General features: G+C 38.1%; 1 protein-coding gene across 1 annotated transcript; it reads right to left on the reverse strand.

The window, feature by feature from the left end:
- Positions 1-222: 222 nt before the first annotated feature.
- Positions 223-57,831, reverse strand: RXFP2 (relaxin family peptide receptor 2; the record flags this gene model as incomplete). Its single annotated transcript, XM_059143994.1, has 18 exons — positions 223-1,454; positions 5,694-5,912; positions 8,889-9,299; positions 9,921-10,150; positions 12,767-12,838; positions 14,934-15,005; positions 15,113-15,184; positions 18,477-18,548; positions 20,008-20,079; positions 23,975-24,046; positions 25,102-25,173; positions 26,649-26,720; positions 27,320-27,391; positions 34,569-34,640; positions 35,431-35,536; positions 38,667-38,744; positions 41,220-41,366; positions 57,750-57,831. Coding segments are annotated over 18 exons (2,253 nt in total), but the record flags the coding sequence as incomplete, so codon positions are not given.
- Between the last annotated feature and the right edge of the window lie 14,258 nt (positions 57,832-72,089).

Genomic DNA, 72,089 nt, shown 5'->3' on the forward strand with positions numbered 1-72,089 from the left:
AGACATTCAGTTATTCCCTCATGCTTTGGAAAAAGGGGGAAGAGAAAAATTTAAGATATGTCTTGTTAATTAAGGTGTTGTGTTTCCTAGCTATAGTCTCTGTCAGGAGAAACATGGTAACAGCTAATAAACACTATCTGTAGACTTTGCTTTAACATAAACATAAAATAATATGTGGACAAATGCAAAATATAACTTTATTTACCCGATTTTTTTCCACATATAAACTTTCATGATAACAACATGTCCAGGTCTTTACCATTACTTTTCATCCTCAAAAATCAAATCTAAACTCACTGGCCTTTTTGTTAAAAAGAATGGGAATTTCTCTGAGTATGCAAATGGTCCCAATCAAACCACTGTTCTTAAATCCCCTTTAATATCGCTCATCAATAGGTTCTGTGAAGGCAGAACAGGCAATAGGGATACCGCTGTACGGAAATTAGACCTGAAAGTTACTAAAATATAGCATTGACAGTTCAGGTGCCCTGAACTGTCTTGGGAAAACTGAAGAAAGATATCTTATTTGAGATCTCAGCTCTATCGACATTAAATAATATCCAAGAAGGCAAACGGTACTAGGTTTAGTCAGTGTGTCTTTCTGCTTCTCCACTGGATGCGATAGCTTTGTGTGAAAATCTTCTTTCAAAGTTTCTACTCCTTTGGCCTCTGGAGGGCCAGGCTTGAGGCAGGTAAACATTTCAGAAATCTTTTTCCATCAGTATAGCAGAATGCTGATGATTTCATTTAACATTGAAAAAACAAGGGAAGAGATGCTAAGATTATGTTATTATGGCTACACTGGAATTAGATGTCCTGAATGTTTTTATTTTGTAGACAGTGCAGCCCAACTTATAAGCAGACTATGCAGTGCCAACATGTGGGTGTTCACTGGTAGATTGGTCATGTTGACTAGCTGTAGATCAACTGCACATCAGCCTACTATACACGGATTCACTCATGCATGTCAGGAACATAAGGGTGAGAAGAACCCATACGTATAGTTCTCGGCACTGTTGATAAATAGTACAGCTTCCCCTGGAATGTGGTGCAGGCCAGAAGTCATTCTGCTGTGCTCTCTGTGTAGAAAGGTTTGGTGTTGGTGGTGATGGAAAGCATTGCAGACGTCATCTTCCAAACACTGTACTTTTCTTAAAGGTAGTCCACTAAAAGTCCAAGGATCTGAAACCATTACTAGGAAATTGGTTTCACTGTACCATCCCCAAGGGTTATTTTGTTCAAAACCCCAAGTTTAAGTGAAGAGGAATCATCTGTCCACACAATGGATGTAGAGAGACTCTTTTTTTTGGTTTTGAAAATTGATTTCCTTCGATGTTTGTGCAGCAGCTGTTTCAACTTGTCCTTGAAAAAGCTGGTTGTGAGAGTGTAGAGGATTGGATTCAAGGCACTGTTTACTGGAAGGAAAAAAATGACTATCCAAGAGATGATTGTGCCTGGAGAGGGAAATGAAGTATGGAAAATTTCATGAAGTGGAAGTGTTAAACAACACAAATAACATATAACATTTTGTGGTCAGTGCTATTTGGGGAGGGCTACCCAGTTCACTCAAGTTTTCTTTCACCTTATTGAAAATCTGTCTGTTGGAGGAGCATAGGAACTATGAATCCAACGTCCTACCATTCTGAATTTCAGTAACTATTTGGTAGTTTGTTGTAAGGTCAAATGAGAGGAGGTATGTAAAATACACTTCATAGATGTAAGTTGATATGTAATTTATTTTTCTTGTTTTCTTGATAGAAAAGTAAGAAAATGAGGAAATACTTCTTAATCAATATGTCAGTGTTGAGAAAACATCTGGTCCAGGGTCATATCTGACCTGGGTCTTAACTCCACTCTTGAAAGCCTTATTGCCCACCCCCTATTCCAACCATCCTTTCCAGAGTGGAGGCTGAAGTTGTGAAGAGCAAACAAGAATACATCTTCCAACTTAATCAATCTTATCTTGTGAAGCATTACAGATACTAGTTAGAATATTAAGGGAAAGATGCCACAAAAAGTCCTTTGTGAGGAGAAATTTGTGATGGTAGTGTCCTTTCCAAATACATCATGCACTTGGTTAGGATGAAGTGTGTTTTCTCCTTTATGCACAGCCTGCTCTTAGGGCCAGACACTTAGCTACGGGACTATGGGCAAATTACCTAAGCTCCCTGGACCTCAACTACCCTATCTGTGGAAGGGGCTGATGATAACTTACTTGATCGAAGTCAGGGGGCTGGGTCAGAGTCGGCGGCTCTGCTGACGTCCCTCTTCAGCACTAATACCTGTGATCCTCTGACCCCACCACACTATGCTGCCTCTTTCCACGTCTCCAAAGATGCAAGGAACTCCCAGCTCAGATGAAGAGCTGAATCCTAAGACCAGGGATATGTTCCCTGTCCCACTCCCTTTGTCACCTTCTCTTTCCTAGCCACCCTCACAATTTTCTTATCCTTTAAACACCATTACTTGTTCTTCTTTGCCTTGTTTTGTTCCTTCCATCTTTTCTGTTCTTCTCTTTCTTTTCTATTCTTCCTGACTGCGTATCTGGCCTTTCCTCCTCTCCTGCTATCTCTCCCTTCTCCTTTTTCCTGTTTGCCTTCCTCTTTTCCTATCCCATCTTCTCTTTCTTGTCCTTATTTATTTTTTTGAACTGGAAAGAATATGGAAGAAAAATATCTATATTTAGCATATCTTAGATTTATTAAAGTTTCATATTACTATATCACTTGTATTTATTTTTTTTTCAATTAGACAATATGGACAGTGCATGATTGAAAAAAAAAAACAACAAATCAAAACAGAACAAATTAAGTTGCTTTTTGTCTGTTACATCCCCAAATGAAATTGTGACCAGGAATGAGACTTCCCATTCAGTCTCAGGGTAACTCACTTTATAAGGTCAGCAGGTGAGTTCTGAGAAAGGAGCGCTAATGCTGCCTTATCTTTCAGGCTGATCACACATACTATCAGTGACATGCCATGGTGGAGCACACCCCAGAGTTCTTGGAGGGTGGGCACAAGATGGGTTTAGTTCAGTGAGTACAGCATTTCCTACAACACATGGGAAGTCAGGCAAACAAGAAGGGGCTTAGTAAAAAATGATCAGGGCTACTCTCCTAGGTCCACTGATGTATTCAAGACAAACCTCAAAGTACTCTGCTACAAACATAGAGAAAGACTGATGTATGGCCCATTAAGGATTTCATAAGACACTTTTTTTCCTATTCCAGTTTCCCATCATGATCTGAAATGTCATAAGCTTTCAAGGACAATGACTACTCCTGTAGCTCTCTGGTACCCTGGATCACCAGACATCTCCTGATTTTAAATCAGACAGTGTTATGGGATGAATTTTGTCCCCCACCCCAAATTCATACATTGAAGTCCTAACCCCCAGGATCTCAGAATGTGACTATATGTGACAGCCCTTTAAAGATGTCATTATGCTAAAATAAGGACATTGGGGTGGGCCTTAGTCCAATTTGACAGGTGTGCTTGTAAGAAGAGGGAAACTTTCCTATATGAGAGATACAATGGGAACACGCACAGAGGAAAAACCATGTGAGGACACAGTGAGAAGGTGGCCATCTGCCAGCCAAGGAGAGAGGCCACAGCAGAAATCTGTTGACACTTTATTCTGGAATTCCAGCCCTCCAGGACTGTGAAAAATAAATTCTGTTGCTTCAGCCACCCAGGTCGTGTTACTGTGTTACGGCAGCCCGAGCCGAGTAATACAGAGAGAAGGTCCTCAAGGAGCTGACAGACTCACAGGATAAGAAAACTGGAAGGCATTCGAGAGGCCTTATGAAAATCTTCTCAGTGCGGTGAGGTGACCTCCCTACATTTCCTCAGCTGCTCAGTGGCGGGGTTAGGACAGAAACCTAGGACTCCTGCCTCGCTTGGTCCGTCTTCCACCACACAAGGCTGCCTCCTCCCACACCCAAGAAAATCAAGTGCCCGAGGTGGGGAAGGACATCAGAAACATGGAAAGAGAAGCTGGGGACGTTGATGAGATCATCCTCCCACCCTGTTCCATCATTCTTGGACCAGCGCAGCATCTTTTGTTGAACATGCATGTATTAAATAACACTATGTGAAAAACACTGTGGAAAGATGAATGAGACATGGTCCCTAATATTCTGAAGCTTATAAACTGAGGGGAGCAATGAACATATTAAAAAATAACACTGGTAAGAAGTGGTTCAGATGAGGCTAATAAGTAAAGTATGAACAAAATGTTACAGACATTTAAGCAATTGAGTTGGATGGGAGTGGGTTGGAGAGAGGTATGGAATGGCACCATGGGTGAGTGAATATTTGGGTTGAATTTTGAAGGATGAGAAGGGCTATTTAGTAAGCTTAAGTCTTACAGATTGAAGATACAACACAGTTGGAGAGAACAACTTCAGCAAAGGCAAGGCATTAAAAAGGTGCCGAAGAAAAGAATCCCAATAATTCTGATGGGTTCTGGATCACAGAATACCCGAGGGCAGAGTGGGAGGTAACATTTCTCAAGCTGATCCCAGCATTTGGACTTTATTCTATGAGCAATGGAGGCCAAAGGCCATTTTAGTCCTGTTAAATTTGGAATGTAAGGATATAAACATTGAGATGCCCAGGAAGCTGTAGTAGACCAGACAATTCAGACTGGACAATTCAGCTCTCGTCTTAATGAACTCTGCTCCTCCCAGCCTCTAGGCTCTCCCCTACCCCTAAGTAATGGCACACACATTCTTGTGTCCTCTGCTCTCCCTGCCCAGTGGAGGTTCCCAAGTAGTCATCCCCGATTGCTCTCTTGACCTGCACATTCACACCTTACATGGCTTCAGGGATGCCTCTGCCTTGCGGTCAGGCTAAATGGACGACAGGTGAAGGGGGAGTTGTGGATGTTGTGTCATTTTGCAGTGAGACAATGACAAGGCCTCCCATGACTCTGCACAAGCTGGAGGGACATAAACTGTTCCAGCTGTTGGTTACTTGTACATTCATCATACTTTTGTAAGTGCTTCTGAAGTGCCAAACCATGTGTAACACTGGGGTGCCAGGATGAAAAAGACCCAATCTATTTCACAAAGTTAGGCCAAAGCCCCAGGGTGGGGGGCTCTCCATAGCTGTGATTTCTAGATCCTAGAAAGGGGTTCAGATGAAATCCTAACTCATGAAAGATTTTTTCCTCTAGTTGAAGTAGGCATGTGGGTGGGAAACCTGGCCCTCTGGATGAAGCACTTGAACAGAACATCTGACATTCTGCAGCTTGTGTGACAACCACAGGGTAAGGACCATGAAGTAGACCTGCAGATCTCAACCAGGGGTGTGTGTCTCAGAAGCACGAGGGGAACTTTTCCAAAATCCCAGGGTACAGCTCTTTGCCCCTATAGATTAAATCTAGAAGCCCAGGGAGGAACCTGGGCATGTGTATTTTGATTTTGTATGTTAACTCTTGATTAAGAATCACTATCTAGGGAATTGAGTTAGTTATTTTTCCTAGCTCCTGTTTTCTCATCGTTCTTGTCTGGGTTATACCACTAGCCAGTTTCTATCTTAGATTATAAAATGTTGAGAAAAATAATAGCTGTTTGCACCAAAGTTGTAGTTGTTTACAGAGAATTTACTATACGTCAAGCACTGTATTCTGACCTCGTCAGGGAATGTAAGATGGCACAATGTACTTGGGAATAATAGAAGGGACTGACCTGGTATTTCCACCCGGAAGAGGGAGAGAATTTTAATTACAAATACAGGAATCCAGCAGATGGCATCAGAGAACACTATAAAAAAGAAACGATTTGCAACAGCCACCTCTCTTCCAATGTGATTCCTCACTTCTGAAGTCTGCAAGGCAGTTTTTTTAATGGAACAGAACATAATAGTATAGGAAAACACAATGATGAGAAAAGCCAGCAAGTTCACACCTGTTGGAAAAAGCACAGCTCTTAACATCTCAGGTATAAATCAACAGTAAAATACTGTGTTACATAGATGTTCATTATGGTGCCTCTTCTTACGCTGTAGTTCCAAGAAACATTCTTTTGTATAAGCCCAGTTGTAATCAGCTGAAAACCTTGAATCTAAGACTATAAGCTAGTGGAATTGCGTTTGCCAAATCAAAAAGATATTGGAAATACACAAAACTTTTATGAAGAGTTACAGATCTCTGAAATTCAGTTACAGATCTCTGAAATTCAGATCTAGGTGTGTATCATGAGGCAAATTTTAGCTTTTTTAAAGTCAGAAAAAAGCTATTTTCATTTTTTGCTCTCTGCAGATTCAAATCTTAAAGGATTACTGTAATCATATGTACACCTCAAAGAATAAATATGATTCCGTTTCTTTATTTTATAAGTATGAACAAGATAACCTTGGAATATCAAGAAGATAATAGCCACAGAAACACTACTTCTCATGGTTTTTTTTGGTCCTAAGTAAAAATAATATATAGAACAAAAATCCATTTTTTCAGATACCTTATAATAATTTAAGCTAAGATTCAGAACCCTTTAGACTTGTTTTAGAAAAAATATATGTATAAGAAAAAATAATAAATTCAACTATGAATTTTTTCAGGGTCAAATATGTTTGGACGATTCTCACTGAACATCACTATCTCAGAGTGTTGACTTCTCAGTCACTTTGTTATATTTTTTCTATAATAAAATTCCTAAGAGTAATGATCTTATTCCTCACTATGCACATAAAATATGCACACAATTTCAAAGTTGTTTAAAAAAATGTTCTTCTGAATCTAGACTATGTAAGACAGGTGAAGTCTAAAGGAAAGTCCTATAAATTCCCAGTGTTCTATTGTTTTTATCTAAAATATTTCACATTCCACAGAATCTCATAATAAAGCCATAAAATAGAATTTTATAAAATTGGTTTATGTTGGGCCTCTTGTCAGAAACTTCAGTTAGGAACAATAGAAAATGACTGTTAAGATGACCCCTGATGCATATTATGAAAACAGATGTGAACAGACCAAAAGTGTGTGTTCTGAAAGCAACATAGGGATGTGAGAGGTTAGCAACAGAAGATACTGGGCGAGGGGCATAAGGAAACTATACTATCTTTGCAACTTCTCTCTAAATCTAATTCTGTTCTAAAATAATGAATTTGTTTAAAAACTGTGTATTCTTATACTCTTTAAAGAGAAGAAAGGGCTCTAGGACTCCTATTCTCATTGGTAAACCAAGTGTATATAGGTGATGAGATACGTGTGTGTATGTGTGTGTGTGTGTGTTACAGTTACTATCTCATTGTCTATCTGGAATACATCACAGGTGCTACACCCATTTTAGCCTATCTCACAACCTTTAAGATCCAGCCAAACCTAACTCCTTGGCCCTTCATCTGAACCTGTTCCTTGGTTATGGACCTCTACATCCACTATGTCTTTTTCCTGGAATAGACTTCATTTAGCTAATACCTCCTTATCCTTTGAGACCAAGGATTTCAATTCACTTCTACTGGAAAACTTCCCCTGGTGCTTAGATTTGAGGCTCCTTGAACATCCAGTACTCCTTTTTTACAGCATTTGTGAATCTGTGATGTAAGAATGTGTTTATTCTTTATTCCCCTTTCTAGTGGTGGTCTGTGAGGGCTGATCTGTTGTATCTCCAGTGCCCCAAGTAGTGCCTGGCCTATAGCAGGTGCTTAATAAATCCTTGATGAATGAGTGAATATAATGTAGTGTGTGTGTGTGTGTGTATCTACAAAGTGCATCTATGCTAGGAAGAGCTTACAATATCCATGAAAAAATAGCTATAGAACAGGTAGTATGTGAAGAGTATTATTAAAGTGGTGCTAAGAAAGTGTATTTCTCAGAAGAAGAGAAGGAATAGATGAAGAGCTGTGACTGGTGGTTAGACCCAGTGGGTGCTGGGTCACTGCAAACTCATTGAGGATTGACCTTGAGAGTAGCAGGAAGTCACTGAAGGTCTTGGAAGGGGAAACAGTCTTTTGGATATTCAGGTAGGGAACAGGTTACCAGGAGAGAGAAAGCCTCCAAGGCCGAATGACAAGTAAGGGCTAATGTAATAAACCTTATTTATAAGCCCTTGGGGGTTGAGGTAGTGAGGTTTTACATGAAGGTGCTAGTAGGTACAGACTAGAGGAAATAGAAGGCAGAGGCATAGTTGGATGAAAAAATTATCCAATGCAAAAGAAAGGATGATAGAGCTTATTGACCACTTTGAGGAGTAGAAAAGATGAGAAAAAGGGAATTAAAATGATAATACTCCCCTAGTTAAAAAATGACATGGAAATTGTCTTTAAGCAGGAGGGTTACCTATTAGGCAATAACAAATGCTTTTTTCTAACCTTAAAGAGCTAAACTTCCCATTCATTTTTTTCTTTTAAACAGAGGAAGTAAGATCTTTTAAAAATTAGGGGGAATTAAGAAAACTGAAAAGTGAACCGTTTTATTCAGCACTCTTACATTGTTGACTTTAGAGCTGCATTTACCAAAGACAATAAACATTCTTGGTATTTCCATTCCAATAATCTCCTGCCAATGAGTTTCCAGAATTTTATTATTATTATTTACTTATAAGTCATATCTAGATTGTAAGAATAAATGATTTCAGATAACTTGGTGGGGTCACAGTTCAAGGCACTAAAGCTCAGAGTCACGGTGTGAGAATCAAAGGGTCTTACAGATAATAAAAGACTATCCAGAGATCTTGACAGTATGCTTTTGTTTCCCCTACTAAATCTCTATAGTTAAACGTTTAATAAAAACTATCAATACTTAGTAAGAACTTTTCTTTCAAAAAGGACCCAGTCTGGAGTAAAACTGTTTACTTTCTGAGGTGGACAAACACACCTTTGCTAAAATTTCTGGTATTTCCATCAGAATTACGTTGGTTCAGAAAATGAGAAATATAATTTACCTAGGAAAATTCCAAGAGAATACCCTTTGCTTCCAATATCTTCCGTTTGGTCATAATACAGTGGGAAACATACGCCATTTTTTCCATAAAAGTTTCCAAAATAATCTTCATTCCAAAATGGAATCACAGCTATTAAAAATCCCACAATCCAGATGCAAATGAGGATGACTGAGGTCTGCCCTTTTCCCGGACGGATGTTACTGAAGGGAAAGACAATGACCAGGAACTTCTCCAAAGTCAAGTATGTCAGGAGCAGGACGGAGACTTCAGTAGATAGCATGGCCAGGAACCCCATGAGGCGGCATTCTAAACTCTCCATCCACAGCAGCGCATACTTCTGATATTGCCCGCGGTATTTTATATCAAAAAAGCCAATGAAGAACAAATAAATACCCATCAGGCAGTCTGCACCTGTTAAAGAACCAATACAGTGTCTGTTGGTAGTTTCCAGCGTCTCTGTTTTGGTTTTTTAGTTAGGTCTTCCTCCTCCTTCTTGTATTAAATGAACTAATATAAACACTGACAACAGTCTCTAAAGGACAAGGACTTCAGGAAAGTTCTCCTAATTCTAAGGTCTTTGATTTATAGTTAAAAAAAAAAAAATGGCAGAGTGTGTGTGTGTGGGGAGGTGGTAATTTGTGTGGGGCAAGCTAGTTTTTGAACAGCAAACAAATAGTACTTGCATAGTTAATAAAGAGAATGTTTTCTGGGCTTGAGGAACATGGGTGCTATCGTCATCAAACGTTAAACAGAGTTTAGTTTATAATCCACAACCTGTCCTCCATAATCTGTCCATTGATTGATTCATTGGCTCCCTGTTACCCCATTTCCAAGATAAATAGTGGGTGCTGGGTCACTGCAAACTCATGCTATCGAAACAGAGAGCCAAAGAGAACAGTAACTTCATACTTAGAGAAAAAGCTGTACAGCTCAGATAATTTATATTAAGTGCCATTGTTGAAGGCCAGTATGTATCTTGTGCACAGGTCACAGAAGACATCCTAAATCCATTTAAATAGGAAACATACTTACAACAAAGGATTTTGATGGACGTAGCGTGCGTCGTATTTTCAGCTTTAATGAAAGATCTCATGCCAATGACAAAAAGATTTCCAAAGCAGGTTATGAAAGCTATAACCCACACAAATATTCTGAGGATATTGTTAGCCAAGAGGTCCTCAAATGAAGAAATGCCGTCAGTCAAGGGCATACATATGCGGACATGGGGAGCATAGGAGCAGTATCGAAAGTTTGTGAAATAACTAAATTCAAAGGGAAAAAAAGAGTCACTTTACAGCAATGACAGAGAAACTACAGTTGCCATCCCGTATCAGAGCTACTGCTCTGTCAGGTATGCAACTTCACTAGGCCTGTTTATTTTTGTGTAGTAGTGATTATGCAATTATAGAATTCCTCATTAAATAGGACGTTACTCTAGGCAGTGTGCTTCTTGGGAAGATGAAGAACCCTAAGGACACAGAAATTCCGTGTCTTGACTGAGATGAATTGTGGGGACATGAGAATGTGAAGTCTCCAGGACTCCATTTTCCTCATCACATTGGATGATTCTCTAGGGTGTTATAAAAAGGAAATTGTCTTTGTTACACTGATCTACAGCAAACATTCAGGGACTTGGGTTTGGGATGTAAAGGACCTATAGCAGCTCACTGAAAACATCTCTGTCTTGTACTTTGTTTTAAGTATACTCACTTAACCAGCCTCTTTCTCCCTGACACTGGCAGGGAGGGAGGGTCTCTGAGACTAGGAAAACTCAGTCTCACGGGAGCTAGGAGAAGAAGCAGATTTCATACCAGGGCCTCATAGGGCTTAAACAATTTCTAGAGGCAAATATAGGTTTGTGTTGGATCTAGGTGTATGGACGCTTGAAATGTTTGAATTGGGAGTTCATGTGGCTTATTGCCATTCTCCAAACCTGTGTGTTTAGGCTTCCCCCACCGCCCCCATAAAACATATTCCATTTTTGTTTTCTCATACCATCTCTTGTAGCTCATTTCTCTTCGTCTAATCCTTTTTTTGCCATCTCCCCATTCAGTTTTGAGACTAGCAACGTGAACTAGCTTTACTTGGCCGTGGACTCAAGGTCCCTGCGGTTGACTGGCTGCCCAGACCCACCTCACCTTCCCTTCCTTCATTGTTCATTCCATTCAGGCATATTGGCCTTCTTCCAATTCTCAAAGGAGCCAGGCTCACCCCCCTCTTGACACTGCAGTGCTTTTGCTGTTCCCTCTGCCTGGAAGATTCTTTCCCTAGACATTGCCAGACCTGGTCTCTCCCTGCATTCAGGTCTGCTCAGACATCACTTCTCTCTTCGACATGAACCATCTGTATCCTCTTTGTGTCCTTTCATCTTGCTATATTTTTCTTCACAGTGTTTTTTCACAATTTATTTGTTCACTTTCTGTTTCCCAAAGCTAAATGGAAGCTCCATGGGCAGACACTTCTGTCTCTTGTTTGTCCTGGGTTCTCAGATCTAGAACAGTGCCTGACACATGGGAAGTACTCAACAAATACTTTCTAGGTGAGTAAGTGAAATATGGAGAATTTAGTGCTGGGCTTGTCAGGTAGAGAAATAGGGGGCAATCATTGCCCTCAAGCAGCTGACAGTCTAGCTTCCTGAAATCATCTATCCAATTAAAGGAACTTGATATATAATTGCCTTTTTATCTTCTCCTTGCCTGGAGTCTTTGGCACACACTTGACTTAACCTCTTTGTTCCTTTAAGTTTCTATTATGTCCCCTGTCTTCAGATGGACCCACCTTGGGTCTCTTGGCTATTCATTCTCTCCTCCTGCTGTGACCATGGCACTGGTTGGCAGGTGGAAGGGCAGGGGATTATGAGGTGGGGACATATTTCAATAAATGATGGACAAATAAGTTGAATAACTAGGTCACTTAGTAGGGAAATAACCAACTTAACACATTTTCTGTTAATTGTTCGGTCCTTCTTGACCTCAACCCAAGGTTTATATTTTAAGTGACGCCTTCTCTATCAAGTTCTGAAAAGGTTGAATTTCTCTATTCTAAGAGGACTTCAGATTCTACCCCCAACAGTGAAATGATAGCCTCATTAAGTAAGTATCTACTGGTGCCACAGAAAGAGAAATTATGAAAAACCATGTGGATATGCATTAAGTACTTGTTTTTTAGTAATCACACCTACTGCAGACTTAAACAAAATGTTCTCCCAAAAAAGCACCTTCACACCAACCATTTCATCCACTTGCTGCACCCAACGTGTAATCTTACACCGAATCCTCCCTATTGTTGTGGATAACAAGGGTTAATTTTTGAAATCATGAACACATAGATTACACAGTTGATAAAAATGAATCATGTCATAAACATATATATTAACACAACTTACACAGTGTACTTTAGCCAAATATATTAAAGTGACATCAAAAACTACTATAAAGATTAATTACCTCCATTTTGTAATGCACTTAGTAACAGTAACAACACCTGGAATTTATATAGCACCTTTCTTCCTAAGGGCTCAAATCTTAGAGCAGCCGACTGCTCATTCATGTGAGGTGAATTAATGTTTCCAGGTCTCCTGAGTACCATTTAGCCAGGGACTTCATCTTGTGTAATGTGTGGCATTCTGGTACCCTGATCTCTTATTGGGCCTCAATTGGATAAACAGCGTGTTTCCAGAGAGAAGTGTCATTCGTGTCGGCACATCATTATATTGAACTCTATTTGAACAGGGACCAAAGGTGACAAAATTAAAAAGTTCTCAATAAAAAAACTTTTCTTGCATATAAACACATTGCAGTGATACATTAGACAGTTTATACTAGAATATTGGCAATACTTGGCCATGCTTACTTCTCCATTCTTTCATACATACATACATGTGAGAAAGATTCGTCATGGGTTGAAACATCCGTGTGTTTATATTTGGAATCTCTATCCTTTCCAGGTCTCTGGAAAATATGCACAATAGGTTTCATGTTTTCAGGACTGAACTTTAATAATTGCATTGTGTGTCATATGCTAGATACCATATTCCAAGTCTTATTACCAGTCCAAATTAGGATGAAAGTTTTACAGTAAGCTATCCTAGAAGATCGCCATTTCTATTTATGACTACTGTAAGTTGGAGCTGATTTGGTCACTTCATATGCAGAATTACATTCTAATAGAACATTCTCATACATTTCTTTGATTTAAAAATGGCAGTGGTGATTTGTGTGATCATGAAATTGGCTGCCTCGTTTGATTTTATAGACCATGCCATGTGAGTTTTAGAGGCTTTCAGACAGGAACTCGTATTTCCAACCTGAGAAAATCACTGAAGTAAGTTTTGTGAGAACCTGGATTTGAATGGAAGCATAATGCCTTTCCTTCCTCCAACCCTATGAGATATCCTGGAGGGCTCCAGTGGGAACCCCTATATTCCTCATTTATCCAGAAGCTTCTTCAAATACAGATTCTTTGAAGACTGTTTAGGGTGGCATGAATTAAGGGAGTCTGCCATGTTCTCAGGAAACAGATGGAGAGAGGAAAGTCTAAGAAAACGGAAACATTTACTTTTAAGGTTTATTTTGAAAGATGTTTGATTCTCACTCAGTTTCTTTTTTGGCTGATCTGAATAAGGATTTCTTGACATGGTTCTGAGTTTTCCTTTATCCATGGAGTCCTTCACAGAACTGCCTTGTTCTTTGGCAGTCAGAAATGAAACCTTGTGGAGCAATTATACTCCAGAATTGTCCCAGGGCCTCTTCTGTAGGAAACTCTTGAGTCATTTTTAAAGGATTTGTTTCCCTCGTCTTTCTTTTGCCCTCTGGCTTTCTCCTGGATTCACCACAGTTTTCGCTCTACATGGATTGTGTGATTATTTGATTAATAGCCACTAGTCTCCAAAGGGGCAGAGGTTACTATATCTTGGGTGCCCAAGCCAGTGGTATGGATAAATTGGTGACCAGCAAATGTTTGATAAGTAAATGTGTAAATGAATTAAAAAAAAAAAAGAAATGAAACAATAAAGAAAAGTATTGGGTAAATTGTTTCTAATTTGATTTTTAGAAAGGCATGCTATGATAGCATGATAATTTAGCTTTTAGAATTCAGTGTGCAGTAAGTGAAAAATCATTTTGTTCACATCCTAAGGCCTATTTTATATGAAAAAACAATATGCTATATATATATAACATATTTAACAAATAACATGTATATAACATATAACACACACATATAACATGTATATCATTGTTCTTTTTTTTGTATTCTTGCTTCTTAAGAACAGGAACCAAGTCTTTTTCATCAGTGGATGCTCACCTATACATATTGAAAGGGAATCTAAATCTGAAATTAATTTCCAAAAGAAAACTATTTAGCAAGAGGAAAAAGTGATATTAAAGATTAGTCTTTAGAATTAAATGAACAAAAGCTTTAGGCTGTGGTCACGTAACGTGTATGTCCTCTGCGTAAAAACAAACAACAAACTTGAACCAAAAATGGTTATTTCTGGGAAAGGAATGAGGAAGTTCAAAGAAAAACTGGCAGAGTTCTTGATGGTATTTAAACCTAATACATTTGAAATTTAAAAATACTAAACAACATTAAGTGCCTGAATATTCATATTGGTGGGATAATTTTTTTCTTTACTTTTGAAATATAGAAAGCATACACCATAGATCAATATCAAGGAAACTGTTGTAGCAAAGGGGAAAAGAAAAAGCAAGCAAGTCTTACATAATTGTTTTTTTTTTTTAACCAGTTTTTCAGTAACCAAACTACAGAAAATTTAATTTTTGGGGAGGATTGCAGGTTGAGATTTTTCCATGTAAATCTGGTATAGGTAACTTCAAACAAAGAAATGTTCTTTAAACATATTGGATGGTTTTCGTTGTCATGCAGCACATACTTGATGATAACAATGATATTTACAACTGTCTGATGATACATGTTCAAGTAAAAAGCTCTCTGTGTATAAAGCACCCATTTAAAAATAAATGTGGTTCTGAGTAAAGTACATCCACTAAAATGATAATCAACATGTCATTATATTTCACTTACAGAGACTGAAGTTGTTTAAGACTTTCAAACTGGTTCTTGTGGAGATACAAAAGAGGATTGGACGACAGATTCCTTTTGTACCATCAGAAAGAGGGAGGAAAGAAGCATCAGGATGTTATTATTTTGGAAGCTCAAGATATTGCCATTTAAATCTGATGATGGTGGGAAAAAGAACTCACAGTTTTTGTAGAAGCTTCAGGTCTTTAAAGATGTGAGGTGGTAGCTCCATTATCATATTGCTAGACAGGTCCCTGTTGATGACAGTGAAAACCCAACACAGTTACATTGGAAATAATTGACAGGGTTATTACTTCTTACAATTATCATCATCCCATTTGACGTAACAGAAAATATGATCTAATTTAACCCACCTGATAACTTGTTACAAAACAAGGCTGTATGAGACAGACAAATGGATATGTTTTCCATCACTTTCAGACATGTGACATTTTGCTCATCCAGTTCCTGTCTGGAATTTCCTCTCAGTCTCTTTCCAACACATTCCAACCTGGCTTCAGTGTCTACTTTGGGTAATTTTCTCTGTTTCAGGTACTCTCTGTACACTTCAATCATTCATTATTTCTTTGACTCCTCTTTGTTTCAAGTATGTAGTATCTTGTTTATCCAACTGTATTACAAGCTTTCTGAAGCCAAGACCTATGTCTTCTACTTATTCTGCATTCCAGATAAGACAGTATTGGCCACATATTATCTGCCCAGACACTTTCAAATGAATAAGTTTGCACATTTTAAATCTATTTTTAAAAAGATATTAAAAATGTAGAATGAAATATATTAGGACTGTCCAATCCATGAAGAATCATAGGGAACTGCTTCTGTAGAATGTAGAAAAGGATTTGCTCATATCAGAAGGAATCAGGACTCTTCAAGGGTCCAAAATATCCTTCTGAAGGAAAGATGTTCCAAGGTGAAACAGACATGCAATTGCTTAAGACTCAAGCAAAAGATCTTATCTATTTTTGATGTTTTGGAAATGCTAATGAATATGTGGAAGTTATGAATAACTAAGACTCACGTCTCTTTCTAAAGAACCTTACAATTAGAATAAACAACTAGATTATAAAACAAGGAAGTAATGAAGTAAGTGCTATTATAGATATACTGATAAAAAAAAAAAAAAATGGAGGAAGGAGTTAAAAGTCAGGAACTGTTTGAACAAAGCTTTATGATTTTCATAGCTAGTATAAAAAAAGAACAGCTTTTTAGGTGAGAATTAAGCAAGATCAGTGAAACAGAAACTTGAGATTTAATGACAACTTCTGGAGTTGGCAAATGGTCCAGCATGGGTGGAGGATGGAAAGCATAGCGAGATACAGAGGAAATGAATCTGGAAATGAGCATGGAGACAAAATAGAAGGGCCGTGAATACATTCCAAGGCAGAACTTCCTTGGATAGTCCAGAGCTTAGTACAGGCATCAGAACCAAAGAGGATGCTTATAAAAAGGGCACATTCCTGGTGTCTACTCCAGAACTATCACCTCAGAATCTCTGGGAGGGAGCCTGGTAACATGGATTTAAAGCCAGTATCCCTCGTGATTCTTCTGAACATTAATGTTGAAAGCTGACAACAAAGAGTGAGAATATGAAGCAGGAGAGCGGCATATTATGCTCTGGTTTATGGGATGATGGTTCTGTCAGAAGCATGAAAAGTCGGAGAATCAAACAATGGAGACCAGGCAGGGGGCTTTGGCCCTGGACCCCATGAAAGCTGATGAGGGCTTAAGGGGCTCAGGGGCAGGTCTTACCATCTGATAGGACATGAAATGTAAGGAGGTTTGGAGGGAAAGGAAGAGGCTTCAAGCCCGGCTGCCAGGAAGGATGCCATACTGCTATGATAGGAAGTTCAGGGAAAGAAACTGGCGGGAGGGAAGGGTCATCTAAGAATCCATTGTAACAGATTCCTTTTCAGGTGCTACCATGGTATTCAAGTGTAGATGTCCCGCCAGCTGGGAGTTCTGATCTGGGGCTGCCGGTAAGACAGGACACCTGGGTCTAGAGCAGAAGGGAAGCCACAGGTATGCAAGGGTCAGAGAGAGCACAACAGAGCAAGATGATGATGTCTTGTGCGGCTAGAAAACACCCTGCTAGTGTTAGGTTGAAAAACGAAGTGCAGCCTTTTGGAAGAAAGGACTTTAGTGGCCTCACCTAAATGTGCTTTTCCTCTCCAGCAGGGTTTGTTGTCATGAAGGCATAGTGAAATTGTTTAACATTTTTGTAAATTCTGGAAGTAAAAGTGTCTTGTTCAAGTTAGTTCTGTAAACTGAATTTCTTGCTTTCACTTACTGATGAGCAGTGGATTGGAATAGATGATTGGTGATGTTTTAAAAAACAAGCTAATATCTCTTAATCAGGCTCTTTTTTGGGGTGGGGTGTGGGAACGTGTGTGGCTCTGCCTAAGCATAGGATGAAAAGAGGATCAGAATATTTTTCAAAATGTGGACTCCATACCACTGTTTCCTTATGTTTGTAACATGCTCGTGTGTGTCCTGGGCTGCTTGCCTGCTCTACCCTATATCCCAAATCCCTATTAACCCTCTAAAGTCTCATCAGGAGTGCCCTTGTGAAGAATGAGTGAGCGATTCTGAGGGAGCTGCCTTTCACTTTTTGCCATAAAATGACAATATTTTTAGTTCTAATGCAGTGTCTTGCACATACTAGGTACTTAGTAAATATAGGTGGATTTGGTTTGTGATACTTAAAAATTCATTTGAGTCAATTATTCATGAATTAGTTTTCAAATTACTCTTCCTATTTTCCACAGTACTTCTTGGATTTTGAAGTGAGATATAAAGAATGGGGGAGAGATTAATTAAGAAATTAATTTCCATTTTTAGGCTTCATACCAGGAGGAGTTCTGTACCCGAGTCATGCCCCTTTGTAATGTAACAGACTTAGTTTTAACTTCTAGTGATACACAGTTATGGGGATAGCAACAAATTAATAGCAAGATAGATGCTTTTAAACGTTTTAGCTCTACAAAACCTATTTGAGCAGAAAAAGTTACATGAGCTCTCTGAATATTTTTCAATAAGCCCGATCATTCTAGACATTTGTGTTTGCTTCATCAGCTCTGCAAGTCATAATTTCTCAAGGGATAATAAGCATCTTTGTTCCTTTGTTCGGTCATGATTAATATGATTTCAGTCAGTCATTCATTTAGCAAGCAAGTATAGTTATTGAGAATTAACTATACTCCAGCCATTAGAGATAATGATCCTGGAGTTTAAGGAGCTCTGGAAAACTCATTTGCTTCAAAACACACACACACACACACACACACACACACACTCACCCAAGAAAACAGGGAGAGAAATTAGAGTAGGCTAAATCCATATTAAGCCCAGTACTTGATTTTAATTTGCTTTTGACTTTAGGATAATGTTGATTTTCTTAATTGATTTTGAATATCCAGGAGTCTTCAGGATTTGGTTGCCACTAGTGAAAAAGCAGCCTCCCTCGTCACTTAAATTTATAATCTTGGAAGAAGCAATCCTATTTTCCTAGTAGACAATGCTACTTACAGTTCTCCTAAATTTTTTAATGAAGAAAATGTCTTCTCTGGAACAAAATCAATTTGATTTCTAGGCAGAAACCTGTAAGACATGGTGAGAGTCAGCACTGTTGGTCTGTGTCTGCTGTAAGAACCAGTTCTCATTGGGAGATGCCACTGATCCGGGGGTAATTCCACAAGGCCTCCTTTGAAATCTCAAAGTAAGGCTTGTTCTGGTATGGAACTTAAGGCAAGAATTTCTCACCAAAGATATCCATGTGTTCTCTCTAGGAAATGCTGCTGTAGGTAATTTGAGGGACTGAGTGTAGTCTATGAAGCTGCATTTTGTTTGGATTCTGATTAATTCAGAAAATGTTCATTTCACAATATGCACACACAGATGTCAAATTTGTTAATTAATTAGAGGAGACTTTGAGAGGATTCTTGTATAAGGCACATTCCTTAGGAAAATGCCAGAAAGAACAAAGCTTAAACAAACCCCATATCAGTTTCTGGGGCCACAAATGTATTTTAAATTGGATGGTGGTGGGGAAGAGACTGGTTTTATATTTTCTTTGTCTAGAAATGGAATTCTCCAAGACATACAGTGAAAAGAGGGGGTCTACCACTAGCTGCTTTACAGAGGTGTTAACAAATGAGATAATGAATGTGGCCGTGATTCAAACGCTACATGGAGTTATAAAATAGAAGGTGTCAGTGGAATTTGTTTGGTTTACCAGGGTATGCTCTCATTATCTATGAGAAAAGGAATCAACTCTTTGCATCTCTTCAGTGGGATAGTCCTTCTTTAATCATTAAATATGCTAGTCTGCGGTCTGATTGATAAATACATAGACTGGCAATAACCTCATCTCTTAGTTCATTGAAAAACAGTGGTTAGACGACTACAAAAAACTAAACTCCAATTTTTCTTATCCAACCACCTGTGCAACCATCAAACATTACTAACTGCTTACTACATGTGGAAACTATGATTCAATCCGAAGCGAAATTCTTGTGTTTTTACCAGTGCAAATGTGCCATAGCCGATCCACGTGCGTAACAGTGCCCCCACTTCAAAAAACATAATCAGCAATCAGAATCACCAATCAGAATCTTTGGGAAATCAGAATACATTAGATATTCTTCCCTTAAGAATAAAATTATTATTTTTTCTTTAGAGAGAAAGAAGAGACATCAAGGGATAATTGCTCACTGGCAGTAACAGCTAACTGTGGTATAGCTAACCGTTTTCACACACATTATCTCATTTCCTTGGTGATCACAGTGTTAGATGCCAGCTCAGCTGAGAGGATGCACGGAAATAATGATTGCCCTCAGCAAGAAGGAGATCAGCTGGAGACCTAAATGCTGGGCAGCTACATTGAAGGCTGGGCCCTACCATCAAAATCGATAAGTCTGTGTGTACATTTTCTAGGACTGCAGTTTCAGACAGAGGCTGTAAACAAAACACGACTTTAAAATTCCTTGTCAGTGTTTTCTTTTGACTTCCAAATCTATTGGGTTTCCCCTTGGTTTACTGATTTCCATTATATACTTACAGCACTGTGAGTGAATTACATGACAGAAAAGTGGAATTCGTAAGATATTTTATCCCATTGCCTTCCAAATCCCTAAAAGGCATGGAGAAGAAATATTTTCAGTGTTTTTGCACAAATCACATGTCTACAGGCACTTTTGTTGATATAACAGTTCTGAACTTTATATTTTACCTCATTCCAATTTTTATGTTTTCTTCCTAATCATTGCAGGGTTAATGATATAATTAATATTATGCTTCTTTTCCCTTTCCAGTTAATGTTCAAACTTAATAAAATTGAGGGAAAGGGCAGCCCAACATTTTGTGAGTGTCCCTCTGTGCTAGATTCCATGCTATTAATTAACATTACATTGCCACCATAATAGGAGTAACCACCATTTATTAGAGTTTTACAGTGTCAGGTACTCTTCTGAGTATATAAAAGCACTCCTGGAAAGTTGGTATTATTCCCTCCTCCCCCTGTTCATTTACATATGAGGAATGTGAGGCTCTTGGGAATTCACTTAATTTCTGGTCACACAGCTGGTAAATGGTAGAACTGACCTTCTAATCCAGGTCTGTCTGTATCTAAAGCCTAGACACTAAAGCATGGCATCATAGACCCTTATAATCTCACATTCCTCTGACATCACACAGATACTTTGGTCTCTATTTTGCTAAAGGAGAAAATCAGGCAAATTTATCTTCCAGATACCGAACACCAGAGTCAGGATATGTATCCGTCTGCATGATGGAAAGCAAATGCTCTTTCTTTTATTTTTATTTATTTATTTATTTTTTTTTGTTTGTTTGTTTTTGGTGCTGAAACCCAGAAATGAAATGACCGGTCTTTCTACCATGCTTCTGAGAGGCTACTGCTGAGTGTCGCGCTGCCCCAGTGTGGCTGGGACAGCCCCCAGCATCACCTGGGAACTCCTCAGAAATGCAGACTCTCAGGCTCCATCCCAGTCCTACTCCAGGACTGAGGTCTTCGTTTTATTTATTTATTTATTTATTTAAAGATTTTACCTATTTATTTGACAGATAGATCACACGTAGGCAGAGAGGCAGGCAGAGAGAGGAAGGGAAGCAGTCTCCCTGCCGAGCAGAGAGCCCCACGTGGGGCTCGATCCCAGGACCCCGGGACCACGACCCGAGCTGAAAGCAGAGGCCTTAACCCACTGAGCCACCCAGGCGCCCTGAGGTCTTCGTTTTAATTCCAGTATAGTTCACAGACAGTATTATATTAGATTCAGGTGTAAGATACAGTGAGTCAACACTTCCATACAACCCTCCGTGCTCATCCCAAGTACCCTCCTTCAGCCCCATCACCTATTTCCTTCATCCCCCGACCCAGTTCCTCTCTCTCTGGTCACCATCAGTTTGTTCTCAATAGTTAAGAGTCAGTTTCTTGGCTTCTCTCTCTCTTTTTCCTTTGCTCATTTGTTTTGTTTCTTAAATTCTACCTATGTGTGAGATCATATGGTATTTTTCTTTCTCTGACTGATTTATTTCACTTAGCATGATACTCCGCCCACATCGTTGCAAAGGGACTGAGGCCTTAACTAGTCCTCGTATTGTCTGAGATGTGTGCCAACACTGGAGAAGCACTGGTGGAATTAGTGCATCCTGCTAGTGATCCCTTATGACAGGACATCCCACCATCAGGGAGCCCCCACCTTGGGAGCACTCGAAAATTACCTCTCCCAGCAGTTCCAAAGAAGAAGACAGAGGCAGCTTTCTTGCTAAGTCTCTTAACTTCTTTTTATTGTTTGCTTCCTATAATCTTCTCTGTATATGACGATAGCTATTTTGCTGATTCTGAACATTTCTCAGGTTAACATTAAAATCACAAATTCTTTTGTCCTTCCCTTTTAAGTTTTATTTTATAGCCATCCAGGTGGTCTTGTAGGAACTTGATATTTTTTTCAGCCTTAAAATACTGTGGTTAAAATAATAAACACTGTACTCTCTTTAAAGTCCAAATATTGTTAAATGGAATGGGAATAAATCTTTTTACATTTTGCAAGTATAACAGTAAGGATTTAAGAGTATAGCCCTACTGATGGCAAGTGAGGGAGGAAAAGCCTGGCCAGGTCAGACTTTTTTCTGTCTCACTGGATTTTTATGGGACTGACCTCTCAGTTCTTTGTCCTCTTGGTTTAAAGGCCCTTTTCCATGTGTGATCAGACAATGCTACGAATGATAAATTTTTACTGGGTGTAAAAATTTCCCCCTAGTATTTGAGGGAGCCTAGAGTGACCACGAGTATGCCAGAACCCTGAGTTTTGACACTGGTTTCTGATCTACTCTTGGTTGTTGATGTCCATTTTGGGGGGCAAGTCTGGACTTCTGATCTTTTTCTGCTACCATCACTCTTCCCTGTTTGCTTCTCATTGTGCAGATGTGCTTATGTGTTTTCTTTCTTAACAAGTTTCATTCTCATGTTGTTCAGACTTTTATTTCCCTTTCAGCAGTGGCACATTTACATGAGACCTCTATTGCCTTAAGAGTTTTTTGATAACAAGTATATAAATAATAAATAAGTAAGTAAATCAATCAATAAATGTATGTATGTATGTATGTCAATAAATAAACACAAGGGCACCTAGTAGTTGTAACAAGTAATTCTAAGTCTAGCTCAGAAAGAATCAAAAGCTGAGGTACTGGGGCACCTGGGTGGCTCAGTGGGTTAAAGCCTCTGCCTTCGGCTCAGGTCATGATCTCAGGGTTCTGGGATCGAGCCCCGCAACGGGCTCTCTGCTCAGCAGGGAGCCTGCTTCCTCCTCTCCCTCTGCATGCTTCTCTGTCTACTTGTGATCGCTGTCAAATAAATAAATAAAATCTTTAAAAAAAAAAAAGCTGAGGTACTAGTTTTATCCTCGTACGATTATTGAATCCCTGATTTGACCATGAGAAGTGTTCTGGGGGACAGTACAATCAGCATTTCACAGGGCAAGAGATCACAACACCGCCTGTCTCTGGAAACTGTGAAGATGAAGGTGGCAGGGAATGGGGAGTAGAGGTAGTGAAACCATGAAGTAAACTAACTAAATGTGTTTTTTTTGTTATTTTTTTTAAGATTTTATTTATTTATTTGAGAGAGAGACAGTGAGAGAGAGCATGAGCGAGGAGAAGGTCAGAGAGAGAAGCGGACTCCCCATGGAGCTGGGAGCCTGATGCGGGACTCGATCCCGGGACTCCAGGATCATGACCTGAACCGAAGGCCATCGTCCAACCAACTGAGCCACTCAGGCCACCTCAGTTTACATGTTTTAAACAGGTATTTGTTCAAAGCTAACAAGGGGTGGAAATGGTTTAGTACATTCATTTCACAAAGATCTGTTGAGCAGTTATTGTGTGCTGGTCATTGTACAGATGCTGGGATATAAATCCCAAGGTGGGTTTCTGCCCTCATAGAATTTACAGAATGGTGGGGAACAGACATGTAAGCCAATGGTTCTATGATAGCGATAGCAAGATAAGTATGCCGTATAGGGACCAACTGGCATGGTGGACGTCTGCCCATAGTGTAAAAGAGGCAGAGGGGCAGGCAATGAAATTGGCTGGCATGTCAGGGATGGCCTCCTGGAGGGGATGTTTAAGCTGACCTTTGAAGGTGATGTTGGAGTTAACTAAAGAATAAAGGAGCAAGACTTTCAGAATTGAAGGGATAATATGTGCTCGGGGAATTGATTGTAGCACTTTGGTGCATCTGGAAGGCACATGAGGGGGAGGAGGAGGATGGTAGACTACATGGAGGAAGGGACAGAAAATGGGGGGCCTTGGGTGCTCAAGTGTTAAGTCTGAATTTGACTTGTACACCCACTGGAATTTTCAAAAGATATTTAAACCAAGAAATAACGTAATTGGTTTTGGGTTTTGGGAAGAAGATCCCCAATGGCCTTTTTATGTGATCATGAATTAACTTCAGGTCTAGTTTCCTTAATCTGGATGAAAGACAAATTAGCTCCGAAATGCATACTCACATCCAGTTGAGCTGAGGCATTTGGGCACACATCTGTTTGGGAAGGGCTTCTAAGTAGTTATTAACCATAGACCTTTACACAAAGAAGATGTTAATTAGAAGCAAGAAGATATGCCACTTTAAGAAGAGCATTTTTATTATTTCCACCATTTGGAAAGTTGCATGCTAAAATCAACACACCCCAGATAAAGAATAAACACATAACTACCTCTTCAAAATGGTGTCTGGAAATGTGTGGAAAAGGAAGCAGATGTCAGAGAAGCTATGAATATAAAAGTATGATATATAACCTGGGAATAAACATTGGACAGTTTAATTTTATGAGATGAAAACAAAGTATATATTGAGTAATAATTTTGAAGTTCATGGTAATTTTCCTTGTAAACTTTTAATTTGCAATCATTTCTAGCATCCTACATTTAGAATTTTTTCTTAAGGGAAACATCAATCACTTATAGTATTAAAAGGCCACATCGCAAACTGCATTAAATCTAAGAAGTGACAGCAGGGGGCACTGGGGGAAAGAAGACAACTCATCAGCATGTTAAGCTGCACGATTAATTTATGATATTGTGGTTCCTTCTGGCAAATGGAAAAATAATGATGCTATATGATCAACTATAAAGGAATATAATAATCCCCTGCTGATAAATCATTCCAGTGTATTAATAAACAGTGAGAATGTAATTATGAGAATAGCTCTTTTGGTGGGACAAAGATTTTGGAATTTTTAGTGACTCTTGCTGGGCAAAGGCACATTTCCCTCTGTTAAAAATGTAGTCAGAGCTGAATTCCCAGGAGATTCTGATAGATTTAAATGTAGTAAGCAGATAAAAATGAATACTACCTTTGGTTAACCACTGCAGGCCAAACATGCTTTAGGATTAAAGGAAATTAAAGGAGATCAAAAAGCAATCAACCAGTAAGCTTAAATGGTCATGGTCAGCTTTCCTGACCATGAGCCACGGTCAGGGAACTGCAACAGTAACTGTGGCTAGACACACAGGAAAGGTTTTGACTAATAAAAATGTTAGCAGGCTTGAGTTTTTTAAAGCTCTTTTTGAAAGCTAGTGTTAGATGTCATTGCAATTTATAGACAGATGTATTGAAGGGTAAATGAACACTTACAAGAAAAACAAGGACTTTAATCCAGTAAACAACTTCTGTGAAATTCTGGTTATTGGATTGTCATCTAGAATTCTGAGAAAACATATCACAAACATTTCCAACGTTAGAGACATTTATGAAATAAAACCAGGAAACAAGAAGAGGCGCATGACAATCCTGTCTCCCCCAACACCTGCTCTCCTCCTACCTGCCCGTCCATACTTGGTCCTTATTCTCTTCCTTGAAAGCTCCTCCTTCACCCTGGGTCTTTCCTCATTCCCACTACCCTCCATCCCAGTTATTACAAGCTCTGTCCTGACTGTTTTCTCTGCTTGCATCCACCTCCCACTGGACTTTAAGACCCGAGTCACACCCTTCACCTTTGGATACTTAGGTCCAGCACAAGCTGAATTGTTAATCAGCTGACTACAGACTCAGTGAAAGCTTTGACCTACTGATTGACTGAATGAAGAGTGAGTGAGAAAAAAAAAATTCTTAGGAAATCACAAATGGTTCTTTGGTTTCATGGGGTTTAAATGACACATTTAATAAGGTCTATACAAACAAACTCATTAGGAGCTCTGAGGGTGAACGAGCGGAAATATTCATATATTCAAATCACCAATCTTTTTTTTTTTTTTTAAAGATTTTATTTATTTATTTGACAGACAGAAATCACAAGTAGGCAGAGAGACAGGCAGAGAGAGAGGAGGAAACAGGCTCTCCACGGAGCAGAGAGCCCGATGTGGGGCTCGATCCCAGGACCCTGAGATCATGACCTGAGCAGAAGGCAGAGGCCTTAAACCACTGAGCCACCCAGGCGCCCCCAAATCACCATTTCTAACCATATATGGTATTTTCCTAGAAAGAAATAGACTAAAGGGAAATATGCCTTCTTTTCTCTTGTGCCTTTGAAGCCAGGTACCCTTTCCTCTTACTCTCAGGGTTCCTTGAGGGTAAAATTTGGAGAAGGGAGTGACATTGGGCACCTTCTATATGCCAGGAGCTCTCCATGTGGCCATTTATATATGCTCTGTGATTTAATCCTCAAAACATTGCTTTTAGAAAGGAACTGTGATTATAGTTTACAGATGAGAAAAAAACAGCCAGCCTCTGAAGATTAAGAAAGTTGCCTGGAACATTAAGCCTAGGACTTGTTGAAGGACTAGGACTAGTTGAAGTTCTGGCTTTTCTACTAGGCCAGACCAACCTACAGAAAATGGGCAAACTGACACATAGAGCCTTCTAACTGCCTCATGTTTATTTTTCTGAGGAAAACACAAACATCTGATGTGGGACTCCTCAGTACAGAGCTGGTGGCTAGCCTGGGAAGTAATGAAACACCACAACTTACCGTATTTTCAGACCTTTCTATGAATGTTCTGGAAATCAAAAAACTCCTTAACTTGGACCTTAACCATATGAGTTGCTTGGGTAAAATGCTCCAGATTATGTGACAGAAAAATGAGTATAATAAACAAGATCCATAAACAGATGGAAACTATAAGCATTGATGTATATCATCAAGACTGCTCTTTTGTTGGGGAAGGAAAAGCTGGAATACTTACAGCCAAGTTAGCTGATGCAAGTCTTTGAATACGCCGGGTCTGAGAGTTGTAATGCAGTTGTGGCTGAGATACCTATAAATAGCACGAGCAAGTCAATTAAGCAAACTCAGTACTCCATTTTAGTCATATATAATTAGAATAGGAGCTGCTGCTGATGATTATGGAGTATGGACATCTGTTTCTGAAAGCACCCAACTGGATAAGAAGAGGGGGAGAAATCAAGGAACAACTGGGAGATACAGATAACAAGCCTAATGTGTGCGACCCTGGGGCCAGGACCAGCAAAATGGCCAAAAGTAATGGGTGGAATATTGTATTTTGTTAAGAGTATAAGAGTAGGTTATTTTTGCTTTTGTCCTTTTTGGTTCCATTCTTAGTAGACTAGTATTTTAAGAAAACATACAGGTAAGTTAGCGAGGGTTAGAAAAAATAAAATGCTAAAACATTGTGGAAATGACCCAAACTTGAGAAGACAAGGTTAAGGAGAGCTTTTATAGCTGGTAGAACTAGGAATCTTTTAATAATTCTTTTAGCATAATAATTAATCTAAGTCCTTCGTGATAACAGTTCCTCCCACTTCGCTATAGATAAGTCAAGTCTTCAAAAATGACCATTCTACCTTTATAACCTTCACTTAACATTGTGCTCATAATTATAAAGAAGTTACTTACAATATTTGCAGGTTATGTAATCCAAAAAATGCTTTCCTGGATATGTGTGTAATACAATTATGCTGAAGAAATCTGGTGGGAATAAGATAGAAGAGTCATGTGATTATGGTTTAGGCTTTTTATCAAGTTGTTGAATGTGGTCCGCACTTTCTTCATCTAAAAACAGTTTGTGAAACTGGCTTATAAAGTCCCAAGTCCTACTTTTATGTTGGGCAGTAGAGGCGTTGCCCATGAGAGATGGCTGTGAACTAGCTAATTCTTCTTTCCCGCTAGCACCCATGCAGTGAGATTTCTGCCATCTCTGGTTTGCACTGCTGAGCTCATGTGTGATGAGTTTGAGGGTCGAAGTGGTTTTGTTTTGCAGTTTTCTTATTCTGACTAAAGAGAGATACGCCCCATGTGAGACCAGCCAGTCTCACTGTTGAGCTTTATTTTTTCAGGGCAGGGTTCTAACTTTAATTCCCCATTTCTCTTCATTTTATTCCCATGGGAAAAGGAGAGGGCAAGCCTTATTCTTTTCTATTTTGAGATGCAGAATGAGAAGCACAAAGGGAATTAGGTGCTCAAGGTCAGGAATGGCATGAGTAGTTGAACCCGAGCTAATACATCTACTTCAGCTCACCAGGTCATGATTTACTTAACCCCTGAAGCAATTTTGCAATATAATATTCAATAATAGCACGGTTGGAAGTATCTAAGCAAATAATTTCCATTTCCTGTGCTCATTATACAATGGGAGGTTAACCTTGCATTCATATTTTCTAAAGGTATTTAGGAGCAGGAAATGTCCAGTAATAATAGTAACTAATGACTACATCATCTTTTGAATGGCTTCCCTATCTCTTATTTTTATTTTATTTGATTCTTTAATATTATACAACATTTTCTTGATTGTTAGGGTACTTCACTGCAAAACTATTCATAGAACATGTTCTCCTTCAGCATCTGACTGTACTCTGAATTTTGTTATAATGTAACTATTCATTCTCTAGCTAAGCTTCCCAGCCGTTGAGTCATGAAGGCATTATAGGTGTATCAGGATGCTGAAGCTCTCAGACGTTCAGGTAAAGCAGAGATGCTGTTCCCAGTTATCAGCTAATGCATCTATTACCCTAAGCGTTAAATATTGTCATTTTCTCTATGTACCACCAAGTGGAAAATGTTGGTACTACAGAGCACAGGCATTACATCCATAGATACACAAAATATCAATTTCAATCCCACAAAGTAAACTTGAAACCCATAGAGACCTCATACCCTTCCAACCCTTCTCCCCCTCCACCATGTCTATGAAGAGATGCTTCCCATTGCAATGTAAGTTGTGCTTTTGGTTTTCAAGTTCTGCTATGAATAGAATGAATCCATATAGATCAATATCTGTTTTAGCATTTCAGAGCTCTTGAGTGATGTAATGAAAATTAATATAATGAATTGTGTTAAAATAGTAAAGGAGACTAGAAAAAGAATATAATGTTATAATACAGGTATATTGAAGTTTCTCATGAAGATAAGATTTACCACCTAACTAATACGATTTATATTTTATTCAAGATAATGAATTTTACCTACATGCTCTCAATCTTGAAGAGATGGGCAGTCATAAATTGTGAATTTGACTTTGTGCTTTCCATCTGCATGACTCACTGGACATGTACAGCCTCTCTGCCTTCCCTGACATGAGTTAAGATTCCAACTCCTTAAATAACGAAGAGCCTCTAGTCTTCTGGTTTGGCTTCAGCTTGCTGGCTCCCCACAGATAACCAGAGTTCCAAGTCCCCTGTCTCAGACTTAGGCTAGTGAATTTTAACATGATCCTGTGCTATCCCCTTTTCTCTTTGCAGAACAGAAGCTTAGTGAGTATGAAGGAAAATTTGGAAACATGACAATTTGGCAAGTGGTGTCCTCTTTTTATTCAGAGCTGAGATATGAGCCCATTTAATATACTTTACATTGAATGGCTTTTCTAAGAATAACTTACTGGTTCATGAATTCCTGCTGTTTCAGCTGTCAGGACTTTTCAAGCAGAAACGCCAGGAATTTATGTACCTGAAACTAAAGCAAATAAATGCTTTAATGACATGCATGTTTATAGGCTATTTTTTAATGCAACATTTTGTATTCATGAACCAGGCAGACTCCTTGAGCTACATTTTGTTGCCAATGATTGCCTTGACCTAGAACCATGTCTAAGTAGGAATTTCTAATTTATATAAGGTTTATGTTACAATAGGGAGGAGAACTGCTATTGGTTTCCACGGTAGTGGTGATAGAGTATTACATCAATGTTATAAATTATATTTTATTTCTCTGAAAGATCATCTTAAATGTCCTCCCCCCAACATTAGAAAGTCTTGATATTTTAAAAGGTTATTAAAACGAGTAATCTGATCAACAGTAAAAGCATTCAGATAAGTTGAACAACATTTAGTCATCTGGCAATTAAAATTTCATTTTGATTTCTAAGTTTATTTTTTTGGGATGCCAAACTGACCTCAATCCACTGAATATTTAGAGCTTTCTAGACCACAGACTCACTCAAAGTAAGATTCAGTGATCTCTTAGGATATATCCCAGTGCATAGAATGATGAGCGTGATGTTGGCTGTGGGCAAGATCACAGAACAGGCTATTTCGGACACTGCCTGTGAATGCCTCAGAGAGAGAGAGTAAACAGGGGACTACATGAGAATCAGGGCATGTTGGGCCAACTTGATTTTTTTTCTTTGAAAAACTGATCAGTCCTAAATTCAAACAACTATGTGCCTGACCTTGCTTATAGGTCTACTAGGCATTGATCAAATGGCTTTATGATGGTTTTATGGACAAGATAAAGAACAATATACATTATTTGAAGGATGATGATGGAGGAGTCAGGAAAAAGTATTCGGCACTGTCCTCTTCAATGTTTTATGCATGATTTGGGAAAGGTGGTTCATCTAATTTTGAGATGACAGAATGCTAGAAAGAACAGCGAATACATTGAGTTTTCCAAAAAGTTCTTCACAGTCTGATAAGAAAAGCTGACTCTAACAACATGAAACTGAATAGAGATAAATTTATGGACCTACCACTAGCTCTCAAATGCCGAGTGTACAAATGCAGGATGGAGTAGCCATCCCTGAGCGGAAACAAATGTGGCATGGGACTGGGAATTTTAGAGGCGTGATTGGTAGGAGTTAAGGGAATGAAGCAGCCACCAAAAAGCAAATGTAAGCTTAGGGCATATAGAGTTTAGGAAGGAAGTGTTGCTAGCTTTCTCCTTCCCTGCTCTGGTTATGTCACAGTGAAAATATTGCATTTATTCTAGATACTACATGTAAGGCAAATGTAGGTGAACATATACAGATTAGTGTGACCAGAATGATGATTAGATATGAAACCAGGTCCTTTTGGGGGAGAATTCTGCTTGAAGAGACTTGTGGGTGTGCAGCTTGAAATACCAACAGTTACACGGATGGTTGATTGGGTGTATTCTGATCAGTTTCATGGCATAAGTCTAAGAAAGATGGGAAGCTTTGCCAGTAGTAGAGTTTTGTGACAGGACAAAATTTATTAACACTCCTTAATATTTCTTTTCCTTGGCTTGCCCTCATTCCCTTCCTGGATTATTTTTCTCCATGGCCCTAATCAGTATGTAATACACTAAGTATCTTTAATTTTATTATTTATTCTCCTCCCTTGTACCTTAAGCTCCATGAAGAGAGGGCTTTTTTTGTAGGTGCCTGGTACCTCTCGGGTATCAAGAAATATTCATGGAAAGAATGAATGAACATGTGGTCTCTTCAGCATTTACCCTCCTGTTGAATGCCACCAAGGGTTCTGGGGGTTGTCCATTCTCCGGACGCCTTCTTTTGGGCATGGTTTGGGCTTTGTGACACCGGTTATTTGGGTTATTGTAATGCAGAATGGGGAAGGAGAAGACGAGAGTAAGACTGGAGGGAAGGGTGTGTCTAAGGCGAGGGGCTGGAGAAGGAGGAGAAAAGGGCCTGGGTGAACTCATGAGCTACTTTGCGATATTTGGGTAATGTTTATGAAGAGCTTGAGTTATTTTCAAATCAAAGTTTGGTTAATGGATGTTTTCATCAACAGTAACAATATTCTGAGACAGGACCATGCAACTAAGCTTCCAAAGGATCACAGTCAGAGGTCTGGGTTTGAGGCCATACTCCAATAATTGTCAGCTGGCTGCCTTTAAGCAAACAACCCTTCTTCTCCAGAGTAGGTATCCTCATTCCTAAAAGGATCTCATGATGTCTGCCTCGATCTCACAGATTTTGGGGATCAAAGTCCAAGTGGGAGTTCCAAATGCCGACTTCTTTGTAAACTTTAAAAAGTGTTATATAAATAAAAAGAATTGTGTCGTACTTTGCCTATACTAGATAGTTAGTGAATATTTACTGATGATGGTCTCCTGATCTCTTTTCTCTCAGTCTCCAGGAGAATCAACCTGCCTAGAAAGCATCAAATAGCAGCTTGCATTGAGAGAGCCTCTGCTGGGTGATGATGTGGCCCCTAGGCTTTCTCATACAAAGTAGAAGTCAATATTTACTTGGAGAATTTTCCAGCTGATCTGGGCAATTAAGGTTAATCCCTATGTTATTTCACTGGGAAAAACTGGGGCCTTAATTATCAAAAGGAGTGATTCCATATTCTTCCCTTAAGTGGGCTAGCTTATACTATGGTAAATAAGTATTGACATAGATCAGTGGTCCACAAAAGGACTTGGTCTGAGTAGCTGAAATTTAACTGTCTTTTGCTTGATTCTCTGGTGATGGCTCTGCCTTCCCAGAAGTCAATTTGTCCCCACTAAGAGGGCAAACATAGAGAAGAGAGTTCTGCATGGGGTAGGACAGTATGGATTAGTAGAACACTCAATCTGTTGCTAGAATGATTTTTTTCCATCTCTAGTTTCTGGTTATTATAAAATAAACACTGCATCAGGCATCAGAAGATAGGGGCTCTAATTCTGGCTCTTCCACTTCCTAGTTGTAGATCCTAGTTAAATCATTTAACCATTGCAGACCTTAGTTGCCTCCTGAATAACAAGATTTAATTAAAAATTCATAAACTTTCTATGACTCTAGATCATAGAATTGAAAAAGGTACCCTACAGCATGAGCCTTTCCCCCCTTCCTTCCTGCTATTGTATTTTTCCTCCCTTGAGCATTATCCTGGCAGTTGCAAACATAATATTGATTCATAGAATGAACATGTGATTCTAAGGAATTCCAGTAAGATTAGCAGCAGTATAGTGAGGATTTCCTCTCTGGAGGTATCTGGAAACCCAGAGAATGTGCACAGCCACTCCATGGTGATGATGTCAACATGACCACATGCTCCAGGATGGTATTTATAGAGATGTGAAATGATATTTACAAAGGCTGTAATCAAATGCAGGCATGATTATCTCTGTTCATATAAGATTCTACCTCACTTATGGACTTCCTTCAGTGACTTCTTTTCCTATATGAGAAAATCTGTACCTAAATTCATGAACAGGGGCGCATGGGTGGCTCAGTGGGTTAAGCCTCTGCCTTTGGCTCAGGTCAGGATCCTAGGTTCCTGGGATCGAGCCCCACATTGGGCTCTCTGCTCAGCAGGGAGCCCGTTTTCCTTCTCCTCTCTCTGCCTGCCTCTCTGCCTACTTGTGATCTCTGTCAGATAAATAAATAAAATCTTTAAACAAACAAAAAATTTCATGAACAGCATAGAATTGTTGATGGCATTTTTAACCAAATACGTCTGTCCAGTGTCATCCAAAGATCAGATTATTTTTATTCTTTTTAACATATTTCACATTTCTAGAAACTTTTTACGCTGAAGGATAAAACAATATGATTGTACTGCCAAGGGACCTTACAACATTACCTTGTTATTTTTTTTTTAAGATTTTATTTATTTATTTGACAAACAGATCACAAGTAGGCAGAGAGGCAGGCAGAGGGGGCGGGGAAGCAGGCTCCCCACTGAACAGAGAGCCCTATGTGGGGCTCGATCCCAGGACCCTGAGATCATGACCTGAGCCCAAGGCAGTGGCTTAACCCACTGAGCCACCCAGGTGTCCCTACCTTGTTAATTTTTAAATCTAGTGTAACAATCATCTTGGCAAGTATAGAAACTTGATCTCTTCATTATCCCAGACTGACTGGGCTCAGAGGAACTGACATACAGTAAGCAAATTCATGAGCATTTGAATATTCTCAATTTCTTTATTTAAATAGGAGGTATCCAATTTCACCAATAGAAATGTTCTTATACCCTATCCAAGATAACTGCCCAAATACTTCAGTATGAATAATTTGAGAAGTTAATGCACTCATCATAACGTCGCTTGGTGAGCAAGGAATCAAAGCAAAGGTAATCTCCATCAAAAGATAGTTCATGCTAGTTATGGTGGAAATTAACAATCCAACCCTGTCCTCCAGAATAGACTTCTCTAGGGAGCATGTCTCCCAGATCCTGGTTTTCTTTCTTGGAAGATAGCATCTTGATACTTTGTTTCTCTCTGACTACGATTTCTTCATTGCTGACTGTGCTGTATTTATTAACATTTTCTTTTCTCAGATATGCTAATATCACTGATTTCCCTAAGATTGTGTTTTGTTCATATTATCCTAGGAGATAGTCTATATTCTTTCATTATGTGTTCTAAATGATCTGAACATTCTGGTCTATACTAACATTCCTCTTTAAATTAAAAAGTGCATCAAGTGCCTCTGAATCTACAATGTCATTTTCCAAATGATCTTGGAAATTCATATGGAACTATGTGTTTTCTTATGGAGATGCCTGATCTCAACTCCAATTTAATTTTCTAAAAATAGTTTAAATAAAATCAATTCAGCTACTTTATATTATGAAATGGAAAGATAATATGCTAGTTTTCAAAGCTTAATTTACTAATATTAATTACATTTGGAAAAATAAATTACCTGATAAAGCTTATCAAGTTTATATTTAATTTAAAAAATAAAAGGCAGGGGTTCCTGGATGGCTCAGTGGGTTAGAGCCTCTGCTTTCAGCTCAGGTCATGATCCTCGGGTCCTGGGATCGAGCCCCGCATCGGGCTCTCTGCTTGGCAGGGAGCCTGCTTCCCTCTCTCTCTGTCTGCCTCTCTGCCTACTTGTGATCTCTGTCTTTCAAATAAATAAAAATAAAATCTTTAAAAAATAAAAATAAAAAGATAAAAGGCATCTTAAATAAAACATCATAAAGATTTCTTCATAAAAGCACTATTAATAGCTACTTACATCTGTTTAAGTTCTGTGTATTTGATGAAAACTTTATCTGGAAGACTGTGAATTTTGTTTTTCTTAAGAGACCTAAAATAACAGTTAAAGCAGACTTCATTACGAGTTTAATGGCGAACCAAAGTTATCCCTAGAAAGTGCATGCTTGAAAACAGGATATTTAATGATACTCCATGCTACTTAACACACATCTGAAAATGACTGTAGTAACTGAAAACTTCCTCACATGAGAATGAGAAGTCCATAAAACAAAATTAAAGCAGTTTGCAAACATTTGACAAGTCTGGCCAGTTAGTATCATAGACTGGAATGTCTATTGTGATTTAACATCTTTACTCTCTGGGTAATTTAACAAAATACAACAAGCAAAACCACCACCACCACCAACAACAACAAAAACAACAGATAATCCTAACCAAATCATACTTGCTCAAATTATAACATGACTGTAATTTCTGAGACTCTCAGAACATTTTTGCAAAGTACAGGAAAACTTGGACAGTTATCACTATTTAAAATAAGAGAAAATAAGCTAGTGGTTTTCTTTTTTATTTCCATCTTTAGTTGTACAGTATTGGCATTTTGGCAAAAACAAGAGATCAGAAAGTAACTGAAATGAACACTCCAGACCACAGACATTTGTGAGCTAAATGATATCCAGGCAATCTAACACTCTTTAAAACCTGTTTTCTCTGGAGAAGAAGCGTGAGGAATTCTCTGACGGCTGGTGGTTTAAAGGGAGCTTCTATTATTTTGCTAGTATACAAGTAACATAAAACAGAACAAGGGGAGGTTAGATTAGACTACATGGTTTTCATATGACTTTATAGGCAAATATCAGCACGTTGTGAATTCTACTCACAGTAATGTCGTATTGTTGGAAATCCTTGGCACAGACTTTAAGCCGACATTTACACATTCCAATTCAGTTCCTTTGCAGTCACAGGGTTGTGGATACTGATTTAGAACTAGGGGGCAAAAGAGTAGTATTTCACTGGGGAAAAAAATACTTTTCTTTAATTATGACCTTATCTCTAATACATGACATTGTTCTCTCTTCACTGAATGTATAACATTTACACCTTCAGGGCACTAATATGGGTCCATAATAAAAGCAAGTAAGAATTCTCACCTAGTCAAATACAGGCTAATGTGATGTTTCATCTCAGTTCTAGCTTCCAGTGGTCATTTCAGAGGCACTTAGCAAGTGATTAGAAAGAAACCACAGAAAGGTTTAAATGGCAAAAAAGTGTATAGTGAAGCAAGATTAAGTTCTCCTCCATGAAAAACATTACTATGATGGAGTAAATCTGTAATGGGTATAATTGTGTCAGTTTAATTGAATTGCATGACACAAAGAGGTTGCTCAACAAATGCTTGTTGAGGGGCGCCTGGGTGGCTCAGTGGGTTAAGCCTCTACCTTCGGCTCAGGTCATGATCCCAGGGGCCTGGGATCGAGTCCCGCATAGGGCTCTCTGCTCAGCAGGGAGCCTGCTTCTCCTCATCTGTCTCTCTGCCTATTTGTGATCTCTCTCTCTGTCAAATAAATAAATAAAATCTTAAAAAAAAAACAAATGCTTGTTGATTAAAATTAAATTCCATTCTTTTTCCCCTTTCAAACTTCTGGAGCTGGTAAAAAAGAGATGCAGTTTCTGCGAGACCCTCCATTGTGCCTTATTAAAATCGACCAAGTTAGATCCCCTCTTACTGTGGTTCTTTGTTTTTCATTCCTATAAAGATATAGTGGAAGACAAAAATTGTAGAGAAGCTATAAGGCTGAGAGAACCAAAGATCCATCTATCTGAAACATTCTGAAGGGGGAAAAAAAAAAAAAAACAACTTCTGAATTTACTGTGAAGAAGCTTACATAGTTATTAAGATAATGTCATATAAAGGAGTGAGAAATCCAAGGAGAAACCGGGCCAAGTTGTCCCATAGGACAGATAATCACACTGTGTGTGTGTGTGTGTGTGTGAGAGAGAGAGAGACAGAGACAGAGACAGAGACAGAGACAGAGGAGTGATATTTATGGAGCACTTGATTTTGCCTCTGATCCTATGAGTAACTCTTTTGATGGGAGCTAAGAAAATGAGGATTATTTTCCAATTTTTATATTTGCTATTATGTATTTAAATCTTTATAAGTTCTTTCTAATTGCTCTGCTTCCTTTAAATCACTTTATCCAAACTTTAAAAAATCAATTTCACTGAATTTTGGTAAATTCAACAAACGTTTATTGAGTACTTGCTTAATTCGAAAGATGTATTCTAGTGTATAAAATTCTGAATTCTATGTTGTTTATAAGTTTATGCTAATTAGCTCAACTTCTTAAAGCTGAGTTCAGAATGTTTACTTCAATGTTTATTGACATTAAAAATAGTGGTTATTATTAGATGGAAAACCTAGTGTTTGAAATTTTTATTTCCTAATAAAAAAATCCAATGTAGTCAAGCTGGGCCTGTTGTCTAAACCAGCAATGTGAGCATAGATCCCTCACCTGTAAGTCAGTGATACCCATAAACTCTGGGTATGCTTCTGGTAATGCTTCTTACATCTCTCTCTATCTCACTTTTCTCACTGACATTTTCTGGGCTCAGATTCTGAATATTAGTTTGAAGTATTATAGGAAACATAATGATTAGTATCTCTTTCACCATACTTTCTCCTCAGCCTTGGCAAGGTTGACATTTGGGGAACCTCATTCTCCACTGTGAGGGGCTGTCCGTACATTAGAGGATGTTCAACAGCATCCTTGTCCTCTCCACACTAGATGCCAGTAGCAAACACCAAGCTGTGACAACCGAAATGTCTCCAGACAATTGTCAAATGTTCTCTGGGGGCAAAAGTTGCCCAGGGCTGAGGACTGCTGTTCTATACCATTCTCTATAATTCTGTCTCACACATGCCCCTTATCATGTGCTTCTGCCTATTCATTAAAAGAAAATAAGCCCACAATTTTGGTGATTGCCCAAAATTGTGTACAGCAGTGATCTGCACAATGGGATGCATACGAAGTGACCTATTGTGGTTCAGGAAGAAAATACTAGAACTTTCAGTTATATTTATTTTTAAACTTTTAATTTATCATGTTTATATTTGATCCTCCTGTGATGTATATGAAAGCATATAGTAAGTGGTGATTATAAACTGGTTGTTACAAAGTGTATAATATAGTATTAATATAGTGTTTAGTGTAGGTACATTATAGATACATAATATTATACATACATAATTGTACATGCACTTTCATAATTATGCCTATATATACATTATATGCATGTATGTAACATAGGTATGTATAAAGACATGATTTTATGTACAGGGTAGAGGCCAATGTCTAAAGTGTGCACCCAAAACCTTTTATGGGCTGGCCTCATCTTCTAGGTCTAGCTCCAGCTCCTCTGCCCCATGCACTCAGAACCACTGGGAAAGACATCGTGATCTTTACACCTTCCTACCCCAGTGTTTTGCAGATCTTGCTTCCCAGCTTGTCCTGTTACCTCCACTCATTCCTTCATCCAGGGACTTCTATGTCCATCTCAATGTCATCTTCTCTGAGAATCTTTCCCCACCCCAAACACAGTCTTCATTTCTTCCAATGGGCTTTTACATTCCCTTGTGCAAACATCATTCCTGCAGTTTAACACTACGTTGTACCTTCCCTGCTTCCATGAGGATTTGTCTTTCTTGCTACAGTATGAACTATTTGCGAGTTGCAGCCACATCTTATTTATCATTGGACACTCAGTCCTTAACATAGGGACTGGAAAGTAGTTGGTGCTCAATATCTTTATTGAAACACTTTCTTCAGTAAAGGGAAAAAGATCTTTAGTATTTGTCATAATTATTGAACATCTATATATTCTGGTAATCATAGGCTAATACATCAAATAAACATGAATAAAGCACACTGTTTTCTTCCATCTCTCAGTCCCATGGCAGACAACAGCAGACAACAGAGCAGCTGACCAGTGAAACACATTGAACTGAAATCGAAATTCCAGAGGGAATTTAATCACACTCCCCATATGAATCCATGCACCGCAAATCATGTTGCTCACAAAGCTGATACTGAGTCTTTGAATCAATACCACTTACAGCACTCCTGTGTTAATGCCACATTATTAGCATTTCCATGGACTGTGCCAAATATAGTCGCCCATCCACTAGTGTCTCCTGCGAAATGGTGATGAATATGTGTCAGTTATTCTATAATTCAAATATCAAATTACAAAACAAAAGTATAAGAAATTGATAATGAAATCAGTTAAAATCAGTTTAAGTAATTGAATGATAACATAGATGTAAGGGAGAAAAAGCTAGGCCAACATTTGGAGTTTTCCCCTTTTTTGAGGTTACAAATATTTCAAATGTGTGTATTGGAAAATATGGAATGGAAATAGATGACTATTTTACATATATATCCATCTTGAAAATGTTACTTGTTTCTAATGCTGACAGTTTAAATGTTTCATCTTTAATTTTGAAACCCTCAGAAGAAAATACAATCTGAATTGTTTTGTCATCTGCATATTGCTGCATATGTATATGTAGTTACGTATTTGATAGGTTTAATGACTAATAATAAAATATGTGTCACCTGACCTTCTTAATAAAGCAAAAGCAAAGTGCCTTTTAATAAAGACCATCTGTTTCTATGGAGTGAAATCATATTTTCTCAATGTGTCCGAGGACACAACATGCTTATTTGCCAAATTCCCTTCTCCTTTTCTGCAAGAAAATTCTACTCTTTTTAAAAGAGAAGACTGGTTCTGAAATATCATTTCTTCAATATTTGCTATTAAAATGGTAAGATACATATTATAATACACCATACTAAAGTTCATACAAATAGAAGGGTAAATTTAAATAGTTTTCCACAGGTCCCCTTTGATGCCTGAAACCTTTAACTCGTTTCTATTTTTTTTTTTATTAATACCCACAATGGTTTTTCAAATGATTCTATTTGATGCCTTCACACAAATTATTTTTAATTTGCATTCAGAACACCCTCATGAGGTAGATAAACATGCAGGGTGTCTGATTCCCATGCAGTGGAGAGGAAATGCCAAACATTTGACTGACTTGCCTATTGGCATCCTGAGAGCTGCCCTCATCACTGAGCAGTGTTTGAGCACCTATGATATACTCTATTGTCTTAGGCTCTGGAGACACCAAAACAAATAAGACACAAAGAAGAACTCTTCTCAAAAAGTTCATGTCTAGTGAAAGAAGTACAGTGAAGAGACAAGGCAGCCCTTAGTATGACTATACAGGTATAGCAGGATGCCGTGGAAACAGAGAGAAAAAATGCTTATCTTAGACCGGTGGGAGAGCTTCAGGGTAGGGAAGTGGGGCCAGGGAAGCCAAGTCTCTCAGGTGAAAAGGGGATGTGAACTGCATCCCAAAGAGGAGCATGAATGATCCACAGAAGGTGAGGATGGTAGGTTCCATGAGTAGGAAGCATGCATGAATACTCAAGGGCAGGAAAGCAGATTCTAGAGACAGACACCTGGCTTTTCTGGACGATGTTGTCTCACTTTGATTGCTAGTTGGGCAATTCCAAGGAAGGGTAGTTCTGTGTGGTAGAAGACACACAGGATTTTTTAAATTGCGGAGATCTGGGTTCTAGTGTCTACTCGCTCATTAGCTCAGTAACTGGACATGTCAACTTGGCATCAGCTTCTTCAAGTAAAAATATACTTCTTCAAGTAAAAATAGTATTATATTAGACAATATATACATTCCCAACATACAGATCTGAAATGGCCTGTAGGACTTTTGGTGATCTGGCCTCTGTCACCTCCTCACCCTCTATATCCTTGTTCACTCTGCTCAAGCCATACTGGCTTTTCTGTCCCACAAACATATTTTCTTATTTCACTGAGCCTCAGGGCCTTTGCACTTGCTCTTTTTTTGGTCTGAAACTGTTTCTCTACAACTTTTCATGGTTTGGTTCTCAATTCAAATGCTATCATCTCAGAGAGGTTTTCTCTGGTTGCATCTTTAAAATAGCCCTCCCTTCATGACACTTTCTATTCTATCATTTTGTTTTCTATTCTTTGTGGCACTTAACACTCTCTGAAATATTTATTATTTAAATAAGTATTAATATTTAAATACATTTCATTTACTTATGTACAGGTTTATAGTCCTCCTTGTTCACATTGCCCATGTGAACTCCTTGAGGGTAAGACCTCCTCTCCCTTAAGCCTGCTCTAGTTGGGTGAGTTGAACAGCCCCTGGCACATAGTGGGGACTCAATATAGATCTGTTCAATAAATCCATTCTCTAGACAGAGCCCATTCACACTTTATGAAAGGTATTCTTGTAGCTGAACCAAATTACCGAGCCAAAAAGAGGTAGTCATAAGAAGACATTTAAAATTAGAATATGGGCATCCAAGTAGATTTCAAAATATGACTTCAATTTTTATCAATTTTATATTTCTGATTTAAGCAACTTCTACCTGTGAAAATTCTGGTCATCTCACAAATAAATTTGGGGTGCAATTATTTGTGTTACAGTAGGATTCCCTGGAGAATACCAAATCATCTCTTTCCTTTCAGGACAATTATTATTTGGTCCAAGCACACTTTGAGGGCATTCACAAGGGGAGGTGGGCATCTGGAGCTGAGTGGGGAAACTCACCACAGTTGTCCTCATCAGCCCCATTCCCACAGTCATCCACACCATCACAGTGAAAAGCACGGGGTAAGCACTTGGTAAGATTCCCACAGGGAAAGTATCCTTTTTGGCACAAAGGAGTGATTGTACTGCCTTCAGTCAGTGGAAAATCTATGCAAAAGAGGGGACAGAAATATTGTTAATAGGGCTAAACTCTTTTCATGGCATCCCATTTAAAAGAACCCTAAAAGTTGAGTTTGTCTGATGTTATTATTTCCAGCACACAATTTCTTTGAATAATATTCTTAATTATAACATTCTAAACAATCATGGTCATATCTAACCCCAGCTGTATCAACAATGGGACCAACGTTCATTTTGAACTAATTTCAGGAAGGCAGTAGTAAATAAAACTAAAGTAATTTGTCTTACTTTCATGTGAAATCAAAGAGTTGTCCACTCTTGGAAACAGAAACGTAAAGCCATGAGCTAACAGAATTAAATAGATGGATTTATTTACTTTTTAATCCTTTATGAGAAGGAGTTGAGGTGACATAATAAAAACATACATGCAAAAGGACAGCTTAAGAGTGAATTAGAGAGAAATCTAGAACTACATTTGAATAGGGAGATATAATGGTAAGTAATGACACGTAACACTCACTGAACTTACTGTGTCCCAGGACAATTGCAAAAGGAGTTTATCTCAGTCATTCCTTCTACCACTCTATGTATGGGTGATATTTTCCTTTGTGTTTCAGGTGTAAGGAACTTAAGTGCTTTCATCAGTTTAGAAAGACATAGAAGGTTTGTTCTCTGTCCTTCTGCTATATTAAAAAGTGTGATATCACCAGTCCAAGGGAGCTCCTGGCCTTGATGCCAACCTTCAGTGGCAGAGATAGGAACACCTTGCTAATGCTCCTTGCTCTCTTCAATTAGTTATAATGAACCACAGTCATGACTGAGTGCTTCTCTTTCAGTCAATTTTTGTGAAGTTTTGTCTTGCATTCCTTTTAAAAAAATACATGACTTCCACAATTATACTAGAGTATTTGCAGAAAGCATCTCTTTATTTTCTGGAAAGTACTCTTTTGAAATTCAAAGAATGTCTCTTACATCTAAATTTCTGAAATGTTTTGGTCATCCTATCCACAGAGTAATTTTCTCAAAGTTAATTACATTCTTTTTTATTCCTTTTTTATTTTCTCATTCGACTTAGCCACTGTTCAGCTTTTGTCCTCTCTTATGTTCCCTGCACAAGGAGGCTATTTTTAATCCGCCCTTGAAGAGAACTTACGCCCCTTGAAATGCAGCTTCCTGCTTTAATTGATATCTTCATAACACAATGTATGGGGAGAGAGGATATGAGAACTAAATTGTCTTTCATAGGGAGGAGGTTCATAAAAAATAGTTTAACATCTTAGAAAACACATAATATTTGGTATGTCTTTGTTCACTTTGTCTAATTTTCACTTCCCTTTAATAAGTACACAGAGAGACACAAAGAGAAGCTGGCCCTCCTGGGGGACAGCTGGACATACCAATGCAGACTCTACTCCAGACGCTGCTGCTGCTCCATCCGCTACGCCTTCCCTAGATGGGGAGGGTGGCTCTTGGATGCTTTGCTACACATTGGATTTTTGTTCTTACCAAAGCAAAAAATACTTGTTTTGCTGTTGTTGCAGTGGTTGATGAGTGATTTACTCTTAGCCAGTTGGCATAAGACCAGTCAGGTCTGACTGTTTCAGGGAAATTCTGCTGCATGGCTCTGGGAGTTGGCTTCTTAAGCCTATTCACACAGGGAAAGGTGTACTGAGTCACATATTTTTAAGTCTCTCCTTTCTTGTAAACATTTCTGTAGAGGGAAGATTTATAAAAAACTAGTAGTCCTCCTGTGTTTGGAATGTAGATGACTGAGAGTCAATATATCTTAGTGAAGCAGCTTTGAAATTTTTTATGATACTAACTCACAGACATGTATTTAGTGTCACAATTCAGCATACAAACAGACTCACACTGAAAATAAAATTTCTTGACATATAACTTGCTTTTTACTTTGTGGGATATACTCTGATCATTGGTATTCTATCTTACTCACATTTGGGATTACAAGCCACTAAACTGATCTCATGATCCACTAATGGTATATGACAAATATTCATTCGTGATGAAGTACTCTGGGGACCATCAGACCTGCCTAGACTGGAATTTTCTCTGCCACTCACTAGACTTCAAGCAAACTACTTAAGCTCAAAATTTAGTTTCCTCATATTTAAAATAAAGTTCATGTAATATCCTCCCTCTGGATGTGTTTCAGGAGCTAGATAAGCTAATGCTTATGAAGTACTAGAGAGTGCCTGGCCCATAATAAGCCCTCAGTTAATGTTGGTATGAGGGCAATTTCAACACAGAGCAAGAAAATAGGACTTTAAGAAAGAAACTCTAAAGTAGAAAGAAAGCTTGCTGTGCCTTAGCATTGAAGAATTTTTTATGTGATTTCTAAGAAAAAAATAACAGGGACCAAACGAAAGCTTCCCCTACTTCCTCAGGTTTTTCTATTTGAAAATCCATATGACATATATGGTTTCTATTTTAAGCAGCCTCAAATCACTTTGAAAGCTAACAGGGAGTTGTAAGTGTCAGAAAAGCAATGAAAATGCCCTTACTACCTCATAATAATAGTATACTCTTAATGACCTAGTAAAGATGATTAGACATTTCATTAAAGACAATTTTGAAATAGAAAGCTAAGACATTTTGAAGGCAATATATTGTGTTCCCTTGGGGGTTTACCATGAAGGTAACCTTGAATTCCTTGCGGGCTGAACCTAACTAAGATCCATCTCCCAGATGCAGATTCAGAGCAAGATAAGTAATCAACTGTCACAGACAAGAGGGAAAAACCTTATTTCCCTGTCCCTGGAAGGAAAATGGAATACATCTGGCAAGTTAAGGTGAGGAAAGGGGAAGGGAGAGACTAACCATGTGCAAACTGAACTTATCATTACATTCCTCTTAGCCCCTATTTTGCACTCAAAAATGGCATCTTCCTGAAGACATTCTCAACGTATAAATTTTATGTGGAAGGAAAATAAATAAATGAAATCTATTTCTTATGCCGTCCCTTCTGTATCCTAAATCCCTTTTGTTGAAGTGCCTGGTGCTTACTTGATGCTCAGTCATTTTTTTAATGAATGAATGAATAAATGAATAAATGGATCATTTAGGGATAAAAAGAATTGAAGGAAGAGCTCTTTTCAAGATTTAAACTTCCCAAAATTGCAAGCTTGTATTTTTATTTTAATAACAAAAATATTGTTTAGTTTTCCAAGTACTCCATTTATTATTTTTTCCTGCTCATTATATAATTTAAAATAATTAAGAACTCCTGCAGTATTTGGCACATACTGAAAAAGAATCAATAGCAGTCTGTAGAAAGCATATTCTGCCATCTAGTCTTCCTGCCATCTGTGGAAGTGGAAAGAGATAAGTTTTTATTGAAACTTGGGGATTATTAAAATGGAGGATGCCTACATAAAAGCTATGTTGATAGCTTCTGCAGCGATTTCTATGGGACCCTTGCCAAACACACAGCTGAGGGGAGGTTCGAACATGTGAGAGAAAATTGCTCAGTGAGTGCTTCTTCTCTCTTCTGGTCAATATTCTGGACATGTCCGTGAAAAGAGCTTTTTAAATGACTCCTTGATAGCCTTTTGAGGCCAACTGGACTGCTGCCCAAGACATTTTTTGTTGCCTGCCAACGCCTTCCTCGTGTTACTGGGAAACAACAGGTGAAAATGCTTTTTTAGGCCCTCAGTTTAAGAATCCATGGAGATGTGCAAGTCCCTCTTTGTTTTCTCTGATTCTTTGCCAATAATAGTCCTGTGTGAAGTTGAAGAAAGCACTTTTCCCTTCAACCTGGTGTTCTGGCTGAGATTCTTTCCACACTAACACCAGGGATGACAGCTCTACAGTCTCAGGGGGAATATACAGGATCCCGGCCAATGAGGCCATTTCCCAGAATGCTCCACTCCTAGTGGAGTTCAATTCAGATGCAGATGATGCCTCTGCTATTGACTGAAGAGCCTGCTACTCTTTCCTCTAAAGAGAGGCAGCACCAGGAGAAACAGTTATTCCACATGCAGAAATGTTAACAGTGCCTTCGATGTGCTAGGTCATTAGGGTAGACAACGCCTAATCCTACCTAGAGCTGAGGTGCTAGGATGTCTAAGAGAAGCATCAACTCTGTTCACGATGCAAAGCAAAAGCAAATCCAGCTCAGTCACTGAATCCACCTTCTAGAAGCCCTCCTATTTCTAGGAAGAGTCTGAGCATCATAAAAGCCCACTCTTGTGGGATGGATGATTTATTGTTTGGTGGTAACAAGTAAAGTCTTTCTAAAAAACTTTTATGCTAAGGTGAGTGGGCAGAAATTGGCCTCTTGTTTGTTGTTGTTTTTTTTTTTTTTTAACTTAGAAATCTTATGTTTTTATGCCTCTGTGTGGTCCTCCCTTCCCTGACAGTATTGTGTGACCATATCAACCAGGTTGTATAGGATTCAATCCAGTTTTATTTACACATTTACCCACCTACTTTTCATTTTAAAGACTGCTGCCTTAACAGAGTTTCTCTAAGCTTCTATCTCTGACATGTTCTTCTGGGACAAACCAACCATCTCAGCCTGCGCAAGTCCCTCAGGATTCTATTCACAGATGTTCTGCAGAAACTACCACCCTATCTCCCTCTGAAGATGATTGTCCAATGTTTGAACAAACAGATTGGGGGAAATGATGAGAAACCAGGTGGAACAGAGTATAAGCTCAACAGATGTTTAAATTAGAAAACAAGAGAACTTCAAATTGCCAGTATCACCATCAACAAGGATGGATCTCAGACCCATGTTTTCCTTCGCTGGGTACCTTTATGTGGCTTATGAACTAAATGTTGTGTCCCTTAATGGGTTATAAAAGATATAAAGACAACAGGAAGACTTCTCTTCCAAAAATATCTCTGCTACTCACCATTAAACTGCTTAAACCTCACCTTAAGGATGAATTCTTTTAAGTTAAAATATTGTCTTTTAGTATTTAGATACCTAACTTGTTCTTCATGAGTTTGAGAGACTTTTCTTCTTAAAACCTGCCTGAGCACAATGCACTCGGAGAATGATCACCGTGGTGGATGAGAGGCAGAAGAACATGGAAAGAGTGCTTGTGAAAGTGAAGCCTGATGGAAACTTGGCATGAGAAGTGTGGAAGGGAGTGAGGGTGGCTCCCTTTCCCTTCTCTTGCTCTTCCAATTCACCCCCAGTTTGCTGACTGCTCTGTCAAGGGAATTTCATCAGCTCTTCCTCCTGTTGCTGGTAATTCTCCACAATTCTAGTTCCACTGACTTACAGATTTACCTACATACAAAACTCTGCGTGTGCCTAGGCAGGATGTACCTCACATAAGCATGGGGCACCATTCACATAGACAGCTGGTATTGAGCCAATAGAAGCCAACAGTCCTAGACTGAGGCCCTAAGTGCTTCTTTGATGACAAAGGATGAAGATCCCCTTCCCCGCCTGTGCTGAAGTTGTTCATCTATGTTCTATATTCCACTTGACCTCATGTTCTCAGAATCTCACTCGTTAATTATCATCTTTTACTTCTATATTTTAATATCCCTGTTTCTCCACCATTTTAAAAAAGATTTTATTTATTTATTTGTCAGAGAGAGAGAGAGGGAGAGAACAGAAACAGGGGGAGCAGCAGTCTCCCTGCGGAGCAGAGAGCCATCCCAGGACCCTGAGATCATGATCTGAGCTGAAGGCAGACGGTTAACCGACTGAGGCACCCAGGTGTCCTTCTCCACTGGTTTTTAAATATTAATCTTATTCAATCAGATCTCACCTTCAAAACCAACCAACCAACCAGCCAATCAAGCAAACAAAATCAACCAACCCATCAACCCAAATTCTACTGTATCTGCAGCAGAACTGAGACCCACTTCTCTCTTCAAAATTAAATTTCTCAAAAATTCATACAAGTCAATGTCTCCACTTCTTCACCAACCTTTCTGTCTTCAACCCACAGTGTTTGGTCTTGGCCTTGATGCTCTGCTAAAAGTCTCCCATTGGAATCATGTCCTCTTTGTTATTAGAAGCAGTAGATATTTTATAGTCTTCCTCTTACTCAGTTCTCTGTAGCATTTGACACAGCCAACCACAGCCACCAGGCTGAAAACCTTTTTCTCATGGCTTTGTGATATCTCACTGCCCTGGTTTACTTCTGCTCCATATTCTCTAAAGCTCATATATCTCTATATATCTCATCTATATCTATATCTATATCTATCTATATCTATATCTATATCTGTATAATCTATATCTATATCTCATTGATGCGTTGGCTCCTTTTTCTTTGTCAACACCCTAAAGATCATTGATAAGCATATGGTCAGAGACTTCTGAGACCATCAAGTCAATTAAAAAATTAAAAGGGACCTGCAACAAGTTACTAATATTTTAGTTTGTCAAATAAGAAAAAAAAATTAAAACCCTAAATTACAATTAGGGTATTACAATAATGATTTATTAGAAAACAGCATTTTATCATTAAAAATTACACCAAAAAAATTACACACAAAAAAAGACAATCCTTTAAAGGAATACACTTAGCTTTATGAAAAAAAAAAAAACCAAACTCATTTATTTATGCTTTTGGACTGGTAAAACTTTCATTCCTGATAGCAGAGGCCTGGAACATAGTGTTTGGAACTATGTGTGAGAAAATCGAATTTGGCAATGTTATTAGAATTCTTTAGAGAGCTTAGCCCTCTGGTCTATAACTCACAAATATTTTCATTCAGTCTGTCATTTGTCATTAATTTTGCTTATGACAGGGGATCCAGAGATGGATGTATCAAGTTCTGACTTTAAAATAAGTATGCAAACTAAAAATAGAAGGTAGCTTGCTTGATTTAATAAAAAATATCTGTAAGAACTGGTAGCATATAATATGCTTAATAATGGAATTTTGAAGGCTTTCCCTTTGAGACTGGGAACAGGACAGCAATGTTCACTATTTTTATATCTATTCAACACTGTAGTCAAGGACTTTAGCAAATGTAGTGAGACAGGCAAGTAAATTGATGGTTTAAATATTGGAAGAGAACAAATACAACTGTATTTATGAATGATATGATTGTGAACATAAAAAACAAAAAAATTACTAGTATTAGTGAATTCAGCAAAGTTTCTGAAAATCAATGTCATTTCTCTATGTCAGCAACAAACAATTAGAAACGAAAATGTTCAAAAAATACCTTCTATTATAGTATCAACAGTGTTCTATATTTGGGGATAAATATGTAAAGTATGCCAAGTGACATTAAAGACACAAATAAATGGAGACTTAATATTTTAAAGATGTTAATTCTTCCCCCAATTGATCTACAGGTTCAAAGAAATTACAGTAAAAATCCAGGAGTGTGTATGTACATGCACATAGAAATGGATACATTGTTTCTAAAGGGCACATATTTCTAGAAGCTCAATAAGAGCCTGGTCAGTCTGGAAGAAGTGTGCAAAGCAAAAGGATTTATCTGTAAACTAAGACTTATTACGAGGCTACAATAATTTATGTAGTGTAATACTGGGGGGAAAGGGTGAACAATAGACAAATCGAATAGAATAGAAAGTTCTGAAAGAGACAGATGTGAACGTTTGATTTATGACCAAGTGGCACTGCAGAACAGCGGTAGGGGAAAGGTGTTTCTAGGTGGATTATATTTAAATATTAAAGGTAAACCAATAGACTTTCTGGAAGATAAGAAGGGAAAAGTCTTTATGGCTTTGGGGTAGAGATTTTAAGGAGACTACAATAAAACAAATGAACAAACAAACAAAAAACCAGAAAAGAAACAAAAGCATTAATCATAAAGGAAAAGAGACCCGAATTAGACTATATTAAAAGTAAGAAGGTCTGTTGCAAAAAAATGAAAAAAGATATCATTAAGAAAGTGTAAAGGCAAGCTACAGAGTAGAAGATGGTTCAGAAAATTTGTAATTAGAATATACATATGTGTGAGTGTGAGTGTACGTGAGTATGTGTATGGGGGGCAGGGAAAGGGAATTCCTATAAATTAATGAGTAGAAGAGAGTAAATAGAAAACGGGCAAGAAACTGAAGAGACATGTAACAAAAGCGTATACACAAATGGCCAAAAAACATTTGGAAAACCATTAAATCTAATTAGTACGTAGGGAAATGCAAATTAAAACTATAATCTATCACCACAGACTACCAGTATGACTCTAATGTTAAAAACCACTGATTCTATACTATTTAGCGAGGATATGCGGCTATGCAAACTCTCATGCCCCAATGGGGTGTTCCTTGGAGCAAGGGTTTGGGAAACCATCTGTCATTATCCGCTAAACTCAATGCCTTGAAAGCCTGATGAGTCAGCAGTTTTATTTCCGGGCATGTGCCCAGAGAAATGCACACACCTGTGTGCCCAGAGACTCAGACAATACTCACAGAAGCATTCTTCATAACAACCTCAAACTGGAAGCAAACCCAAATGTCCTCAAAAATAAAATAGATAAAAATTGTGGTGTGTTCATTAATGGCATATAATATAGTATTGAGGGGTGCCTGGAGGCTCAGTGGGTTAAGCCAATGCCTTCGGCTCAGGTCATGATCTTGGTGTCCTGGGATTGAGCCCCGCCTTGGGCTCTCTCCTCAGTGGGGAGCCTGCTTTCCCCTCTCTCTCTGTCTGCCTCTCTGCCTGCTTGTGATCTCTGTCAAATAAATAAAATCTTAAAAAAAAAATATATATATATATATATATATATATATATATATAGTATTTTTTTTAAAGACTTGTGATCTACAGAACTGTAGGAAAATCAATTTATGTTGTGTGGGGTTTTTTTGTTTGTTTGTTTAGATTTTATTTATTTATTTGACAGAGAGATAGAGAGCAGAAGTAGGCAGAACAGCAGGCAGAGGGAGAGGGAGAAGTAGGCTCCCTGCCAAGCAGGGAGAGTCTGATGCGGGGCTCGATTCCAGACCCTGGGATCATGACTTGAGCCGAAGGCAGAAGTTTTAACCCACTGAACCACCCAGGTGCCCCTGTTTTGGCATTTTATTTTATTTTAAAGATTTTATTTATTTATCAGAGAGAGAGAGGGAGAGCGAGCGAGCACAGGCGGACAGAATGGCAGGCAGAGGCAGAGGGAGAAGCAGGCTTCCTGCCGAGCAAGGAGCCCAATGTGGGACTTGATTCCAGGACGCTGGGATCATGACCTGAGCGGAAGGCAGCTGCTTAACCTACTGAGCCACCCAGGTGGAGGCGCCCCCCCTATGTTGGCATTTTAAAAAAGCTTTTATTTATTTATTTGAGAGAGAGAGAGAGAGAATGAGAAGGGAGAGTGCAGAGGGAGAGGGAGACGCAGGCTCCCCGCTGAGCAGGGAGCCCCACAGGGGCTCTGTCCCAGGATCCTGTTCCAGGGATCCTGTTCCAGGATCCTGGCTCACTGACTAAGCCACCCAGGAGTCCCATATGTTGGCATTTTTGCTTAAGTTATGTACCATTGAAAGGGAGAGGTGGTTAGTTTCTCCTGATTTCCAGGTAGATTCTATGTAGGTGGAGGTAAGGTGGCCCACACTGACTTATAGTATATGCTCTATGTCTGGGAGTCAGGTTATAGCACAAATAATTTCCTCATGCTTTCCTCTTTACAAAACTCTTGCAGTTCACTCATACAATGGATAAACATCACATTGCATTTGAAAAACCCTGTGCTCTTTGTGAGGGCCACTTATTTTTCCAAGTAGATAATTTTAATGGTAGTTATAGCAAGAGTGGCATTTATAAGTGGAAGTAGGAAAAAGCCAATAAAGGACTAGTTTCTGAGCAAAGGAACAGAATTCTTCACCAACACTCAGCATGGAGTATTATCTCTTTCCTGACTATAAGTAAGTTTACCTAAAGACTCTCTTATCTCACTCTCAGAATTTAAGACTTTTGAGGGCATATTTTTGCAGTAGCCCGCCATGGAAGAATGGAAGTGAATCAATATCCTTTGAATTTCTTATATTTTGTGAATTTACATGAAAGAGAATTAAGAGTAGAAATATCTACAATAATAGATAAACTATTTTTAGCCTATGTGGTTGAGCCTGAAAATCTCAGACAAACGGGTGAGTATGAAAGAGACACAGATGTGGGTGGGGGAGGGCAGAGGAGTGAGGAGAGGGCCTGAATTTGCACTCTTGTCCTGCGATAGGCAAATGACTATCTGGCATCCGCTGACTGGACCATAATCAAACAAACAAACAAAAAATGGGTAATGAAAACCAGGGGACGAAATAAAAAGAGGATCTCACTCTAAATCAGAAGAGATACCTCCCTAGTCATTTTGTCATGGATTGACAGATTCTTCCAAAAAAAAAAAAAAAAAAAAAGGGAGTGGTGATTAACATCAGGACTACCTCATTGTTAAATGTGCAAATCATTTATATATTTTTTTTCTACCCACTAAGAGGCTGTATATTGATCATTAGACAATATGGGTTCAGCTATTCCCTTGCTAAATATTTAATTTGTTCATATAATTCTCAAAATTAAGAAAATTTCAAGTAGAATTAATATGTTACATCATGCAGTGAACCCAATTAGCAGCCTGATATGCACAAGGAGTATAGCCAGGAATCAGCATCTCTTCTTGGAAAAAAGCCTACTTCTATTTTGATGGGCTAACTGTAAGAGCAGTGTTTCTAGAGATGTTATCCATAAGACAAATTTATCAGATCACCTGGCCTGATTCTGTACAGTGCAGAGTCCTGTCCCCTAGCCTAGACCTACAGAATCTACTGGGGGCGGAATCCTAGAATCTATTCCCTTAACATCACCACAAGTGGTATTTAGAAACCCAGCAGATATAATGATATTATGGCTGAGGCTAAGAGATTATTTGGTATGCTGAAGGCAAGGCTGGTAAAGGATAAGGCAGTGACTCGAACACAGTTCTGCTAACCCTGTCTAGCCTCCTTGCCACACTGCTACCTCCCCTACCCTAAATCTTAAATTCGTATGGCACTTCATTTTAGTACTCCAAATCTCTGGTTTGTGAGCCTATCAGTGTCCATTTTCTGATAAAGCAAAATCGGAAGAATGAAAACTACCTTCTTTTCTGAGCTTCTGCATCAAGGTGTTCTGATATGAGCAAGTTCTGAATATGCTCTCCACAACTTTTCCATAGGCACAAAAAAGATTGATACTATGTTTCTTCATTAAAACATAAAGCTCATAGCAGAGAGGACTCTCCACAAATACAAACAAAGCAAAAGCCACGGAGCTAGCACCATAGGTGGGACTGGATGAGCACTAGGCCTGGGCACGAAAACCCTTTGTGATAGGGACTGAATGCAGCCTGGGCCAACAGGTGCATGGACCTACAGGGCCGAGATCCCGATGATGAATGGGGGATGACCACCCAAGGTTGTGAATTGGAAATCTCCCTGCCCATGCCAGCAGCGAAAGAAGCAGTAGTGCTTTGCAAACTGAACACAAAAGATTCGAAACTGGTAAAATCCCCAGGATTCAAACATAAACTACATCTCAGATCTGAACACTTCAGTGGGTGATGTCGAAGCGATGATGGGATCCCTCCGAGGGAGAGGCATGCAGGAGGAAAGTCCCTCTGACTTTATGAAAATGTCCAGGGCTTCAGAAAAGGGAGGATTCATCCCCGGGGAATTAGATGATAGTATTTTAAAAAGCAGTGTAAATCTGTATGATTAAAATTCTCAAAGAAATAATGGAAGGAAAAATATAATGAGGTAGGAGTGGAAGTTTATAAAACCAGAACAGACAGATTTAAATACAGTTGGAATTATTGAAATGGAAAATATCATCACCAAACATTTTTTTAAAAATCTGAACAGATTGAGTAAAAAATAAACTGGAATTACAGGAAGGAAGAAATAGTTAAAATGATCTCTCTCTTTCATTGAACACTTATTCTAATAATACAGAACTTCCCTGGGGAAAGAAAATAGTCATATAGCACTGGGGAGAGTCATGTGGCATGGGACAGTTGGTAATCTGAATAGGGTGATCGTGAGTACAGATTTTTAACACCTTAAAAGAAACCCAATTGGTGAAACGTTTATTTGAGAATTTATAATTTGCTTTAGAATCTAGAAAGTTAATATGATGCATATGCTATAAATGAGATAACATTCCCTGCTGGATGTGGGGCAAAATCATATGATCAAACACATATTTAAATTCACAAAATATAAGAACACACATTTATCTGTATCACAATGTGTGAAATTTTTCAATAAAATGATAAGTGAAGAGTCTATATGGCTTACGATCAATTTTGACAAAAGAGTTTATATCCTCCGTTTTCAGAGCTTTCTGGATTTCAGAATTGTCAGGCAATTACCATGGACCTAAAACACGAGTGCACGGTGGGGTTGAAGTTATAAGGAGACACGATATGTATAAGGAATGAGCTTGTGTTGGGACACGTGCTCTAGCAATGTGAGCCAAAGAAATGAGGACCGCCGACCAGGCCAGGAGCCACTGGGACCAGCCACAAACAACAGCAAGGAGACAAGGGCCTCCGAGGGGGACAAGACAGATACAGGAAGTTCTGGGCAGGAAGCTCAAGAGCGACAGGAGGCCATGAGAGGTGAGGCATGCTTGAGGAAGGAGGAAATGGAATGGCAGATGGATTCCAAGGGGAGATGACCAGACAGATGCTAACAATCAAAGCAGAGTAGGTATAGGAATTAGGGGGCTTGAGCTATGGAAAGCGGGAAGCTTGAGTCTGAGAAGGTAAGAGCTCCAAGAACAAAAGAGTTGAAAAGTGGAGGCAGCAAGATGAGAGAGAAGAGGTTTCAGAGGCCAGGAGGCTTGGAGGAGACCACAGTGAGAGGCCGAGCTGGAGAAATGACAGCAAGAGAGGCTGCGCAGGCATCTGAGATGGGTGTGTGCAGAGGTGAGGAGAAGAGGGGGTAAATGTGGTGGGAGGCGAATCTAAGCAAGGGTCCGCTGTGGGACTGCAGGGGATGGGGGGGGCCCTTTTGGGAAAGAGAGAGGTGTAAGCAAGAACAGAGGTAAGGACAGAAGCCAGAAGAACAGTGGAGAGAAGGAGCAGCATAAGACAAGTGGTCTACCATTTTATCAATAAAGCCAATTCCTCATTTGAAATTGCTTTCTAATCTTATGATGTTCAAAAATTTATTTAGTCACAGGAGCATAAATAAATCAGTTTACTTTGATTGGAAGACACTCTTCTGAAGTATTTAACACGGTTGAAATGATTGCAAATTTAATTTTTTTCTGCACATACCCAATGACTGGAAGTATGGAGTGAGAAACTGATGAGTGTGAATAAAGCATAGAAGACAGGTTTTTTTTTTTTTTCATTTTCAGATAATTCATGTAAAACAAGCACATTAATTTTTTTCTGATGAATGTTAAATTATATATTAACCAAACAAATAAAAAGTAAACCAAGCCACTTTGGGCTCTTAAATACTATACATGGATGTAGAAATATATATATAGTATAAATATATGTATAAATATAAATACTAATATATATAAGTATATTTATCTATAGTATTAATATGTATTCCAGAAAATGTTGTGCATTTATCATTATATAATTATGTATGCAAAAGCTATTCTTAGTTAACTGAATTTTATTCAGGCCACAGTTTTCTAGGTAGGATAAAAGTGTAGCATATTTCAATACTAACTTATTTGAAGGCATACCAATCTTTTCCTCTAAAATCCAGGCAGCAGCCAATTTTGTTAGTTCTAGTAAGAGTCCTTAAAACTCCTAATATATCTGGTCATATTTGTTTGTAATAAGATGAACAAATGAATAACGTCTGGTCCAGGGTGTATTTACTTAGTGCCTTTAGAGAGAACATATCTCAAATAGCTTTCCCTTCTGGGCTTCTGATATTTTCCCTCCTGGCTCACAGTGGGCTCCTTTCAGCCTTCAAGCAGGTGAGTTTCTTTTTCATTAGTGGTGCCTCGTTAGCCTCTCTGTATGACTGGCTTGCAGTATAATTGATTTTCACAGCTCCCAGCAGCATGATGTAATTGTGTGAAATTAAAATTTAGTTGAAAACCTTTTCTGAAGTCACAGCAACCAATCAGAAGTGACGTTACTTGGAAAAGAAGCCTCCAAGCTGAGCTTTGAATTTGTCCACTAGGGGGCAGTCAAATACTGCTCACTTCAAAATACTGTTCGGGCCCTATTTCCACTGACTCCATATTTTGAAGGTTTGCAAGTTACTTAAGTAGCAACTGGTAGTTCCCGAGTAGCATTGTAGGCATTCATGCTATTAATTTCCCACAGAAGCCCGGACTTTTTGGTTGGTAATATTGTCCATAATTAGTCCACAAAAAACTTTTTTTGAGGAGGAGGTGGTTTGAGGCTGGTTAATAAGGATACCCAGTGAATAAATTGATAAAATACATGTATGGAGTTATAAGAGGATATGTTATCTTTACTTAACAGTTAATGTCTGTAGCTTAAGTTAGTCAGTTTCATTCATCCCTTAGGCATTCAAGGGTGATCCTAGCCAGAAGAGAAAAGATAATAGCAAAATGTCTACATTTTACTTTTGTTTAGCTGTGGCCTAAGAATCTATCGCAAATATTTAAGTAAATTTAAGAAGCAGTCTGTGCTCTTACATAATTCTGAATGACTTTTCTTTATTATAGCCTAACTGCTTTATCTATCTATAATTTTATTGTGAAAAAGAAGGTTCACTAATTATGTAACAAGTGATTATTATTTTTATAAAAAGGAGTAAGATATCAAAGCATTAGTATGTCTAATTTTGAAAATAAATAACTTTAAATATAAAGGGTTAAATTGGCAATTAAAAGTAATGTAAAATCAGAAAATGAAAATTTCCAGGGAATTACAATTGAAATTACAATTGAAATATTTATTAGGGTGGTACTACGGATCTGAAATACGGCATATACTTAGAAATAAAACCCCAAATCATCTGTTTAAAATTTCTTTCCTTCTTTTTTTTAAAGAATACCATTACATTATGGTCAACCTTAAAACATTATTTCAGGAATAGATGTTTTTCATCCCAAAGATTTTGTTTTTCAAAATCAATTAAATGCATTACCACAAGCAAAAGCAGAACTATAGTAAAATTGGTTAACTATAGTTGCAATCCCTGTACAGTTAAGAATTAAGGGCACAGATGACCTCTATAAAGTGTTTTGGATCCAAGAACCTATTTCTTAACTTCTATTCTTAAAAATCATACTAAATGGAATATTACAAATGTACATAAGATATGAACCAAAGGAAGACCTTAAATCAAAGAAATGGACTGCTTTCTACAACAGTACTTCATGTCAAGTGAATTCATATATTCTTTCTCTTTAAGAAACACGTAAGATCACACTTAAATGATAACTTATGTTTTCATAGAAAAGAGTTTAAATTCCAAAATAAAAATCATGTATTAAAATAATATTTTAAAATAATTTCAAACAAAATTTTAATATTTCAAATTCAAACTAAATTTAATATTTTAAAAATATTTTATTTGTTAGTTTGTAAATAACTGCTCATAAGTACTGCATTTTATTTCGAGATTATAAATGTTCAGTTGAGTTCATTTTTGAGTTTATTAAAAACCTATAACAAATTTCTCAGAAAATAAAAATAATTTCAAATTCTTTTACTCTCAGTTTTATCAAAATTCTTTAAGAAAAACTATGAACTTAAACAGATATTTTGAATAATAATAATAATAAAACTCACATGCCGTGGATCTTATATAGAGATATAAGTGTACAAGCTTATAACAAAACAAGTCTATATTTTTCTTTAAAAATATGTGAAGATTAATTTTTTTTCTTAACTTTACAAGAAAAATACCACTAACTTGAAAATTACCAGCTTGGCTGAAATAAAAATCTTTAAAAATCAAGAACAGTAAAGAGAATTATCTAAATAGGTATACTTTTGTACATTTTAAATGATTTTATTTTATATAGGTTGGTCCTTCTGGAGAGCTTCTGATTTTTAGATTTCTCTGTGGCTTTCATTTTTTTTTTTTTTTTTTTTTTTGCAGTTCCCAGTTTAACTATGTTAACAACGAAACATAGCAACTAACAGTTACATGCATTTTATGAAGCTATTTCAACAGGTTGAAGTTTCATAAGGCAACATTTTAATTTATTAATTTGTCATCCTTTTGTTACAAATACTAAAAATTATTTTCTCCATTATAACTGACATGTTCAACATTGTTTTTTAAAGATGTTTTATCTACGATTTTAGTAACACATAAAAGCAAGTTTCCATGAAAAATTTGTTGCTAGGATGGGACTATAAGCAATTAGTGATCATGACAATGATCGTGTAAACTAGATGTCTGTTTCTCAAACACTGCACCGAGTCTATTATAAATATGTTAGAACTAAATAGAAATATTCTATTTCCTATTCTTTTGGAATTGCACTCATTTAAGCGAGAAAGTAGCAGCCTTACCTTTGATATCTATCAGGACGATGAAATGAAGGAGAAGGAACATTGCAATCAGTCTGAGGCTGAAGAGATGTTTAATACCAGAAAAATAACAATAGGTTTACAGCAATTGAAGTATTGGATGTATCCTCCTTATACCTCCGAAGGAGTTCTGATATAGTAACTTCTGTCCTCCCATGTGTCTGAGCATGCTCACAGCTAGAACCTTACTGGCATGAGGGGAGACAGTCTTGTCACTAGCAGCCTATCTTTTTCACTCTTTCTTTTCTGTTTCATTTTATTTTAAACCTACAGTTGTATTCTTGGTTGTTATTTCATTATAGGATGGACAGAGAGGCACAAAGAAGACTTTGGAATTGTTAGATAGGAAACATTTTATTTAAATCATGTAAGAATTGTTTCCCCTCAAAGCATGTAGTGCAATTTGCTCTTACTTAAAATCCAAACATACACAGTTCTTACATACGAAGGGATATAGATTTTCACTGATTAGGTGAGGAAACTACGAATATGTTTTTTAACGCAAGAAACAAATGACAAAAAGCTACTTACTGACTAATACACAGAGAATACCTATGCAAGTGTACTTAAATGTTTTCAAATAATATACAGAAAGATAGTAATAATGAAAATATATGGCCTTGGGTTTAATAGTCACTGTAAAACACTTGCACAATATTTTAAACATTTACTTCTTCTATAACCATATTCCTTTTTTGAAGTGGATAATTTTATTCTTGCCTTCAATTCTTGTTGAACGCCTATTAGAAAACATGAATTACAGCTTAGTTCTTACATCCTGAGAGCGGCTTCTAACACAGCAGAGTTAGTGCAAGTTCAAGTATAGGAAGGGAATTTTGGTCGATTCTAACATTATCAGAAAGACTTCTACACAAGTTTGTTGTAGGATTTTGTTCTCAGAGTATATGTTTTACTAACTGAGAAATGCCTACGTAGACATACAAAACAGTTTGTAGTCTTGATTTGGACAGAGGATTTTGTAGGTGAATGATATGGATTCTCTTACATATTATAAATCGTGTTGTTAATGATACTGTTTGAAAAACTATCCTTTGATGACTGGATATTGTTGTCACAAATCATAAGACAAGGGGTTTTCATCATTCTTTCTTTCATTCCAGCCTTTGATAGAATAAGGATTCAAAAGGAATTTGAAAGAGAAAATATTTTATTGATCACATAATGTACTATTTCTTTCTCATTTAAGAAGTGAGCTAAATTTTTCTCCAGATACATTTAGATGTGTTCTCTCCTTTTTCAAACCAAGAAGGCAACAAAGGAATCAAGTATAAGATGAGAAGAAAAAATTCAAAATCTTTTCTTACATTTCAGGCACCTTTTTTCCTTCACTAGCCCTGGAGTCTTTTCAAATAAAAATTGCCTAACTTCGCTTTAAAAAAATCAGGGTGATCAGTTTTTCTTACATTTTGTGTTTTGCTGTCAAGTGGATGGATGCTGGTTTCCGGTATTGAAATATTGAGCATGAATTTTTAAGTGTAAGAAAATGCCAGGAATTGCCCATCACAAATCTATTTGAAGTTTAAGTATATAGTTCACGAAAACACAATTTTTAGAGAAAGAAGAAATGTCAAGATTTCAAAGAATTTACTAGGCTCCTTCATGAATACTAAGCCTTGGAAATAGATTTAAATTGCTAAAAAGTTGAACCACCAGCCCTTCGTGTTAGGCTTTTCAGAGCTAATCTTTGAAATATTAACGCACACACAAAATTCAGAACTCAGTAATTACAAATAATAGTTAAGAACATCTCTGGTTCGTTACTGATTTCTAAAGGCAGAAAAGGACAAGTATGGAAACATTTTTCATTTAACATGTTATAACTTCTATTTATCTAGTGTGAACATTCAGCCTTTTGAACTGAAACTGAAATGGTTGAAATGTGCACAAGATATGATGTATGGGTTTTTAAAAGGGTAAATGAATTTACTCTTGAAGACACCGCTGGGGAGGAAGTTCCAGAGAGGGTTTCCCACAGCTGAGAACAGATGTGCAAACGGATTCATCCCAGGATATTAACTTCGAATTTGCACAAGTGTGCTTTATTGATCCTTGTCTGAATCTGATCATTCCTTTATGCCAGTCCCTGATGGCTAGCACCCCTGCTTTTAGGGAGAACAGTAAAACTCATGTAAATATGTATTTATTATATAGAACAATTCAGTATCATTCTGCATAGCTGGAGGGAGTTTATTTACAGAAAGCTCAGATTACCTAGTTCTGTCAGGGGTAGAGGCAGGTTGGGGCATTTTCCTAGTTTCCACTGTAACTGTTAATCTTGTTTTAGACACCATTGTTACACATAAAGCTCTGAGCTCCAGGACACAATTTATTTAAATATTGCCAGAAAGCCCTGATTTTGACACATTCTTAGAATTATGTGATAATTTTTCATATACGCTATAATTCATTATCTTGCCAAACTAATGTTTTCATCAAGATGTTTCCTGAACATTCCCGGTGCTTGATGCCAGTATGGGCTTGAAACACCTCTTGCTTCTACAAATTATTTTGCTTTTTATTCACAAAACCTTATCCATTCGCTATTTACTAAAATTTTTGGTTTGGGGAGAGAAGGACAGAGTGATATTCAATGAATGAGTTATCGTAATAGATAAGATTTGTTCTCAAAAAAGTAAATTACAAAATAATAAATATCAGAATTCCAAGTTTATGACAGCGGGCCGACAGTGGCAATGTTCACTTGCGTAGTCTACCTACCGTAAATAAAGTTATAGTAAAGCCTTAATAATTCAGCCGTATTAGCCAAGTATTTGTGATAATTATTGTGAGCCTTTCTTCATGAGATTACGTCACTAATGTATCATTCAGTAAGTGATATTTTGAGTAACCTTTCCAGCAGGGGTAACAGATCTATATGCACCCTATTGTCAGAGCAAACGGGACTGCATCGTATGTAGTCAAATGTTCTACCACTAAGCTATACCCTCGGACTGAATCCTATGATCTCATTAGCACAAGCTGTCAGTCAGTTAAACAAACCCGTCCTGATACTGGGCCCATTTTGAGTGAGAGAGTCTAAGTTAAGCCTTCTAACTCTGATGTTCTACGTTTAAAATAATTTAAGTCATGCTCCATTTATCTGGGAATCTCAACTCTTGGCAAACGCAGCTTTTAGGAGCATAGCTATAAACCCAGAGGAAAAAATATCACCAAGACATCCACTACTAACAGTGTGGTAGATTAGATATTCTGAAAGGTCTTCTTGCTTGAAAATAATAGCTACTGCATAAAACATTTTTTATTGCATTTCTGAAGTCTTTGAAATGAGAGGAATTAAATAGAAGAGGAAAAGAGAAGACAAAACCAAACCAAAATGCTGAAATGGCAATGAAGAGCAGTGAACAAAAGGAAAGGGCAAGGTGCCCCTGCAAACGGATGTGGATATTAGCACTGCAACTTTTAGACCAAGCCTTGAGTCAGTGGCAAGTTCTGAGGCCGCATGTCTGCCTCCTAAGAGGACACAGCTGAGCACTGTTAGCACCATTCTAAACAAACAAGAACCCTGTAGGAAATCTCCATTTAGATTCTTAGGATTGACCCAGACTAACATTAGCTCATTATCAAAGATCAACGGAGCGCACTTGGGTGAAAGTCAGCAGAAAAAGAAGCAATAGATTTAAAACCCCAGCAGTTACAAATATTGAAATGATCAGTTACAGAATATAAAATGTTCAAAGACAGAGACATACATGAGTAAGAAATAACAAACCATTCAAAGGAAAAAAAGAGAATTTTTAGAAGTGACTAGCATATTATGGAACTTAAGAACTCAATAGGTAGGTAAAATAGTTGTTAAGATATCATTGGAAAAAAGTTATACATTGGAAAAGGGGGTGAAGAAATTACCCAGAAGGTAGTACAGGCAATGAAAAAATTTAAGAAAGTTAAAGAGATTTGAAGGAAAGCATGAAAAGTTTTAACGTTCAGGTAATTAGAGTTCTAGAACAAGAGATAATGAGAATGAAGAGAGACAGTATCTGAGGTGATAATGACTGAGCATTTTCTAGAAAGGATAAAATATAAAATTTACTCATATAGGAAGACCAATTTCTAGTGGGCAGTGCAAATAACAGTAAGTCCACTTCTAGACTTTTGGCATCGAAATGGTATAACATCCAATATACAGAGAAGGTTTAAGAAGAAACCAGACAGGAAAGAGAGCACCGGCAAATGCTAGACTTTTCAACAACAATGATAGAGGCCAGAATAAGTACTACGGCTCTCCAAGTTCTCGGAGAAAATAGCTGGCAACTAAAACCTGTGTATCCAGGAGAACCATGTTTTAAAGGGACCATTAAATAAAGTCAAGCGTGGGATCTATTAGAAAGGTTAAGTAGGTACCAGAATGAAAGGTGGAGATGAGAAGTTCAACGGCATTTCAGGGAAGGGAGCAATGGTTTGAGGTGCAGAGACTATTAGGTAAAACTGGAGCTCTGCCCATCTTGAATCATGGGTTGAGAGATTAGAAAGTAACATCAACTATTCTCACAGTGATATTAAGACATAGTCCAGGAAGGCTTAAGGGAGAAGGAAGTCAAGCAGATTCTTGTGTTTGTGTAAAACTGAGAGAACAACAGTATGGGTATTCAAAGAGTGTATCAGAGGTATTATGGTACATTATTACTCCTAATTCTTCCACTCCCCGTGAAAAGATTACACACACCCATTTTCTGTCGTGTGATTTGGCAATACTTCTTATAGGTAGTGTGTACTTCTCTGATCCATTGAATTTTTCCTTGACCATGAGACCGTTTTGATCAATGCGACGTGGCCAGATAGGGCATGTGCCACATTCCAGCGGAAGCTTTACATGTCTTTGCATTGTGTGGTGTGGCCTTTTGAGTTCCCCTACTCCTTCGTGGGATTGAGGGTGACATGCAGCATGCTTGACCCTGAGTTGAGCTAAGCCCAGAAGAGCGACAGATGACCAACAGACCTGTGAGCAAGGCGTGCGTGTGTATTATGGAAAGCCACTAAAATTTTGACTTTATTGTTGCTCTTTTGATTGCCACAGCAAACTTGATCCAAACAGATAGCTAGAAGTCATCAGTCCTGTCATTTATTTTTCAGGACAAAAGCTGAAGACATTGACCTAGAGGCATGTGCTACGTATATTGAATAAGTTAATGTGCAAATCCCATTTTTCTCTGTAGAATTTTTCTTCTTTTGGAATACCCCCTTCGTGATACTGTTTTCCTAAATTTCTTAGAGTCAGTTAAGTAGGGACTACTTCCAGAGGGGGCATTCCTGCCGTTGTTCACAAAATGATTCTTAAACTTTAACTACATTCTTTGATTTTTCTGAAATTCTGTGTAATATGACTAAACTTCAGTATGCACTTAGTAAATATGTGCTGTTTTCTAGTGCATTTGTATCATGGTCTCTAAGTGCCTACCTTTTAAAGCTTCAGTTAACATAAAATAAATTAGAACACTATTTGATGACTGCTTTAATTTTCAAGTCTGTGTATTGAGTTTACCCTGAACGAATGTACTTTTATTTATAAAGCATGATCATGTATATTGTTGGATAATGACCTTTGATTTAAAGTGAAAAACCACAAATCATTTTTATCTCGATTCTTTTTGAATTCATTAAGCCAGCTCTTCGTTTTATAGGATCATAAAATCAGAAACTTGGCAAAGCCTGCTGAAGCCCTCAAACCAGCTAGAATGCTCATAATGGCCATTACGCTCATTCTCTTCCCTTACTTCGCCTCTTGCTTAAGGATGAGCACTGATCTGTGCACTGTTTCCTCACATTGTTACTTCACCTCTTGACAGCTGGATGAAATATCCAGGCAAGCGCCTACAATGTTAGCTGCAGATGCAAGAATGAGCAAGAGGAAGGCCCCAAGCAATCAATATATTGGATCATCTTGGATGACAGAATTAACTGCTCATCGTTAAGCACCTTGTCACAACTCATGATGGGTATTTTTATTTCATCTGTTGACATAGGCATTCAACAAACACTTACTGAGTTTAACTGTGGTTTAAGCTGAAGAGTGAGGGAGTGTGACTTGTAAGGAGGCCTGGGCTGACGGGAGCTGTGGGGGAAGCCAAGAGCTTGTGTGGAATTGAAATGATCATGTGAAATGTTTTTTAAACCATGGAGAGAAAGGTAGACTTTTAGTGTCTGGAAGGGGAGAGCCGTTGAGAAGCTTTTTTTTTTTTTTTTTCCCATTTCATTTTATTTTATTTCTTTTCAGTGTTCCAGAATTTATTGTTTATGCACCACACCCATTGCTCCATGCAATACGTGCCCTCCACAATACCCATCACTGGGCTCACCACTCCTCTCCCCTCCAAAACCCTGTTTGTTTCGCAGAGTCCGTGGTCTCTCATGGTGTTGAGAAGCTTTAACCAAATAGAAAGGGAGAAAAGTTGGCATGACCACTGTGGAAGTTGAACAAGGAAGGACAGATCTGCAGGTGGAAGGACCCATCAGCTCTACTGCAGTGGCCCACAGAGACGCATGAGCCAAGACTGTGGTAGAGAAAATGGAGAAGAGGGAACAGGTGCAAGATATATTTAGGAGGTAGAATTGAAGGTATATGATGAACAGTGAGAGGAAGGGGGAGAGTCTTGGTGACTCTCAGATCTTCAGATTGAGCCATTTAGTATGAGAACTAAGAGAAGTATCTTACCAGACACAGCACTGAGTGACTATTTCCATGTGCTGAATTTGAGGGGACCGAGGGACATCTCAATAGCAGTGTCTAGCCAGTAGGTGGAAATAGAACTTAGGATTCAGGAATGAGATATAGTGTGGGAAACAAGAGATTTCATTCGTGAAAATAATTACAAATAATTACAAATATTATTATAACAAAGGGATTAAAATGCTTTAGCCAAAAATTTTAAGCCATCTAGTTGCTATACATCAGAAGATGGTCATTAGAAACCACCCCCCCCAAATCATTAGAATTCTAAGGCGCTCAAGGTACCAGGGTTACATGTAGCTAATTTCAGACTACTATCTCATGAACATTCATTCTATGAGCAGCATACATGAGCTCCATTTGGACAAAACAAAGGAAAAAAGCTAAGAAAAGAAAAATTTTAATACCACCTGGGTAGTAGATGAGATTAGGTAAGTGATGATATGCACATGTGCATATCCCAGCACGCATGCAGAAAATTAGCTAGATCCCGTTAATATGATGCCATTGGATTTTAGAATGGATAGTTAAGGCACACAAAGCCAGCAAACAAGTGAGAGTAACCCCAAAACTCTGTGAAAATTTTATAGAGTTTTATTTTCACAACTTTTGAGTTAGCGGCTAAGTTTATGAACAAACTGTTGAGCCCAAAGAGCTCACGGCAAACACAGGGCCTTGTATGTCTTTAGATGGCATACATTGAACTAGTTTTGGCGGTTTCTTTTTTTTTTTTTTAGATTTTATTTATTTATTTGACAGATAGAGATCACAGGTAGGCAGAGAGGCAGGCAGAGAGAGAGAGGAGGAAGCAGGCTTCCTGCTGAGCAGAGACCCCGATGTGGGGCTCGATCCTATGACCCCGAGACCATGACCTGAGCCGAAGGCAGAGGCTTTAACCCACTGAGCCACCCAGGTGCCCCTAGTTTTGGAGTTTAAAAACTGTTTTAATTACTAATTTTAGTGAATTGAGTCTTTGTTGAAATTTATAACAGATATCAATGACATACTTTGAACGCTATACTTGAATGCTTCTCATTTAATGTATTTATATAAATAGATTGCCTTTCAATTAAAAAGTAACCCTTGACTATGATCAGTTTTTCACTACATGAAACTCTGAGCTCAGGATATACTGCAGAATCGTTGTTGTAAAAACATATTGGATTGCTTTGGATTTGGCAAGTCTCCCACCCATGGGCCAAATTTGGCCCCCAGCTCTAGTTCATCTGAATCTTGGCAAATATCCCCTATGTGAGTTTGGGGCCTGCCAAGAGCTGCTGCAGCCCCCAGTGTGATTTTATGGCTGGGATTATTCCATTTGGGGAAGAGTCTGTGAATGTTTAATGAGGCACTATGGAGAACTGTGCAGTGCAGTTCAAAATGTCAAAGAGCAGCAGGGTTGGCTTCAGGTGACTGCCCCTCAGATAGCAGAATCCTGGAGAACAGCAATTAAGCCTGGACTTCCTCTCGTATGGAAACCACAGGGCTTCTCCCTGGCTTTCACTCCTCCCTTCTTTCTCCCCTTCCACCTTTTTAGCGCTGCTCTAGGCACATAGGAGACCCTCAGGAAATACTGTGATGTTTCCTTTTCAGTCTTCCTCTTTATTCTGTGTGTTTCTCTCCATTTCCCTTAACTTTCTGGTCTGTTTTCTCTCTCTCTCCATGTCTCCCTGCTTTAATTAATAAAATATGAAGCTCAAATAGATTTTGATTAAAATAACTTTCATTCAATAATAGAATTAAAATTTCTCCCCTGTGAAGACTGTTAGGATTCATGTAATCCATGGAGGAGTTGGTAAATTGCCCATGTTATAGTTCATGGAAAAGGAAAAAAAAATTGTTTTTAAGCCTTAGTTGATTTCTCTGCTTAATATTATAAGTTCCTGATAGAGCTGTTTTATTCCTTATCATTATTTGATGAACTAAATACCATTGTTATAAAAATACTAAAATGATTTTTAAGGTACCAATACTGAAGAAAGCAAGTTTCACTTTACTTCTTTCCACAATATTACTTGACTCTTAAAGGTTTATTTTAAATACTCAGGGTATTTAGTCATTTTTGTCTTTTAACTTTTGAAGAGAGAGACACTTTAAGAAAAATAGCATCCTGATTCTAAGCATATTACATAAATCAAGAACAGATATGTGCTAAGCAAATGATACTTAATTATGGTTAGAAAAAGTGCCCTGATGAAAGTAATCTCTTTGGATATTCCTCCTCTGAGATGTCTTCCCTAGAGGTTCTTTCCCAACTCGGGGTGGTGCATGTGTACTGCATGTGCTTTGGGATTCCCTTGGGGTCTCATTGCAAATGAGGTAAGATGGATAACTCAGCCAGTGTTGAAGTAGGGGATAGAGGGACCCCTGAAGCTAATTACTGATAGTGAAAAAGCAGAGCTGGGAAGGTCTGGAGAGTGTTTTTGAGTTATCACATCCCTGGGTAACCCATAAAGAAGTAAGCGTAAAATAGTTCAACATCAAAATGTGGGAGCAAAATATCGAGAACTTACATGGGTGAGGTCTGCATCAAATTACACAACGAATCCAAGAACACAGAACTTCTGAAGAGCTGGGAAGAACTCTTCAGGCCCTTGGAAGCTGTTCTCTTACCAATGCCAGAGTAGCTGCAACAGTCTTGAACTCCACTTCCTCTTGGAGAAGTTGGCTACGAGCACAGGAAAGATGTTTCTAAAGAAATGAGAGCCTACATTGAACAGAACATGCATTGGAGAAGAATGTTGTTTTTCAAAATTCATGTGAAGCTGTGCAATGGCAAAACTGGAATAAAAATAACTCGAATAGCAGAAATACAAAGACAATAAGACAATGCAAGGACCAATAAGGTAGATATGCTGAAAATCATATCATTGAGTCTTTGCAGACATGGGAAAGGAAAACTAGTTATTCTAGCCCAGTTTCGAAGGAATACAGAGTAATGCTGTGAAAGCCAGGATATAGAAGAAAAGACTCTGAATGGGAACAGAATAGAAGCGTTTCCTCCAGTTAGTTCCTGAGCAAGGAAGAATTAGATGTTGACATTAGCACAAGCAAAGTGTTGGTGATTTGCTTATCCACAATTCACTCAGTCACTGCTGCAGAGTGAATTCTGTAGGGTAACTGAGTCATTCCAATCGGTTCTTTGGTTGTATTTTCAATACCCTATTTAACGGATGCTTGCAGATCAGAAATTGTAAAACTTTTGGTAGTAATTTCAAACCTCCATAAAAATAGCAACCATATTATTAGTACAAAAAATGCCTGTATACTCTCTAACCAAATTCAGTTTTTGTTACTGATTTGTCCTATTTGGTTTGTCACTTGCTCTGTTGATTGATTGATCAATCTATTTGTCTGATCAATCTATCTAATCTATCCAATCTATCTAATCTATTGATCAATCTATCTAATCTTATATACATTTTATTCTGGATCACTAGAAGGCTAGTTACATACTGGATGGCTTTTAAGTACTTCAATGTATATTTCATAAGAATAGGTATTTTCTCTTATATAACCATAATATACAGTCAACATCAGTAAATTTAACTTTGATGCAACACCTTAATCTTAACCATCCATATTCCAATTATGTTAATTGACCAAATGATGGTCTTTTTAGCATCATCACTCTGATACAAGATCTAGATGAGGGCTAGGTGTTGCATTTGGTTATTATGTTTCTTTCTTTCTTTCTTTCTTTCTTTTTTTTTTTTTGGTTGTTATATTTCTTTATTTTATTTCAATCTGGAATATTTCTGTAACCTTTTGTTGCCTTTTATGACACTGATATATATTTTTAAATTTTTTATTTCTTTTCAGTGTAACAGTATTCATTGTTTTTGCACCACACCCAGTGCTCCATGCAATCCGTGCCCTCTCTAATACCACCACCTGGCTCCCCCAACCTCCCACCTCCCGGCCCTTCAAAACCCCCAGATTGTTTTTCAGAGTCCATAGTCTCTCATGGTTCACCTCCCCTTCCAATTTCCCTCAACTCCCTTCTCCTCTCCATCTCCTCTTGTCCTCCATGCTATTTGTTATGCTCCACAAACAAGTGAAACCATCTATTTCACTCAGCATAATCTCTTCCAAGCCCGTCCATGTTGCTACAAAGTTTGGGTATTCATCCTTTCTGATGGAGGCATAATACTCCATAGTGTATATGGACCACATCTTCCTTATCCATTTATCCGCTGAAGGGCATCTTGGTTCTTTCCACCAGTTTGGCGACCATGGCCATTGCTGCTATAAACATTGGGGTACAGATGGCCCTTCTTTTCACTACATCTGTATCTTTGGGGTAAATACCCAGTGACACTAATATTTTTGAGGAATATATTCCCTGCTCTTCACTTTGAAAAAATACCATTGTTCTCATTTTGGAGTTATCTGATATTTCCTTATGTTTAGATTTGGGTTATGCTTTATAGGCCAGAATACTAAAAAGTGGATGTGTTCTCAGGGCATCACATTGGAAGGCATACAAATTCCATTTGTCCCTATTAATAATGTTAATATAATTACTTGGCTAAGATATTTTTGATTTTGCTAATGTGCACAAATAATTTTTTTAAATAATTTTTACGGATTGCAAACTAATAAGTAATCCATAGGGAACCACTTTAAAACCAGATATTTCCCCCCTCAAACAAGTTTCTTCCTATATTTAGCATCCATCAATTGTTGCTGCCTGATTCAGTCCTTACTATGATGGTTGCAAAATGCTGATATTCCAATTCTAGCACACTTTCTAGATTTACTAGTGCATAATAAGCATACTGTAATAAATAGGAACTCACTTTTCTTGCTCCAATAATTCATTACTACAAATGCAGTTTATCCCCTTCAAGTTGGCTCCCATGTACATGACATAACCTTATCATATCTTTTTGATCACTTGTATACTTCATGGCATGAGCAGACACTACTGTTCTACCCCAGCCTAGGAATCAGTCTCTTCTTCAAGGAGTTCTCATCCTTATGGTAGAGGATGGCATCAGAGAAGACTATTTGGGAGAACTAGTTCACAGCTGCACTGAAGAATGTGGGGGGATGGTGGAAGACCTGGCTAAGGCTTTGCTTACTGACAGAATCTGAATGTGGTTTTGTTTTAAAGTGTGTTTTACTGGGGCACCTGGGTGGCTCAGTGGGTTGAGCCACTGCTTTTGGCTCGGTCATGATCTCAGGGTCCTGGGATCGAGTCCCGCATCGGGCTCTCTGCTCAGCAGGGAGCCTGCTTCCCTCTCTCTCTCTGCCTGCCTCTCCATCTACTTGTGGTCTCTCTCTGTCAAATAAATAAATAAAATCTTTAAAAAAATGTGTTTCACTAGCAGAGGAGAGGGGACTGGGAACTGGAGAATGAACAGGAGGCTACAATTGACATACTTAATCCACAAATTCTGTTGCCAATGAAGATCTTCACAGGCAACCTTGCTCTCATTCAGAAACTTTTGTGTGGTTAGGACCTTGGTTTATTGTGGGGAGTTAGATTGCTTCAGCATCTAGACTGTAAACTTCCTAAAGGACCATTCATACCTGATCACCTTGTACCCCCAAACTGCTTTGTACACTGCTGATCACCCGATAATAGGTAATTAGTAAATAGTTCTTGACCGAAGAGCCAGCAAAGGTCAAAGTAAAATGGGGTTAAGACTCTTTACCACCCTCAGTTCTTCCTTTGTCTTCCAGGATATCAAACATTCCCATTCCTTTCTCTGACTGCTTCCACAAAGAACTTTGTTTTGTTCACTCATTAATCTCCTCTTTCCTACCTCCTTGAATGAGTGAAAGCCTTGGGTTTCAGTCCTTTATGCTCAGTCTTCCTGTCTCTATGCTTTCGTCTAGTAACTTTTATTTATTTTATAATTCAGCCATCCTATTCCAAATGTGGATCTCCAGCTCTGACTCAGTCTAAGTGTCAGCTTCATGTCTTTTTTTTTTTTTTTCCTTTGAAGAGGAAGGGCAGATGCCGCCTACCCTTTTTAAAAATTTAGTTTAATTGTACTTAAATTCAATTAATTAACATATGCTGTATTATTAGTTTCAGAGGTAGATTTCAGTGATTCACCAGTTGCATGTAACACCCAGTGCTCATCACATCATGTGCCTTCCTTGATGCCCATCACCCAGTTACTGCATCCCCCCACCCCCATCTTCTCCAGTAACCCTCAGTTTGTTTCCTATATTTAAGAGTCTCTTATGGTTGTCTCTATCTCTCAGATTTCATATTGCTTAATTTTTCCCTTCCTTCCTCTATGTTCCTCTGTTTTGTTTCTTAAATTCCACATATGAATGAAATCATATGATGATTTTCTTTCTCTGATTGATTTATTTCACTTAGTAGTATAATACCCTCCAGTTCCATCTATCTCATTGCAAATGGCAAGATTTTGTTCCTTTTGATGGCGGAGTAATATTCCATTGTGTATATATTCTACATCTTTATCCATTCCTCTGTTGATCGACATCTGGGTTCTTTCTATAGTTTGTGGACATTGCTATTGTGGATATATATAGCTATATATAGCTATATTATATTATATATAATTATGTTATATATAATATAGCTATTGTGGACATTGCTGCTATAAACATTGGGGTTCAGGTGCCCCTGTGGATCACTATATTTGTATCTTTGTGGTAAATATCCAGTAGTGCAATTGCTGGGTTGTAGGGTAGCTCTATTTTTAACTTCTTGAGGAATCTCCATACTGTTTTCCAGAGTGGCTGTACCAACTTGCATTTCCATGAGCAGTGTAAGAGGGTTCCTTTTTCTCCACACCCTTGCCAATATTTGTTGTTTCCTGAGCCGCTAATTTTAGCCATTCTGACAGGTATGAGTTGGTATCTCATTGTGGTTTTGATTTGTATTTCCCTGCTGCTGAGTGATTTGGAACATTTTTTCATGTGTCTGTTGGCCATTTGGATGTCTCCTTTGGAGAAATGTCTGTTTATGTCTTCTACCCATATCTTCACCAGATTATTTGTTCTTCTGGTGTCGAATCTGATAAGTTCCTTTATAGATACTAACCCTTTATCTGATAAAACATTTGCAAATATCTCCTCTCATCCTGTAGGTTGTCTTTTGGTTTTGTCAACTGGTTCCTTTGTTGTGCAAAGGCTTTTTATCTTGATGAAAGCTTCATGTCTTTGACTGGTGATGGGACATTTCTAATTTAATATCCCATAATCACTTACTTGTTTCCTTTTCCAGTATCTCCCCTCCATTCAGGCCCATATACTCTCACATCTACCTACCAGGGAGGGCTCCTAACTGGGCTATACTATGCCTCTCTAATGCAGTTTATGTCTCACTCCTAGATTACCCACCCTGAAATAACATTTGACACATTGGGTCAAAAATTTCCATCATTCCCCACTGCCTTCATAATTAAATCTGGTGCCTTTATCTTGACTTTCAAAGTCTTTCTCTCTAATCTTATTTACCACTGGCCACTCCATGCTTTCTTGACTCCTGCCAATCAATCCATCTTAACAGTTTTCAAATACGCCCATGATTTTTCACCTATAACTTGTCACTCACGTACTCTTCTTCCTGCCTGCAGTGGTTGCTCAAGAATCTATATTTGCTCAAGAATCTACCAGTATGTGAT

The sequence above is a fragment of the Mustela lutreola genome, chromosome 13, assembly GCF_030435805.1.
Source record: "Mustela lutreola isolate mMusLut2 chromosome 13, mMusLut2.pri, whole genome shotgun sequence".
NCBI lineage: Eukaryota > Metazoa > Chordata > Mammalia > Carnivora > Mustelidae > Mustela > Mustela lutreola.